The sequence below is a fragment of the Mus musculus genome, chromosome 8, assembly GCF_000001635.26.
Source record: "Mus musculus strain C57BL/6J chromosome 8, GRCm38.p6 C57BL/6J".
Classification (NCBI taxonomy): domain Eukaryota; kingdom Metazoa; phylum Chordata; class Mammalia; order Rodentia; family Muridae; genus Mus; species Mus musculus.
The window spans coordinates 18305543-18377631 of record NC_000074.6 but is presented as its reverse complement, the minus strand read 5'-3'; the positions used below and the strand labels follow the sequence as shown (position 1 = coordinate 18377631).

Genomic DNA, 72089 nt, shown 5'->3' with positions numbered 1-72089 from the left:
AAGTGTTCAGATTAAAATTATGTTGCTATGTCAATTATGCCTAAATCAAATTGTAAAGTTACATTAATATTAATTTTACTTTAAAATAAAATATATAGCTTAGGGAATTTTTAATGGTGAAAATAAAACAAAGAAAATATTGGAATCAATAAAGCCTCAGTTATTATTTTAAGCCAGTTACTATTTTAAACCAGGTGAATTTAATGTTTTTTTCCTTTAAAAATTCATTTTTTTTTCTAAGAATGAAACATACCTTTAAAATAATGTCTTTCTTTGTATAGTTCTTTTTGTTTCTACTTGGTTGATTTCAGTCCTGAGTGTGATTATTTCCTGCCTTCTATGCCTCTTGGGAGGGTTTGTTTGCTTCTTTTTGTTCTAGAGTTTTCAGGTGTGCTGTTAAGATGCTAGGGTATGCTCTCTCCGGTTTCATTTTGGAGGCACTCAAAGCTACGAGTTTTCCTCTTAGGACTGCTTTCATTGTGTTTCATAAGTTGTGCCTTCATTTTCATTAAATTCTAAACAGTCTTTAATTCCTTCCTTCCTTCCTTCCTTCCTTCCTTCCTTCCTTCCTTCCTTCCTTTCTTTCTTTCTTTCTTTCTTTCTTTCTTTCTTTCTTTCTTTCTTTCTTTCTTTCTTTCTTTCTTTCTTCCTTGACCAAGTTATCATTGAGTAGGGCACTGTTCAGCTTCCATGTGTATGTGGACTTTCTGTTGCTTTTGTTGTTATTGAAGACTAACTTTAGTCTGTGGTGATCTGATAGAATGCATGGGATTATTTCCATCTTCTTGTATCTGTTGAGGCCTGTTTTGTGACGGATTGATTATATGGTTAATTTTGGAAAAGATACCATGAGGTGCTGAGAAGAAGGTATGTTCTTTTGTTTTAGGGGGAAATGTTCTATAGATGTTTGTTAAATCCATTTGGTCCATAACTTCCATTAGTTTCACTGTGTCTCTGTTTAGTTTGTGTTTCCATGATTTGTCCATTGATGAGAGCGGAGTGTTGTAGTCTCCCACTATTATTTTGTGAGGTGCAATGTGTGCTTTGAGCTTTAGTAATTACCCACAATTTTTATGAATGTCAGTGTTCTTGCATTTGGAGCATAGATGTTCAGAACTGAGAGTTCTTCTTGATAGATTTTTCCTTTGATGAGTACGAAGTATCCTTCTTTATCCTTTTTGATTATATAGGTTCTTCTTAAGTGAGTAGAAAAGACATAGAGTTTGAATTTGTGTTATTCTAACTCCCTCCTCTAGAATTCTGCTGTCCCAATCTCCCGGCTCTATGAACTTGGAGTTGGTCCGTGGACGTAACACTTGAGGGAGCATTCATTATCCCTGAGCTTGAGGACTTTTTAGATGACGAATTAGATGTTCTACTCTCAGTGTTTCTGATTTTGTAAGCTTGAGGTGAAGCACGAGAATTTGTAGTTCTAGCAAGTTCTGAGGCCATTTTGGCACTACTAAGCGTACCATAGGTTGAGCACTAGTTTTGTGGCATGGTCTTTTATTATGTGTCCATGTGTAATTTAATATATCAGTCTACAAAAGTGTCTTCGCCTCTTCGTTTTGACTGCCATGCAGAACAAAGACACGAATCTTGTTCTATCTGCTTCCTTGTACCTGTTATCTTGCAGGTAAATTTTGCTGGGTTAGAATTCTAGAGTGATAGATGTTGTGGGCCTTGACATCTTGGCAGTATCATTCCTGGGTATTTTATTTTATTTTTTTTAATTTTTGCTGAATTTCATTACTGATCTCTTCTCCTTTAATATTTCTCTTCTCACTTTCACTAACAGCATATTCATTCCTTATATATTTTTCATATATCAGTTAAAATTCATTTCTTTTTTTCCAGTCCATTCTATAGCAAGTGATATGATTTATAATATTATTTCAAAGGATACCCTCTAAAGGCACCTTACAGCCTTCCCTTGTTCTTGTCCCTACACAGCTGGTAACCACATTCCATTGTCTCTGTTAATATTTCTATGATGTTGAAAAGCTATTTTATCAAAGACAGTGCTGAGCACTTGACTTTGTAGGTCATCGATCTGCCTTCTAAATAACTTCTGATTTCAACTTTATTAACCTTCCTGCCCAAGACCCCTTCCAAGTTGTTACCACTCAATTCTCTGGGTCAGAGTGTCATATGCACACATTTCCCTCATCTCCAGTAGTGTAGACTTATCTCTATATACCTCACTGATTACAGGATCCTTCATTAAAGCCTTCCAGTGTTTCTTTCCTTGCTACTGGAGAACAAAGCTTATCCACACACAGAAAAACATTGTCCCCGATGTCTCCTTTTGCCACCTATGTGAATGCCATTGGCATGATCAGGTGGGCATATCAACCATGCTATAGCCCACTTCCCAAATGCTGCCCTTTCTTTTTCCTGGAATGACCTAACTTCTGAGTTTCTATTTCCTTATCAGAATAACTTTATCTTTAAATCTTAATCTCTGTTGTGTTTGATTACACCCTGAATCAGAAAAAATCCCATGCCCCTCCACTATTCGCCACTGACTCTGCTTCCATGGGGGAGGGGAGCACACTTCTCCCCACAGGAGTGTTTTACGTGGTCATGTCCTGCAGGAGTTTGCAATCAGGGCTTCAGAGGCCTATCTGTTTCCACTCACCACGCCACAGGAGGAGGATCAACCAACTGTTTAGCATGGGGACAGCCTGTACTTGTTGTTTCCAGAAGAATGCAGACATGTGAAGATCCTCTGCCTTTAGCATAGAGCAGGCTCAGCCATACCCAGCTGAGGGAAGGAAACCCACCCACCCACCCATGCTGGGTATGTTTTGTGTCGCTGTGATATTTGATGTCTAATGATCTACCTTTATCTTGCCCTTGTCCACCCCCTAACTCTCCTATGCTCATATCTATATAACACCAATTATATGGTATTGTATTTTCATTATTGTATTATTGATCTCTTTTCCTCTAAATTCCTTGGGGGTAGATAATATATTGTGTTTATGTTTCCATGTCAAGGCTTATAATTGCATCGCATGTAATAGGTGTTTTAAAATGGACAACTTTCATCTCTAGCAGTGCTGACAATTAGATAACTTTAGTGACCTTCCTGATTAAAAAGAACACTAAAATTTCTAGATTCTAAATGGGGGAACATTCTAGCAAGGAAGTAAAGCCCTGGGAACTAGAAATGAGGTAAAGACTGAGAACCCAGGTGCCATCTCATTAGCAAAACCAGCTTTCTTTGGGAATCATAGTCATGTGGACAAAGCCAAGCCTTTCTCTTCTTTTTCTGAATATCCTAATGTGTGTACTGAATTTTGTTTCTGCTCCATGTCTCTTCCTCGTCCCTTTCTAACCTGAAGCCTCTTCCTAACAAAGCTCACCCTACTTAGCAGCCTTTTTCTTTCTTCTTTATGGGACCCTTTGAGTTTAATTATGGTTGTTTGTATAAGCATGAGTAGGTGGTTAGTTACTGGAACTTGAGCAGTCAGAACTGTTCAGGGAAGAAAGCTGTGGTGTAGCCTCCTTAGCTAAGGCACAGCATAAAGCCACATTGCTCATCCCTGCCTTGTCTTCCCTCTAGGCTTGTGCCATGTACTAGGGCAACAGTTGAACTCAGAGATGCTCTGGTCCTGAATTTCTCCTGCCTCAGGTTCTTAGACTCAAGTGCGTGTTTACTTTGTGGGAAGGAATCCAGCCCTGCTTACTGCAAGACATTATTGAGTTGGAGGCATGGGATTAATGAGAACCTAGAGTGTATTTCAGTTATTGGATGTGTGCTTGCTTCTCTGTAAGGTCTTGGTACATTCTTGCTCCTGAACTCCATAGCCATTTCTCCTTGTTTTTAGCCTTCCCTGATGACTTCAAGCCCCATCTCCAGAAGACAAGGTAACACCTTCACATGCAGACCCACAGTCCCGTGAGATGCCATTCCAGCTACCCATCCACCCTTGCACATTACTCCTGTGGCTCTGCTTATTTCTTCACACACTACATGGATCAGGAAGACATTTTTTTTTTTTGTCCCTGCTTCAGTCCCTCATGGTTTAGACTTAGATTTCTTCATGGTTACTTGATGATTGTGGGTTGACTCATGGCAGCTATACAGGCAGCAAAACAGATGCAATCTTGACTGTGAAGTGGCTGGAGATGGTGGGATATTCTAGTCCCTCTTAGTCATCATGGCTCAAGGTGATTTATACAACAGAAAATTTCTGAGCATGACAGTGAGATTTTGTTAAATGGGGTTTTACATATTTACAGGTAAACATATTTATCACAATATGTTACATATTAAATGCAAACATTCAATATGGTAAATAAAATCTATAACATACACATATATTTATTATATTAAAATTAAGAATGATACATTAAAATATGTACATATTCAGTTAATAATGAACCCATTATCCATTAACCTAAAAATAGATTTTATAAAAGTATAAACAATGAGAACAATATGTCAGGAAGATGACTTGTTTTATGAGCCTGTGTTAGATCATTTCCTTTTCTTTCTGTAAATCTTTTCAAGCATTTTTCTTAACTGAAATCAACTGGATTTTGTATCTGGTTCTTCATTCTTTTTTTGCTTTTCATCCACATGACCTAGGAAATCGCCACTGACTCCTTCCTTGGGAAATAAATCATACAAGCACCGTAGTGTCATCAGGAGAATAGTTTCTAAGTTCTAGACTGCTCGCCAAGTGCTAGAGATGCTCAGAGCTTTCCCTTTAGAAACCATGCTGGGATCACTGGGTGTTGGCTTGGGGCTGATACGGTGAGTCATGGGTCTTGTTAGAGTTTCAGAAGAGAAGGTGGGGTATACTTGTAGCAGTCTGTGGAACTACCTAGCCATTCTGGTGAATCAGGGTTGAGAGGAGGCAGTTGAAAACGGGAAAGGGGTTGGTGTTGTAGCTGCCTCTCTTTCAGGGACTGATTTGATTTTATTTGTGCTTGCTGGTGTCTGTGGAGGAGATTATGTCTCTCTTTCTAGGGACAAAAGTGGAACTGAGAGTAGGCAATTTAGAAGAATCATAGGCTATAAGGGCCTCTAGAAAATAGGGACTCCAGGTAAGTGAGATGACGGGTTAAATGGGATTATCCCAGTTAAGAGTCAGAGAGCTCAACTCCGGAGCCCTTCTTGTTTTGTAAGCTTAGTAGAACTTCCTCCCGTGGGTCAGGACACACTGGTATACAGTGGAGGCTTCACCTTTCCTTTTGTGCATTCACACATTCCATGTGCCCCATCCCTCCCACAAAATTGCAGAGCAAATTTAGAAAATTGTCTGGTTAGATGATTTTGGTCCCGTCCTGCTGGTTACATTCTGAACGTCTGCACGGCACAGCCTAGGCCATTTTTCTACTCTGTAAACCCTCCTTGACCTGTTGGAGCCCACATTTGGGCTTCAGGCAGTAGGTAGGTGTTTTTCCTACCATAAGGCATGATGGGCTGTCCTCCTTCTCATGGTCCAAGAGCTGGATTCCTTTAGGCTGTTTCCTTTTTTCTGCCTAAGATCAGGAGACAGCCAGTCCAATCAAGCAGTCCATTTAGATCAGATCATCAGTGAGATTGCTCTGGAGCCATTTCCAAGACAGGAAGCTAAAACCTGAGTTTCAGCAGCTACCAAAAGCAGAAGTCTGAAAGCAAGCTGAGACACTGTCACAGTGTCATTTCCAGAGTGTCATTCTCTTGCTGTATCACATCCATAGTCTAACAAAAGACTTAAAATCATTTTTGTTTTAAAGTGTTTTGTCATATGTCAAATTCTCCTGTGATCCCCGGCTCTTTGTTTCCTAGAGAGAGAGAGAGAGAGAGAGAGAGAGATGCAATAAATAAGTTGGGAATTGTTTTCAGGACTCCCATGAGAACCTGACCCACAGGTCTTCTGTTCACTTAAGATGTCATTGTACTCACATAGAGCCTACCTATATGTATCTTCCTGTATATAATGCCTAATAGTGTACATAACTGTTACACTGTATTGTTTAGGGAATATTGATGGAGGAAAATAATTCCCTCCATCAATAATAATAATAGCCTCACCTCACTGTGTCACCAAGGATATCTTCCTGTTTCTGCCTCAAGAGTGCTATAGTCGTTAAGTGTATGCCACCATGCCTAGTTCATGCTGTACTGGAGCATCAAACCCAGGACCCTGTGGATACTGGGTTTGCACTTTTTCGATCCAGCCTCAACCGTAGCTCCATATTTTTTCTTTTTTAAAAAATTGTAATTACAGGATGGCTTAATCTTTGACTGTGGAACAACTGGGAATGGAGATCTGTCTCCATTCCTACATTTTCCTGGTCATACATTCCAAATGGAAGCTGGCAAGAAGATTAGTCACCTTCCAAAGGTTCATTGTTAGTTCATTAGCTACACATTTGTTGGGATCTATTTTTTCTTCATGAATTGTATGCCCTTCTAACTGTGTAAATTTTGAAGGCAATCATGTGGCTAAGGGTATTTGGGGTATGAAATACACATAATCCCATGTGTACTTACATGTTATGATGATTGCTCCATGGTTCAGTTAATATCAGGAGGGAAAACTGTTCTCTCTGGACTCCAAAACTGCTGGTGAACAAAATTCTATCTCTTCTGCTGCTTTAAGATTTCAAATCTTTCCAACCTTTCCAGGTGGTGAATTATGTTTCAAGAAAGGCATCGAACATGATCATTTGCTTCTCAAATCTCCATCAGAGTTATTTATTTATTGAGTGACATATCTGATTCATTATTTAAAGAGTCCAAGCATGAGTCTGAAGACATTCTTGAGGAGAAAATATAACATTATTTAATTTGCATGATTTAGGTAATTTGTCCAGTTTCTGCAATGAGATAAATCGTAGAAGCAGTTTTGGTTCTTCAGAGACCAAACCTCTTTCTAATTCTTGTCAAAACATTTTTGTCAGAATTTTTTGAATATCATGGATAATTGGGACTTTATTTCAGGATATCTTCTTAACTACATGCATTCATATTCTTCATTTTTAGTACCTAGCGCATAAAATAAAATAGTTTTTAATCGTTTAGAAAGTTAATAGGATCAAAATTTCCTCAATTGAATTGAAAATTAAATCCACATTAACTACCAATTATAGTAGAATTTATTATATATTACTAATTAAAAGTCTTTTTATATTTTGATAATCTTATACCATGTATCTTGATCATAATTACCCCCAATCCCTCCCCCTAACTTACCCCACTTCCCTACTCCCCAACCTTGAATCATTTGTGTCTATTCATGAAATAACTCATCCAGTCCAGTTTGTGCTGTCCATATACCTCTGGCCCTTGGACCGTCCACTGGATTGTGGTCAATATCCATGGGTCACACCCTTAAAAACTAACTCCCCCTTCCCCAGAAGTTATCAACTATCAACAGCCTCTTAGTTCTTAGGGGTGGGTCTTGTGAGCTCCTCCTCTATCTATGCTATCATGTTGACTGCCATGATCTTCAGGTCTTATGCAGGCACATACAGCTGTTGTGAGTTCATGAGTGCAGCAATCCTGTTAAGTCAAGAAGATACTGTTTTACTTGGAGTCACCTGATGTTTTGCTCTTAAAATCTTTCTGTTCTCTTTTTCATCATGGTTCCTCAAGCTTGCATGGTCAGCAGAACTTTTGTCCTCTCCCTCCCCCTTTCTGTGGTGACTGAGCAATCCACTGATGCCCATTCTGAACACTTCTGCTAGCTGTGAGTTTCTACGTTCACGGACAAAAGAAACTCCTCTGATGAGGAGGATACACTAATTTATAGGTAGAGAGTTATAAATTTAAAAGGCAACTTGATACTATGCCCATTTTGCAGAATATTAGAATGTTCTTCCCTGGGTCCTATAGGTTCATTCATAGGTTCTTGGCTAGTTTTCCTTTTGTGAATCTATGGCTAAATACAATCAGAAAATGATTGGTTATCCCTATAACATTCATGACATTGTACATGTGGGGATATTTTGCCATGTTAGTCATTGTAATTCACAGGGTTCACATCTGGGTAAGACTGGTGGTGACGTTTGTTTCCCAGAAACCTGTCTAACCCCTTCAGTATGGTGACATCGAATCAGCAGAGAGGAAGCTTTTTAGTCAGAACCAACTTGATTTTTCCATGTCCTGTGACAAGTGTATGTGGTGTCTTAACAAAATTATCTTTCCATAAAGTTCTAGAATGTAACCAAAGCAATGGCAATAGCCTGTGCTATTTGATGATCTGTAGGACATCTCTAGACAATAGCATGAGGAGATGTGTTTCACATCTGGCATTGGACTTATTCTTTGAAAACTTATGTATGACTTCCAGGATGAGCACAATCTCCTGTATAGGGTGACTCTAAACACTTTTATATGAGCACACATACGTGCGCGCGTGCACACACACACACACACACACACACACACACACACACACACACACACACACACTGTTTATAAAATAGTAGTTTTCCATAGGGCCTTTTCAACCATCCTAGTGTTAGTTCCCCTTTCTTCACCTTACCTCCTCTTCTTCACTACCCTCCCATTTCTCTCCACACTTAAACTCTTTGCCCATCATTTTCATCTCCCTTCATGTTGTGTTCTAACATGCGCCCCCCCTTAAGATCTTTATTTTTCTTTCATATTCACCAAGGATCCCTTTTTAGTTTCTTGTATTCTGAAAAAATTAAATACACATACATGAGAATCACTACTATTTGGGATATTAATGTTCAGTCTTTCCAGTGATCGTTTGATAGTAATCATCAAGCGCATGTGACATCTTAGGTTTGACATAAGCAGGTATTTTCCATTGTGTTCTTAATCTCCAAAAGTATTATGATGCCTAAATACAGTCCTAAAATAGACTACAATCAGCCTATTATTTTAAATATTTACTTTCTCCAGAACTGCATGGTTATAAAAATCATATGATTATAAATATATTGGTGCTAGCAAAATTTCAGCATTTACTATTTTAAAGGAACAACTACACCAAAGGATTTATGTTGCTCAAAGATTATCTACATCACTTCCAAAAGGTTCCCAGCAGTATAAACTTCATGTCAGCTTACATGTTCCCTACATCCCTCGTTGGTAGAAAGTAGAACAGTGACTCAGTGTTCTGTGCTTTTGTTGCTCCTTTATTTCTGAGGAAGCTGGCCCTGCTGGACAATTCCATGGCTGATAAACTCCCTTGAGTTCTCTTTACTCTCAGAGCGGGGCTTCAGGGCCAGTAGCCATGGAACACTCTGGTCTCAATGGACAAATGACAAATGTTTATTGTTGTTTCATGTATTGCCCCTATCCATTCATTGGTGGACCGACACTTTTGATGAATATTAATCTAATGGTTAAGTGTAAAACTGTAACTATGTATGTGGGTTTTAAGGGTGTTTAGCAGAGTGGATATACTAAAGGAAATCTCTCTATTAGCAGGACTATGGGCTGTATCCACAGAAATACAAGCCTTCAGTGAGAAAGCCTGAATATGAAGTAAATAAAGAGACATAATCTCCCTTTTGCAAACCTGTCATCTGAATTTTGATGTTTCAAAACGTTGCTTGGACAGATGTAGTTTTGTAATTAGTAAGGTTTTAAAATTTCAGATTTTTAAATTATAGTTGCATAGAATCTCATGGATAAAAGGGATTATCAACTGTCTGTACACAGATCACTCAGCATTTCAATGGTTTCAACCTTCAGGAAACTATGGGAAATGATCGCTTCCTACCATATCCCTAGCCTGCATCAATATTTTCCTTAGTAGCATCAGATAAATCCATGGAAACGTTCACATATTCTCAGCCAGTGTACTCCAGAAAAATCATAATCATTTGATCATTACCATGGCTAAAGGGCAAGTTGTTCCTTTTCCAAAGCACCGTAAGGGGAAAAAGGTTTGTGTGACTTACACTTCCATGGAACATTCTATCACTGAGGGAAGTCAAAGTCGATATTCAAGCAGGAACTTGAAGCAGAAAACATCACTGAGGAACACTGCTTGCTGGCTCACTCACAGGCTCAGAGCTTAGCTAGCAATCTTCTATATCCCAGGATTACCTGCCCAGGGAATGCTGCTCACAGTGGACTAGGTCCTCCTATACAAATTGACTATGGGGACAATCCACATAAGACAATGGACATATCTACAGACCAAACTTATCTGGCCATTCTCTCATTTGCAGCTGTCTTCTCAGGTGTCTTGATGCTGTGTTAAGTTGATAGTGCAAGCTAATTAGGAAGGGTGTCTACTCACATTAGAGTCTTAGTTTTCTTCTTATTGTGCCTTTCATTGGGCTTGCTGGTGGTCTATGGAGACCTCTAAGTCTCCATGTAAATCAATAATTACCTAGGTTATTGCATTACTCACATCTAACCTGTTAACATCCCTGGACCATTTGTTAAGCCCCATATGAACCCTGGCAGCCATGGCCACAGACCTGGCCTGTTGTGTCAGGTGGGCTCACCTTCTCTTGGGTTTCCTACCTCTTTCACAATAGAGTGCACATACTTCCAAGGATGACAAAGAGCATTAAAAATGACTTAAAAATTTAAAATCCCTTTTGAAGTTAAAAATAAAATTTACATAATTTTCTCTCTTTTTAAAATGCAAATTGTTAGGTGTGTGTGTGTGTATGTGTGTGTGTGTGTGTGTGTGTGTGTGTGTGTGTGTGTTTTCGGGGTGACTATTTCATGTTGGATAACCAATTGTGAGCTTTTCCTGGAGAAGAGTGTTTCCCCCACTCTCAGCATTCCTTAGCTGCCTGTAGTTCTTCATGTGAGGCCGAAGCCTTGTGAGCTTTCTCTGTCCATATTAATGAGTCTATTGGTGTCAAAGTGTTCAACTCATATGCAGGTGGTCATGTTGGTGAGACTTTATGAGTAGAACTTCTGACATCCCTCTGAGATACTATCCACAGCAAACTCCCTGTTCCTCTGGCTCTTACAATCTTCCTGCCCTCTCCTCTGAAATGATGCCTAAGCCTTAGGTGTAGGAGTTGTGTTCTAGATGTATCCATTGGGACAGGGCTCCACAAATCAACATTTTTTGTTCTGATTTTCTGTTACCATAATTTGGGAAAATAGAGGCACAAATGGCACAGCCCCTGTCTGCTGTCTGCAAGACATTTACAGAGCCTAATGGAGGCTGAGTGGGCTGCCTCTAGTTGTATTTAGTCATATTTTTCATCTTACCTCCTCCCTTTCCATTTTCCTGTCCCCCCTTTTCTCTTCCTCGGAACCATTTCATTGCTGGTTACCACCCCCACCCACCTTTCTTCCTCTCTTATTCCTCCTTCTCCTCCCTTTCTTTTTTCTCTTAAGTTTTTGTTCTAAGGCAAGGGCAAGAGTGTTCATGGAAGTTCTTGTTCCTCTACTCAATTAGTTGTTTGAAAAAATGCCAGCATGCAATTGCTGAGAACAGCCCATTGTAACTTTAAGTTTTCAATACCTCTTTTTAATGATGGTTCTTAATGCTTTAACCTCTCTTTTAGCCCACCACCCACCAGAGGTAGTGGTAAAGAAAGGTTATGGGGGAAGTAGACCTGCTTAGAAATGGTCCTTTGGAGTAAATACCATCTGAGTTGTCAGGAAATCAGCAGTTAAGTTTACAGGTCAGCAGTGGCAGCTTGATCCACTTGCAAATACTTCATGGATAGAACAGCAGTTCAGTTCCTTAGAGTCTGAATAGCAAATACGAATCAGCAGCTGTGGTACTATCTAGCAGAGACAGCCAGGTCCCAGACTTAACACAAGTCATCATGAAGGACCAGGGCCAACAAGAGCCCCAGGAGATGTTCTCAGCCTTGCTTCTCTCAGCCAAGCCAAGACCAGCCAAGATGCTAGACCAGCAAGTGTTTAGCTATGCAAGCAAGCTAAGGTCAAGCCTCCATCACTGTCTGTTCAGGCCTGTTTATACTTCCTTCAAACATCAGGTGTCCTCTGTGGGGTTTGCCTTGGCATGTGTCTTGCCTCAGCACATGAGTCTGTCTCTGCTGAAATCACTCTGCCAATCGGCCTGAGTCCAAGAAAGCAGCAAGAAGCCACTGCACACCGCCAGAAAAAATTTCTAAGGAGTCCTGACAAACGGAGCTCAACTACACAATGTAAGTCAGACCAATACATGCATGTTGTGAGTGAAGAATCCTTCCTCACGTATCCTTTCAAGTGCTTTCTTTAGCAGAACATTCTTTCATCTGTGTTTGCTTCAGCAAAATGTTCCCTCACGTGGTTGCCCCAGCAAAACACCATGCTACGCAACTGACTTTCCAAAGAACTCTTATGTTTCCACTTCAGCCCATCAACTTTGAAGTCTCTCAGTAGCTTGAGAGTGGAGGTCACTGTTGCAAGGACTGAGCAGAAAGGGACACTGACTCTGTCCCTCTTTAATCACAGGTCCTTGCAAGAGCAAATGCACATGTTTGTACTTGTGGAGGCCCATTTTTAATGTCTGGAATTTTTTGGAATCTTTTTCACTTTATTTATTGAGGCTGACTCTTTCACTGAACCAAGGATTTCTGATTTGGCTAGTCTAGGTAGCCAGCTTGCTAGTGGGAATCACTCCCTGTCTCTGCCTCTTGAATAATAGCATTTATAGAGGGCTGTCATACCTGCTTGGGTTTTGGGGAATCTGTACTCTCATCCTCATACGTGCGCACCAAGCAACTGATCCACTGAGGCATGTCACCAGTCTTATAGGACTTATTTTGAAAAACAATTTTCTGTAGATCATTCAACTCCCACCTTCCAAAGTTGATTTGCCCATTCACCAAGTTGATTTGTAGTAGCTAACTGCTTATACCAATTTGAAGTTCGTCATACCTCTGGACATGAAGAAGGCTCTGCACTAACTTCCTTGTGATGGCTAGTAGAGTATTCTAGATCTTCTAAGCAAGTTGGCATTTCTCATCCTCTCAGCATCAATTTTCTACCCCAGTCATTGCTTCTAGGAATTGTTATTGTTTAGTTTTTAACTTCTGGGTGTAGAATGTCTGCTCCTCACAATATAAATTCATTAAATGGCAGAGAAAATTAGAGTATTGAGAAGAATTAAGGTTGGGCTTGCTCCTCCAAGCCTATAAGCACATTTGTGTCATCTATATTCTCTGGAAACCCTGGCTTTCCTATGTGAGTTTACACTCCTTTTGAAGCTGACCATCCAAGACTCAGTATTATACTAGGCCTTAAGTTAATCCCTTTGGGAGAATTAATTCTCTGAGAAAGCTAGGGGGAAAAAAAAGACTAAAGGAACAGTGAGATTATTTTTCTGTTTATTTTGTGTGGAAACAAGTCTCTAGGGAACAGGCAATTTTTCTGTATACCTCCTTTTTTTTTGTCTTTGCCATCCTGTATGCTTTAACTCCGTGATGTTAAATATTTATCATTTAATACAAGAAAGTAATAATAGAAATGGTCTCACTTTCCCAAACCATGTTCCCTCTCCAGGGTAATTACTTTTGATGAGTGCTGGAGGGTACATCTTCCCAGGGAGAGCTGTGCTGGCTAGAGAGAGAATTACCAAGATGGCTCAGGCTTTTCTACTTGTGTCCCCAGAGCCCTTGTGGAAATAGTATATTGTAAGCAAAGACAAAATGAAATTTTAAATCACAAATCCTTTCATTAGGAGATAAGTCTACAAAGAGGCATGAGGAAGGAAGGGATGGCCTACACCCTTTATTGGCAGCACAATAAAGTGCTTGTGCCTTCAGCCAGCTAAATTTATCCACGCAGGACATGGGCTTTCCAGTAAGGCAAAGCACAGGGCCTGACTCCTCAGTTAAGTCTTCACCAAAACTGGAATGTAGGGCAAGCATGCATGGGATCCATGGATGGTGAGCAAATCCTGGGGTCATGGGTTGTCTCCTCTCGACATATAAATCATGGACACTCACTGGAGATGTAGCATGGGTGGGAAATTACTTTCTTAGTTTGTATTAAGCCCTGTGTTTGACATTAGCAACACATTAACCAAACAAGGTAGTACATACCTGTAACTACAGATTTCCGGAGAGATAGAAGCAACAAGACTAGAAGTGAAAGAAATTCCTCAACTACATGGTGAGTACAGGGCCAGCCTGTGCTACATGAGGCCTTCTTTGAAGTAAAAGCAAACACACAAACAAAGAAACAAATAAATAAATGAACTACAAAATGATGAATGTTTGTTTGGCTTGAATGAATGTGTCTCCTAAACCCATGTATTAGAAACTTAAACCCCACATTGTTAGTGGGATCTTGCCAAAGATCAGAGTAATTCTACATTGGTGAGTCTAAAATGGGCCAGGGATGCAGTGGTTTTTTAATGACTTTCCAGGTAATGTGGGATCTATTTGTCTGAGAGCAAGAAACAAAGCTTTGCTACTATTGATCTCTAGGCTTTGGCATAAGCCTTGTGCCCACATGATTTTTGTCATTCAACATTGACATTGGATACCTCGATCTCTGGTCTTATTACTGGGAAACATGATGTGGACCTGAACCTTTCACACTCATAACAGGCAAGATACACAGGCCATGTTTAATACTTGTTCTACATTTACCTCTCAAGACTGACGCCTGCATCTCAATCATCTCTTACTAAGAGCAACACCACTGAGCATGCCCAGAGTGATTACGTACTATTTGCTGAGCTCTCCTTTAAGTACAACACACATGTTATTTCATGTATGGAATAGTTCAAAAAGGGAGCATACTACTTACAGTAAGGTAGAAGTAAACTTGAAAACACACATGACTTACACACACAGACATTTAGTCCGTGCACATGGGAGCCTCTTACTTCTTATTTATGAGTTGCTTTTTTTCGAAGAAGTGACTTGGCGATCTGGGTTCCTGCCATCTTCAAGCAGATTTGAAGTTATAATACTTGTATCTACGGTGTGGGTGGCAGGAGATGAGCATGGGGATCAAGTGGGTGACATCCATCCTCCTGCTCACTTTCCCTTGACCGTTACTAGAGCACATGGCCATGCTTAGCCAATAAGGGGGTTAGAAAACGTGGCATAGTTACACGTTATAGAATTCATTAAAATCCATAGACTTCTATCCCACCTTTGTTACTGAATTTACCAATAAAAATCACACACAGTCTTTATATTTTTAATAAACCTTAGGCAGCACATTAGCTGGGCAGCTGCCTACCCCGCATGCTGTTAGAATCTACTTCCTATTGATAACTGTGTGTTATTACTATTTACTATGTTCCCCCTGGACTGCTCTTAACTCCAATTGGGCAGCCCTCAGGGCCATGCTTTCTTATCCCTTAACCCATGGTGGCTTCTCCTTCATCCTCTCCTGCAGGTTCTTCCTCAAGGTCCTCATTTTCCCCAAAGCCTGTGAAACCTAAACCCCACCTATTTCTCTTCTGTCCAGCTATTGGCTGTCAGCATCTTTATTTATCAATAAGAGTTAACTTGAGTGTAAGGTCACAGGTACTATGTGTAAACCCCATGTCTTGGGTGCTGACACTTAGCATTACAATAGACAGTAAAAGACAAAACATCAACAGTTACATTTCCAGATAAGGGAAATTGCTAGTTATATGATGCACGAGTGACTAGCCTAGGTATCTGAATTTGTTATCTTTTCCCATTGCTATTGAGGACACACGAATAATTCTTTTATGCTCCAAGGCATGGGTAAAACTCAATAACAATGGTCTGTTGTAGGGAAATGACTAGACACATGATGAATGAACTAGCTGTCAATCTGCTTGTCCTTCTTACAAGGTGGAGGGAGAATGGGAGGACAGCTCTTCAGTTTACTGTGACCAGGTCAGGACTATGGCTCAGTTTAGTGGGTAGAGGACACACAAGGGCAGGATTTATGGCCTCATAGAATGGCAAAGTTTGGGGAGATGTGTCTTTTGGAAGCTGCAGAGTGGCTGATAGGATGGGCTGACATGGGAAATAATGGCTTACTGTCCATACCACCTCTTTGTGGTCCACACTACCTCTCTGTTTAATCCTTCTGCTCTACCCCTCCTTGATGTTGAGGAATTTTGCTTCCCAATCACACCCACTGGGCTTGGGTAAGACCCAACATTTGTTACTCCCCAGCTTCCTCCATGTTCTGTCATCTTACCAGTACACATCATCTGCCCTGCAGCATGTGGCCCCAGTCCATTTTCCTGAATGCAACCCATGCTGTGTCATCTCTGAAACTTCCCTTCAAGTGCCCAGGCCTTCAAACTATCTTGACCCTTTCATTCTGAGACAATTGATATTTGTCTCACCTAAAAACACCTTCTACCCATTTAACTTGATCCAGGCTTTGATGTCAGTAAAACCTTATACCATTGGTGATGGTGTGGGAGCCTGGTGTCTTTCCTCCCACCTGTCCTTTCTTGAATTGATCCTTATCATAATCCATCTTATGCACATCATGGTTTCCTTCTTACTCTTCAACCTCTCTTGAATCAGATGTCCCATGTGCACTAGATATTAGGAAAGGAGAGTAGGTATAGCTGGGACGATTAGAAGTCAATGAATAAATAAACAAGAAAATCTGTATAGAATTAATACTAATGAATAGGAAGGGTTTATTACCTTCTCTCAATATCTCATGACAACTTGCTTCTCACACCTGTGATGCACACAAACCTATTGACTTGGAAATCACAGTTTGATGATGGCAAAGTCACAATATGGAAAGCACCTGAGTCTCTGAATCTCCCGAATGAGAGGCACCCAACAAGGGTTTTGTTTGACCCAGTTTGTGCTGTGATTGAGCCATCCTGTTTTTGGGGGTATTTGGGGCTTGTTTGTTGCACCTTTTAAGCAGGCAATGAGTCAGTGTATGTAGTGTTCAGAGAATAGCCTAGGAAACTGTATTTGATCACCTTACCTAGGGAGTGTTTGGAATTATTACTGAGAGCTGTAAGGTCTTCTTAGTCAGGAGTGTTGGGTCTAGTTGATTAGGACAAGTATTACCCATGGCATTGACAGATCTATCTGTATGTTACAGACATTACTTTGAATTTCCCAACAGTATTTGTAGCCTCTTTTAGTCCATCCCAAATAATTATAGCAACAGAAAGTTGTACATATTAGCTAAGAAGTTATGCCAATCTCTTGTCCCTTTGGACAATGGGATAGTCAGTGTAGCCATAGACACACACCCTGGAACCAAGCAACCTTGCTTCCAATTGTTCCACCTCCTAGTAGTGGTATAAGCTGTAAATCTTTGTGCAGTTATCATCTCTTTCCCCTCCTGTTGTCTCTGCAGGGGACAGCTTCCTCAGCCAGGTGAGAAAAAATTGAATGAATTGCACAGCAATTCCTGGTGCACAGAGAGCCACCGCAGGCATTTGCATGCACACTTGTGACTTCTCCCCATGTGACTCTTTGCTACCCTTCACTCTGTCCTTTCCTCTGCATATCTCCTTAATCCTTTTCCCTCATGCCAGTCTTCTTTTCCTATGTCTCCACAACCTTCATCTTTGGAACTTTTTGAGGGAGTTGCAGCAGGGCCTCCTCATTTCTGGGTCATGTCTTGCTGTGGAGAGAGACTTGAGACAGCTAAGGACTTTAGTCCACTAGTTCAATCTTAAAAATCGATGCTCAAGTCTTGACATGTAGTGAAGGCTTATGGGTTTTCACAGCCCCACAGGTGTGAAAGCTTAGACAACACCCTATAAACTGTTAGCAAGGATCACAGTGATTCTGCAGCTTCTTATACCCAGACACCAACGTTGTTTCCAAGAGAGTCATAGGCACAATTCCTATTCCATTTGAATTTTTTGGAGTGTAATGTGCTCATGATTTTGGAGACACACCTTGTTGCTGTTTTATTTAGTGATGAGGCTCTTTGAACATGAGTGGGCATGCATCTGTAGGATCTAGGGAGGAAAGATTGCTCTCAATGTACAGCTTTGTCTGGTAGCATGATTACTTAGTTGTATCAGCAGACACACAAGATAAGGTGACAATGGACTAACTCACACCCTGTGGACTGGGGGTCATCGTTCAAGTGCCCAGGTACTAAACAGCTCCAAGAATCTTCCCAACAAATATTTCCCAGACCTGGCAATGAACCATACATTTCTTATTTCAATCATTCATATTTCATGTTATTTTCAAGTGTCACCATTAAGTTCATAATATGTAGGAAACTTATGATATCTATGAATTTCAATGTTTGGAAATGTGTTTCCTCTAAAGCTGGCATCTTGACACTGAAACACCTATGTGAAAGGATTAAGATGTTGGCTTTCAGAGGCATCTAGCTCCTGAGGACTCCTCCCCATGTGTGGAGCTGGGCCCTCATAGAGAAGGGGTCTTTTAGCATTTACCCCTTTCTCTGACCTCTTCTTCTACACCTTGATCACTCTGCATCCTTTCCATCTAGAGGATGCAGCAAGGAGGCTCCATCTTAGTAGGGAAGACACTAACCCTGGTGGAGCCTTGATGGTGGACTTCTGGTATCCAGAACTGTGGAAGATGCAGTTCTGTTCTTAACCCACATCTAGTAGTTTTCAAACAGCAGCACACAGACCGAGGCATACGTATTGCACTGTCAGGAAATGGGAGGGACATTCTTCAGCTCCCCAAAGTTGGTCTTGTAATCTTTGAGTACCCATGATGTGCCACCTACAGGCTTCCACTGTCCTGCTCCAGCCCCTCACTTTTGTGAGGTTATGTGGCAGAGATGAACATTTTTCTTTTTGTTCCTCAGGGCTTACCATGGTGCCAGGAATGGACAGGGGCATGGTGTCTGTCACTGATGACCACAGTAGAAGTGCTTGTCTTCCCACTGGGGCTCAGAAAATCTGAGTTCACAAAATCCTTGAGAGTGGTGTAAATGAAGTATTAGAAAAAAAAAAAAACCAGGAAATATGTTTGAAGACAGGAACTCACAACCTATAATGGATGGCGTGACTCTAAATGGCAAGAGTTATGACCAGGCATTAATTGTCTTTTATTCTTTTGTACTTGTTTAATTTTTTTTTTATGTTTTTTGAGTTTGTGAGAGCTAAGAAGAACAAAGGAACACTCTAAAAATTTACAGTGCTGGTTTTATGTTATGCAAGTAAATCATCAAAGCTTAAAAATACTGAATTATTTTAGTTAAATAATTGGCAACTATATCACATAAACCCATACAGCATGAGTGATTCCGTAATTATTATTGGATTGAGACGTTCTTCTTTAATTATTAAGCCAAGTGAATTCATTCTCTGAGCTCAGTCATTTACTTTTTTTGATTACTGAAGTGGAAAAATAATTATTTTATTTCCCCCTTTCCTGATTTAGTTCAGTTTTTAAAAGGGTGAACGTGGTGAGTTATGAATGAGAATAAATATTTAAAATGTCTTACTTAAGTTATATCTTAAATGGTTTAAAATTGGGGAAAATCTCACGTCTGCTATCTCCCATGTGATGAAATCAATGTCCCAAGAACTGGGTAGCAGTGCTGCATTTGGGAACTGCATTTATGCATTTTGAGGACACTGTGCATTCCCAGTGTTCAGGAGGGATAAGATCTCAAGTACCGTATAAAAGTCCTTTTAAAAATATTTTTTTAATTTATTCTTTGTGGATCTCATACAGGCATACAATGTATTTTGATTATATCAGCTCCCCATTTCCCACTTACTCCTACCAGAGCCTCTACATTTCCCTCCCATAATCTTTCTCCCCTAACACACTGAATCTGCTTTGTGCTGCTATAATATACATGGATGTTGGGTCATCTGTTGGAACAGGAGCATCCTACCAGGGACTCCATCCCTGATAAAGTGACTCTGTTTCCCCAGTTACCTGTGGCCAGAAGCTTCTCAGCCAAGGTTGGAGTCCCATAAGTCACACAGCCATACTGGAATTTTGACTGGTCACATCTCGTGTAGACTTTGAGCACACAACCACAGTTGTTGTGGAAAACTTTGGGTATGTGTCCAAAAGTTGCCTAAAACTTCATTAAGGCAAAGGAGCAGGGATGGAAGTGAACACAGTCTTGGCAGATTGTCAAGCTGTTTCTCTAATGTCGATGGGAAGTACTCAGTGAGGAGGTGGACCTTCTGCATATAAGTCTCCTCCATCTCTCTGCTCTTGAGAGTGACTTGTCTTTCATTAATATCTTTCTCTCCCCTTGTCAAGACTAACTATACAACTAGACCAGCCTGTTTCGTTACCTTCCACTAATATAAATTATTTTCAACTTTTAAGAAACATCTCAACATTGCCTTTTTGATGACCCTGCTGTGGACTGGCTCAGATATCTTGGCTGCTGCTTTCCTTCCCAGGCATGCACAGAGCTATTCTACTTGTCCTGGGCCCCTTCCTGCAGTTGTGTTCAATACTTAGATGCCACCTGGTATGACATCTGGCACCTGCCATTTTCAAACTTGGATCCTAAGCACAGCACACTATGCCCTCTCTTATTCATTTCTCTTTAGTGGTAGATGGAGACTGAATGTGGGCCTGGGTACCAGAGGTTTTCCACGGAAATCTCTATTCAGGACGGGTGGGAAGGCCCCAGCAAGGGGAAGTGAGTGCAGGCAGGGAGATGAAGCCTCTGCCATGCCTACCAGGTAGCTCCAGGTAACCCTGAACTGAGTCAGGTTAGGCTGGGTTGGCAGAAAGTCAGTGAGGAATGCATCGGAACCTCGGAACCTCTGGCACTTCCAGGAGAGAAGATCTTAGAACAAAAGGCTCAGACAAAGGAATAGTTCTCATATACCTTTAATTCCCTGCATGGCTCTATATACAGTTCTGGGGGTGATTTAGGGCTTGACAGCAGGCACCTCTCTTTGGCTTGGACTGAAAGTTTGGGGGAAACCTTATTTGCATGTGGGAGGGCTTGGTGCTATTCCTAAGTGGCTGATAGCCACGCCTCTCCCGAACTGTATCCACAAGCCATGAGAAACAACAAACCCCTCATTCCTTAAGTTGCCTTTGCCAGGCGTTTTGGGACAGCGGCAAGACAAGTGACTAATGCGGTTAGTCACAGGGCCCGTCTAGGCTCCAGGGGTAGTGAGGTAGTGTCTGTTTTCAACAGCAGCCCATATAGAGATTTCGTTGAATTCATGGAGTGCCTCTCTTCAGTTCACAGTCACAGGGAATTCCGAGGCATCCGAGACTATCTTTTCAAGGTACTTTAGAGTCACAAATCTTGAGACCCTACACCGATGATTTATGCTAAGGCCAGTGTTTTCTGGGGCCCCAGTTTTGTGGCAGTTACAGTAACAAAGTGTGCCAGCAAATTTTGGGGTTTTGCTCATTTGGTAAGTGAGGATGCAATCCTGATATAATTTTAATTATTTGTTCCTATTATTTTGAGTGGCATTGCTTTTGCTTCCTTTGCTGTGAATGATATATCCAAGCACTTTTATCTCAGAGGGTCCATGCAGAATGAAGTATGGAAAGGGGGCCATGAAAGGAAGGAAAAGATAAGGCCACGGAGCACCAGTGGAGGATAGAGGGTACCTGACCTATGTCTGCCAGTTAAGGAAACCTGGATTTCAAAAAGCAGAGAGGAAACATGGTGTCTTGATGCTGGAAGAATGGTACAATTTGAGCTGTGGTGTGTTCTATAAGATACATGCTAGGGTCAAAAGGGTAGGTGATGGCCACAGAGGCCTGGATGTGGCGTCCTCAGGCCTGCAGTGAGTCTTGTGAGGTTTATACCAGGTGAGGGTAAGAACAGAGTGGCCATTAACTCAGAGTACAGGTTGAGGGTAGTAAACAACTCACTAGGGAAGAATGAGTGGCTTTTGTGCATCCTGGTGCATTTTGTGTGCTTCTGAGCCTCTGCGGGGACACTTTTAGCAGCCTGCTTAATGTTTGAGCCTGCATCTCAGGATCAAGGTCAGGCCTGGAAATAGAACTTTGAGAGTCATCTATATAAAGGTGATAAAGTCACCGAGAGTGTTCAGTGAATCAAGGGCCCAGGACAGAGACTCGGGGAAGATGTATTTTTAAGTGATAGATATATAGTAAGGAAACAATAAAAAGGCTGGGAAATAGCATCATGACTGCCAAGGTTCTTGGCAGCTATAAAATCCAGAGACTCACCAGACACATGAATCCATCAGTCTGTTCCATGGGCAGCTTTGTTGTAGAATGCTCTCTTCTGAAGCAAGCCGTCTCTTGTCTCCCAGTTCTCTTACTGGTCTAGCTGTTGTCCTTCATTCAAGCAGTCAGCTCCAGAGGCATATGTTTGTGTTCGTAGCTTGTCCCACTTGTCTGTGTGATGGGGGGAAGCAGCCCCAGGCAGCAAATTGCAGCAAAGTGCAGCACTACGGCTCCCAGACTGATTGTCTTCCAGCCCCATATTGGGATTGAATTGTCTTTGGATTTGCTGATAAATCTGGCTCCTGGGGACCTCTGTCAACATTGTTGTAAAGTGAATACACTACAGCCAGCTAGTCTGAATTCCACAACTCAGGATCTATGGGTACTTTGTTAGTCTGATTTCCAGTGTTGGGTGAGCCAAGCCATTCTTACAGTTCTCCTGAAATTCCTTGTCTTAATATAATTTCTTGGTCTTAATTTTCATTAATTAACTTTTTTATTAACATCAATAGATACCAAATTAATTTGGGAGGCACAAACTTCCATCTGCCAATAAATAGTTCATATTCACAAATACGTTTTGATTTAGGGACTGCTTCCAAAGTATAATGTATTGATTCACCATGGGAACTGCTTGGTTACTTTAAAAATATTCACAGATGACAACTGGATTAAATCAAACCTCCAGTTATAGTCCACTTAAAGCTAATGCTGATTAAGATGTTGGGGAGAGGATAAAGTTACAAGCATTTCTCTTTTTCTGAAAACCTTTGTTTTAAAAATAGATTTGTACATGTTTTTCATGTATAATGATGTGATGTTTTGAAATGTATAGTGCATGGTGAAATGGTTAAATCTAGCTAATTAACATACACAGCACCTCAAAAGCTATTCTGTAGTGAGGATATATAAACTTAGCCTTCTCAGCAGTTTTCAGGAGTATAATATACTGCTAACTGCAGTTATGATGGTTACCACAAACCTCTTTAATATATTCTTTCCACTTAACTGAAAATTGAAAATTAATGCCTCTGCCTCTCTCTCTCTCTCTCTCTCTCTCTCTCTCTCTCTCTCTCTCTCTCTCTCTCTCTCTCTGTGTGTGTGTGTGTGTGAATAGACATGCATGTTCCATGGTTCTTGTATAGAAGCCAGAGGGCAGCCTTAGAATTGGTCCTTCATTTACACCTTTTGAGACATGATCCCTTTCCTGCTACTTGGTTCTGTGTTATTCAGGTTAGGTGGTTTATAAACTTCCAGGAATTCTCCCGTTTCTGTATCCTGTCACATTATAGGAATTCTGGGATTATAGGCATGGGATGCTGTGCACAGCTTTATTTAGATTTTGATGATTTTAAGTGCTTACCTCACATGTGTGTAGTAAGCACTTTGTCCACTGAGCCATCTATTTAGCTTTTATTAGAAACTGTACACCCTTTATCCAAAGTTCCCTTTGTGCTGGTCAGTTATAAACATTAACTTGCAGCAACCTTGAGCCTCCCATGGAAAAGAGTCTTGGTGGAGGAATTTTCTGGATCAAGCTGGTCTGTGGTTTTGTCTGTGGGAGACTGTCTTGATTGTTAATTGATCCACCCCACTGTGGGCAGTACTATTACCTAGGCTTGGCCTTAAATGCATAAAAATGAAGAAATCTAGCTGAGTGAGCATGCAAGATGGTTGTATTTGTCCTTCTTTGCTCTTGACTGTGGGTACGGTGGGTTGGTGTTCCAGTTCTTGAATCAACTTCCCATAAGTGATGGGCTGAAACTTGAGGTTGTAAATCAGTAAGATCGTCCTCTCCTGTGTTCACTTTTGTCATGATATTTTACCACAGCAACAACAACAACAAAAGAAAGTTGAATATCCTCATGAGTATTTCTGAATTAAAAACTAAATTGTAATTTAAATTTCTTCATATGAGCACACACATTTTACTTATAAGATTGGACAGGTGTGGGGAAAGCTGTGCGCTCTTACACCAGAGGCTTCTGAATCCTCCAGCTCCTATAGGAGAGCTGAAGAGAGGTGATGTGAATTGAGGACCACGTGAACTGCTCAAGTCTACATCTAAGCTTTCCAAATCCTAACTCAGAGTTGGATTCGAGTGAGGTCTTTGAACGAGGTAATGTGGGTTGTCATTTAACTGGGCAGCAGCATAAACTCTCCAGCTTCAACTGAGCTTCTACTGCATCAGAACCCTTAGCAGAGGGGCCCTGTTTCAACTAGAAACAGTTCTGATACAAACAGTATTTGTACCTCACTGTTGATCTGGATCCTGCTGTCGTTCTCTTCTGGCAATGATCATTCACTGTATTCTTCAGGCCTTATCTCAGTACAGATTATACAGATGCATTCTCCGATGACATTCATATTAGTTGAACAATCAACTCCAATGATTCTAATCAATGTGTCTCTTTAAACAGTCTTCCAGGTTTTTCCTCAGAGCACAATGATGGGTCATACCCTCTGACCTCTGAACTGATTATGTCTAAATGCACATGAAAAATGGTTCTCACTGAGATTGGAATGTTGTGGTCAGCCCCAAATTTGTGGCTTTTGCTGAAGGCCATTTTTGGGTTTCTATAGAAGAGAGCATCTTGGTGTCTCACCTCCCTGAAGCCCTAACAGCTGCCCACTTATGCATTTATGATCCATATTTCAGGAGCACATCTGGTAAATGTCTCATAAATATATTGAGGAGAATAAATTTTGACAGTGTAACTCTTTATGCATGCTTATTGTAGTGTGCTGCCAATAAAATCATAGAATATATGGTTGGAGTACTTAAAAATCCTCCTGGTAAGCCTAAAAGTTACCTAAGCCAGCATCATAATTTTCATGCTTTAGAATTAGAATATTTAATATGTAAGTTGCTGTTCTTCATCCAAAAACTGTAGTTCCATGGACCAGTTTCTTATAACTTGTCTATAAGCTGACATCAGATTTGCATATTCTGGGCATTCACTCAGTAGATCACCTTTTCCTCACCTGTGTTGGAGACTTCTGTCTTTGTTGGAGGTTCATCAAGATTCACTGAGCTGATCTCCTGTGTCAGTCTCTGAGGGGATTGAGCTGTGAGGCTTGGATGGGTACACGTAACACTAACACTGGTACAGTGCTTGGGGAGATCAATGAGTGAATCACATTTGGTGACCCCTGGCTTCTGTTCCCACAATTCCAGTGATCCACAGTAAACTGTGGTCTGAAAACTCTAAGTAGAACTCAGTGCAAACAAATGTTTCCTAGGCTTCAAGTCAACTTTCCTTGTAACATTTGGTTATGATTTTTCATAGTTATTAGTTATCTCTGATCATCTTCTCCTGGGCCCAACTGTTCAAACTTTACAGTATGACTTTCTCAGAGATGAGAGTTAAGAATTGTAACAACTTGCAACAGCCTATAAACAGGAGGGTCTGTCTTCTACCTCAGCAATTGAAGAAACAAATCAACAGATTAGTGCTTTGTCCTTAAAATCTAGGGAAATAAGAGTACAGTCTTGCTTGATATTGTCTACTTTTTTGATAATTACTGCTAGATTCCATATTAGAGTGTAACAGTTTAGGGTTTCTATATAAAATCTTTCTTGCTTGTTCTGGACATTAATTTTAGAAACCACAGGCTCCAGCTTCTTTGAGTGTGGGACATCTCTAGGTGTCTGCATTGGGCTTTACAGTGATCCAATTTTGTAGTACATTTAACCTCACATGGCTCAGATGACAAGTAACAGCACATGTATATACCTACTGGAAGGCTTACTTTTAATTTGCACATGGCCACTACATGTAGCTGTTTGTGAGGTCTAAATTAGATGCTGAACCAAAACATGTGGTTGTGTGTAGAGCATGTTCACAGTAGATGCAAGAAGGTACCAACAGCAGCTGTCAGGGGAAGGAGCTGGGCTACAATGATGATCAGCAATTGCTCTCAGCTTGGTTGTTGCCCTGTGGCTGGGTGGGTGAAGGCACTTTCCCCAGTCCAGACAGAAGCAGAGTGAGGGTGAGGGCTGTTCACCTCCTGACTTGAAAAACCTCAGGCTCTTTTAGAAACTACAGGTTGGAACTTGTTCCAGATAATTTCATCTTAACAGCTATGAAGCATCCACTATACTTCTGGTGCTGCTCAAAGCCCTGTGGGGAAGGAAATGAAATGGCCACATGTCCGGCCTTGGTATCTCTCAAAAAGGGACTAAACAAGAAGCTGATTATAACGCAAAGGGAGTAAAAGGTCAATGTGTTTAGAAACAGATTTAAAGTGGCAAAATAGTATAGTACTTTCAATTCCAGAATCACAGACATTAATTCAATGTTTGAATTTTCCAGCTGTTATTAGTAAGAACTTGAACCAACATATCTTCTGGCTTCTAAAATGGTTCCATGAGCTCATTTACTCATAATCCAAACACTCAGGACACTGAGTCAGGAATATTGCAAGTTCAGAGTGTGGGCTAGATAGCAAATTCCTATCCCATAAAACATAACAAGAAGCAAAACAAACAAACAAACACCCTGCTATCAGGTTATCATACAAGAAAACTAGCATTGCAGATGTAAAGGTCCTGCTATATTGCTTAACTTATAGACACAGAATGTGGGAATCATGAACCCTGGGGAGATTGGCATTAGTCTCCAAGGTCTTTGAGTCTTTTCTCCTTGAAGGATGGATGAGGAAGTGATGAAACTGTATCACATAAGGAATCATATCAACTTCATGAAGCACCTAAAGTGGGGTGTGGCTCGGCGATGGATGCAATAGGCTACAATACCCCCAAAGAACCTTGAATCCCCTCAAAACTAGAGAGCCAGAGATTTGCAGTCTGAGACACAGGGGTGGGTGGGTAATGGAAAAGGGGGGGGGTGAAGGAAATAATTGACGTGGAGAAAGGGATGAGAGTGCACAGCTACAGATCCCACCCCTCACTGCAGTAGACCTCAGTGGGTAGGCTCTGATACAAATATCTCTGTTCAGATCCCACGTTAAGTGCCTGCTGGTTGGCATGGAGAAGACCATGAGGTGCTGGCTCATGAGTCATGGTATTCTCATGCTGGATATACCACCCACCTGGCTGCGGTCAGAGATGGTCACACATCATGTTGTATTCAAGATGGTGGGTGAGCCAGTCAGTCAACTGTATATCCATGAGTAGTGGAGCAGAGGCAATAGACTCCACTCTAACAAACGACATCGTGCCACAGATGTGATCAACAGAGCATCACGGTGTACAAGGGGGAAGTCATCCTGTTGATGGACAGAAAATGGAAGGTGAATGGAGCTCATACCACACTGCGTCAGATAGAGAATATATGCATCTATTCTGATCTACACAGAAGCACAGAGAAGACATGATGCACCTGTGAACACAGGGGGCTGTGGGCTGGGGACCTAGAGCTTGGGTCTCCTGATTTCTCCTTCATGCTTCTTATTACTGTAGAAACCCAACATACACATGGATAGGAATGCATACTGTGTGTGCATTTGGTAGCTTGTGTTCACTTTATAACACCCAGTTAGTTGTTGTATCCCCTAGAAACACCTCACTGACTTTTCTATATAGGGGGAATCACTTGCTCCTGGGTTCTTATAGGACTTTGGCCATGTCTTGATAATAAAATGCTCTCTGCATGGTTTTCTTCTCAATTGATCAGATTTGTTATTTCCCTAGACCAGCTTGGAATAAATGCCAATTAAGCAGATGTTCATACTAAGTAAATATGCATGCATGACTGAAATGAACAGATGAATGAGTGACAGTCACATCATTATGGAAATCTTTGTGTGGAATCACATGTTAATCCTGTTGGTGCAGGCAGAGTTTTTCCATGTAGCATGTGAGATATATTAGTCCAAGATCTATATCACAGGGTTGAGTTTTACAGTTGAACACCTTGTAATATTTATGGTGCTGGGGAAATTGTGGCATTTTTATTGTTTGGAGGTAATGTTCTATGTAGATTGAAGACTTTTTGACTTTATAATATGTAACTCTAGGAAATAATCCTATCTGAGCAGTGATAGGTTTGAGTAGGAGCTGACAATGAGTGAGATTTTATTTTTTTATTTTTTGGAAATAACTTTTTGGCAGAGTGACTTTTTATTTACTATGAAATTATGCCACCCTTACCTTAAGGGCCATAAAGCATGAACCAGCATAAGGACTATGCAAATTTATCTTGAGGACATAGAATAGTAAAGACAGTGATATCAGGAGGTCACATAAATATAAAAAGTGGAGAGGAAACTTGCCTGAACTAATTACCGTGCTCTTGCATTAAGATCAGGGTGGCGTCTCTTTTCCTCTCTCTTTCTCATATGCTTTAAGATTTCCTTGATTGAAAGGCACTTTACAAGCAAGTTCAACAGGAAAGCAGCACTCATAGGCAGAACAGTAAATTCTGATGTCATTGCCACTGAGTGTGCCTGTGGGAATTTACCTGAGTGTTCCTGGGACTTCCACCTCTGCTGCTAACACTACAATGGCGTTGACTTTTACCTCATTAGGGATTCATGTTGTTGCTTTGAATGACTTAAAAGTACACATTTGGATACAGTATGATATAGTATTGAATGGAAGTGTGGTACATTTAGAAGAACAGTAATAAGAGAATACAGACATTTGGTGCATAACAAGCAAACACGTGGTAGAAAACGGATTCACTTCGGCAGTGACAAGCAGCCCATGTGTGGATTCTTCTTCCCAGAAGTGTGGCATCCACAACTTAACAGAGCATTTTCATGTTGGACATATGTGATAACGTCTGTCTGTCACTTACCAGTCTGTGCAATTTAAGGCATTTGAAAATGCTACTCCTTTTCAGTCTAGATGATGGTATGCTACAGTCAGGGGAGGCTGGTGTGTCTACTGCATGAACAATAGAGATGTATCAAGTATCTGTATGTCAGAAATTCCTGCTGACTTTGAAGAAAAACCACACAGCATCTCAGGGTTTGTAGGTGAGTGGGTGTGACTGGCTGAGAAGTGATCCCAGTGATATGCAGGGGCTCATTCCTAGGGGCCTGTGTGTTACCTGTGCATTATATGGGGAAAAGACCTTTGTAGATGGAGAGTTAGGGTCTTGTAATGGCCTACTATTCTGAAGTGACCAGACATCCCCTAAATGTGGTCACATGTGTTACTCTATGTGGGAGATGGGGAGCTTCTAGACCAGAACAGGATATGCTACAGAAGAAGTAGAAGTTGGGTACAGGGACCAGGAGGCAAGGGATGCAATCCTGCAGGTCTGGAACTTAGCAAGGGTGAGAAGCAGACCTCTGTTGGAGCCTGTCAAGCAGGCAAAATTCTACTCCAACACTGCATGCCTTGGATAAATACCTGATTCTGAGAACCTTTGAATGATCAACCTCACTTGAGATCTCAAAACACAGAACTTTAAAATGCTTTCCCGGAGACTTTTGTGTTAAGATTTGCTGATTTGTGAAGCTGGAGAGACACAGTGAGCATCTTCGAGAATGTGTTACTTCCTTTTCTGTTGCCATGACAAACGCCATGACCCAAAACAACTTGAATAGGGAGGAGGTTTTATTTTGCTCTCATTTTCCAGAAGGGTAGATGTTTGTCATGGTGGGGAAGGCATGGTGGTAAGAGCAGGATGGTGAGACACCACATTTCAACTCTACGCAGGAAACAGAAAGAGCAAGAACAGGAAGTGGAGCAAGGCTATAAACTCCCAAAGCCCACTCTCAGAGATGTACTTACTTCAGAACGTCTGCTCCACCAATGGTTGCATAACTCCTCCAAACAGCAACACCAACTGGGGACCAGGTGTTCAAATTTTGAACCTGTGAGAAAGTTTCTCATTTAAACCACCACTCATTGGTGTGAGGTGGCATGGGCTTCTTCCAAGAGTATGAGACATAAGAGTCTTCCTGAGGTATGATGCAATGAACATCTTCCGTGGGTATGAGATGCTTAACATTTTCCAGTGATACAAGGTTCCATGTGCATGTTCCAGCAGTATGAGACAGTAAACATTTCCCAGTGGCACTCTGGATCCCATCCAATGGATCCTTTGGCTATGGAGTTCATGGTCTCATAGAGGAAGACTGCTAGGGAAGTGCATGTAGAAGAAGCAGACACTTAGGTCAGGTCTGGCTTGTCAGGAGTATAGCTGCATCTAGGTGGGGTGTGGTATTAAGGATTGGATGCTAGAGTTGGGCTAAGAAAAATAAATCATTTTACTAAAGAGGATGCTCCCATCAGTTTTTGACAAATGTTCTCCCGGCCTTGGCTCCCCTGCCCCTTTGCCCTGTGTTCTCATCTGGCAGGTGTTAAGAGAGTTCTCAGCCTGTGTGTCCACTCATCACAGTAGCCCCAGTTTCCCTTTGAACCATGCATAAGAATGAGTCAGCATGTAGGCCTGGCCCTTCCACCAGGCAGCAAGCATCCTGGGAGGAAATCCACTAGCTCATAGGGGAGCTCCTAGCTGGAAATAGGTGGTTCTGCCTACTTGCCTAACGTACTAGGCATTGCAGCTTGAATATGTGGGTAATGAAACATCGGTATTTTTCTTGTTCTGTTCTCTGTGAATATACATATAATATCAGATACTTATACACAGATACAATGTGATCATTGATGACAACAGTCCCTTAGAAGATGCACTACTATACCTCCCTGGCATTATAGAAGCTGTCATTGGGTGAAAGTTGCTTGCCTTCCCCTTCCTCTTGAACAGCTGAACATTTGAAAAGCACCCCTTCGTGTCAAGGCCAGCAAAAGCCTTCAACAGTTATTTTCTACCCCACTTGATAGAAATTTTCTCCACAGACATTTAAGATGTTCTCTACTCTAAGCCCCCTTTTAATGTGAACTTACTTCCCCCAGTTTTGATATGCAACTTCTGTGTTGAACTGGTTTCTGCTGGGCTCCCACAGGCCGACTCCATACCTGTCCTGCCTTCACGGACACCCCACCCGCTTTATAAGGGACCTCCCTTGCTCTTTGCCTGAATTAACTTTTGCTAATGTCCTCAACTCAGCTATTATCTCACAGCCTCCCTAGCTGCAGGGTTTCTGTGACCCCTCCCTCCCTGAAATGCTCTCTGTGTCTCAGGAACTCACCGTGCACCTGTACCCGGCTCACCTGCCCCACCTGATTAGCTCCGGTTTTCCTGTCTGCCAAGCACAGAGAAAACATCTGTCAGAGATGAAAGGCTGAGATGCATCAAACCACCAGCATGGTAGCAGGGCCAGTTCCTCTTACCCTCTCGTCTATGGGCTGAGCACAGTGTGGTGCTGAATAAATGGGGTTTGATCATCTGGTTTCAAGTGGGAGACTCTTAGGGAGTTTGTGGAGTAAAAAGCCAGAGAGACTGTCACCATTCACTTTAAGGGAAAAAGTTTTATTTTTGCTCTTTCATATCCAGTCCAGGATATGGAGGGTCATTTTGTCCTTTTTTTTCTTTAGGAGACAAGTGTTTTAGAAAAGGCATGGACGACTGATTAAAATCATACGGAATGGACTGACAGAATTCTGTCCTAAGTAAGCATGGTAATTCTAAACGCTCTTAGGAGCAGAGGGTCAACTAGCCAGTTAATCAACCAACCATATGCACTTTGTGCAAATCAGATCCCTGGTGGGGACACCAGGAAGGAAAGGTTTGGACACTGAGGTCGAAACAGGTGAAGGCTGAGATGCTGTGTGGGTGGCTTTACCATCTGCACTGTCTAGGCTTCTGAGTTTCCTCTGTCATGCTGCATGTCACATTCATACCCATGAGCACACACACACACACAGACACACAGACACAGACACACACACACACACAGACAGACACACACAGACACACACATACACACACACACACACACACACAGACACACACAGACACACACAGACACATGCACACACACACACACACAGACACACACACACAGACACACAGACACACACACACAGACACACACACACACAGACACACACACACACAGACACACACACACAGACACACAGACACACACAGACACACACACACAGACACACACACACACACACAGACACACACACACACACACACACACCCTGACACAAGACAGATTTTTACCATATTTACCTTGTCAGCGCAGGGATACATTATGGCCACCAGATGGCACTGCGTGAATCATGGTGGATGTCTGGCACCTGCCAGTAGCTGTCACTGTGGACCATGGTGGAAGTCTGGCGTCTCAGCGCTTGCCAGTCTATATCACCGTGCCACTTCTGAGATGACCTTTAATGAAAACAGAACTGCCAAAGTAGCCTGACAGAAAATTTTATTAGTAACAGAAAATCCATCATGAGATTCACTATAGAATTGTGCCGATTAGTCTCTCTTATCTGAGACAGTCACAGAAAAAGAGCCAAAAGAAAAGAAAGAAAAGAAAGAAAGAAAGAAAGAAAGAAAGAAAGAAAGAAAGAAAGAAAGAACTCAAAAGCCACCCACTCCTGTGGATTAATGGGGAAGGGTCATTTGAAATGGTCTCACATCTTGCTATGTTGAAACCCTTTGTTAAGGGTGTTTATTTCACTCTGAGAGATTTTCTTCCACTAAAAGCAGAGAGCCCTGCAGATCACGTGCTCTGTCTAAGAGCGCAGGTCTCCCTGGGTCAGGGTCGGACTCACCTAAGAAGCTCTGAGCACAGCTGGCATGATGGCATCAGTCCCCACATCTGGCATATTTCAGGAGCCTTACAGATGCGTCCTTGTGCCAATGGGCCCTTCAGTAGAGCAGATCTGCAGCAAAATGACCTGTAGTGTGGTGTGATATACACCCGTGGACTCCAGGTCTAGACTTCCCCTGTGTGGTGGAGCCTGAGCATGTCAAGAGCCTTCATTCCACTGAAGTGGCTTCAAAGCCAATGTCTGTTCCTCTCTGGACAGATATGCTAAGAAAAGATGCAGATGACTGATTATAATCATATGGAATGGTCGGGAAGAATTCTGCCCTAAGTAAGCATGGCAATTCTAAAGGCTCTTAGGAGCAGAGGGTTAACTAGCCAGTTAACCAACCATATGCACTTTGTGCAAATCAGGTCCCCTACTGGGGACACGGAGAAGCAGAAATAACTTCTTAGAGTTACTAACATTTCTAGTTTAAGAGTGGAACAATATTGGAGTTTCAAGACTGAGCACTACAATGTCAGGCTTTGGCTTTTTGAAGCAGAAGATTTATTCTGGAAAGGCTAGAGATAGGCTTTGAGCCTGGGCTGATGTCATAGACATCTTATGGGCCTATATGTATCAGAGCTGTGGTGTGGCTGTTGCCACTGGACTCTCCAAGGCCACTGCCTTCATTGTCACCTTGGCCAGCCCTCTGTCATCCTGTTCCTTCAGTCATTCATCCATTTAGAATGTGGGAGAGCATCCTCTTGGTTGAGAAAAGGCCATTCTTCTGCTGTCTAGCCCGAAGAAGCCTTGACTGTATCATCACACACGAGGCCAGAAGCTTCCACAAGGGCAAGTGACCAAAGCTGGTGGAGGTACTTGAGGGGTGGTCAACTAAAAGCCTTGGGCATCCACACAGCCTGAGGTGATGAGGTATGCACCTAGGACCACTAAGAGGCAGGGTCAGAGAAGGTGAACTTGAGGCATATGTAGAGTGCCAGTGGGTGCCGGCTAAAGATGACTGGGATGGTGATGTACTTCCTCTGAGCTGTAGTATTATAGAGTTTTTTCAAAGTGTCTGGCCCTGTTCCCTATGATTATAATATATATGCTTATACAATGCTTGCAGAAACCTTGGCCTCAAATGGGCAGGAAGCTTTGGGGTTGTATCTGAGCGGTATGGCTGGGCTCCCCCCGTGTGTATACTCTTGTAGCTGTTCTTCCTCTTGCTGGGCTGTGTGCCCAGACCTGCTCTTAGCACATCTGTCCTTCTTTCAGGCTCAGATGTTTGACCCACCATCCAGCATCTTTCATAGGATTTCTGGAATGGTCACCTTTGACAGCTCCAAGGGGCTGCCTGGCAATGGGCACTTCCACTTGGAGCTTGGGTACTCTCCCTCCTAATAAATCAGAGTCACCAGGCCCAGCTTAATGTCCAGAACTTTTTTTTTTTTTTGAGACAGTGTTTTTCTGTGTAGCCCTGGCTGTCCTGGAACTCACTCTGTAGACCAGGCTGGTCTCGAACTCAGAAATCCGCCTGCCTCTGCCTCCCAAGTGCTGGGATTAAAGGTGTGCGCCACCACGCCCATGTCCAGAACTTTTACAAACTCCTTGAAGTGTTTTCTGAGCTGAGAACTCTGGTGGAGATGCCTCGTTGATGACTGTGTTTGATAGGAAGCCATCTAGAGCATCTCAGATCCCCGTTGCCATGCTGGGCACAGTTCCTACCTGTGAGCGTGCATGAGTGCCAGCCCTACACGTCTCACCCATGTCAGCTCTCTGTGCAAATGCAGCCTCATTTCTGCATCCAAACTCAGCTGGCTCAGCCTGTGTTGGTCTCTTAGGAGACCTCTGTCATACCTAACTTAATTTTATCACTGAATCCCATCCTTCCCCTTAACTCCAATCACCCTTCCCTCTGTAAGCACCAAAGTTGGCTGAGATGCACATAGGGGTGAGATGCACACATCTTCATCCCAAGCCACTCAGAGAAGCCCTTGTCCATCAGCAGCCTGAAGCTTTTATTTATGCTTCACTTCTCAGCAATTGAACTGTAGGGTTTTTGAGGCTGGAAACAGTAGTTTATAACCCATGCTGGACTTTTTCTTTTTAATACCCTAGTGCTTAGCTCAATATATACTTAATGATTTTTAAATCATTTATGGTTATGGTCTGCATTGAAACTCAAGGCACTTCTCAACAGACGCATACCTCTCATAAGACACTTAAGGGAACATGACACTTCTTTTGTGATTTTTTTTTTTTTTTTTTTTTTTTTTTTTTGGCAACAAGGCACAGACGTTGAACAACAGCTAAAACAACAACCAAAATCAATTGATGGTGTATAGACAGGTTATGTCTGGAGGAAATGCGGAGAATATTCCATGGCTGTCTGTAGAAACTGTAGCGGCAGTTTGTTGAGTTCTTCCATGAGTTTGGAGCTGTGTGTTACTCAGACTGTGCATGTGGTCCTCTCAGAACTTCCTCAACTGTAGATGAAGATGAGAGGTAAGCGAAGCTAAGCAACCAATCATGGAGAAGAATTATTGGCAGAGTTAATTGCCAAGTTGCCCTCAATTCTTCCTTGTCTTCTGTGTGTACATGTGGGATTTGAATCAATTTCTCTGGGTAGAAGTAAGTGAGAACCAAGATCTTAAACAGGTTGGAGATGAAGGGATAGAAAGACAGATAAGACTGGGCGAAACCACTCAAAGAATTTGCACAGAGTCATCTCTGTTCTGCAGAGAGCTGGTTCTGTGAGCATGAGTGATTCTTTTAAAGCCAGTCCCTGCAACTGGTTGCTGTCTTCCCTTCCCCCTGCAAGAGATACAAATGGGGCAGGTATCTGAGAGGCTTCTCATGTCATGCTTATCCATAGATGTGCCCCATGAAGAGGGCAGATTGATTCTCTCCTGGACCTCTGTGAGGCTCCATCCCCAGGAAGCGGTGAGAAAGCTATCTGGAAACATATATTTCCAAGCTCCAGAGAGAGAAGTGAGTGATGGGAACCAAGAGGCTCGCCACCGGCTCATCTCATCTTTTTTGTTTCACCACACAGGGATGCTGCTGGAACAGGGAGGAGATAATGGCTCATTTCTGTGCTCCAGTCCAGATAATAGCTCCCACTTCTTAATGACTTCCTTCTGGCACTGAGGGCTCAAATGCAATATGATTTTGTTAGCGAGTGGATGGTGTTTCAGTTAGATGTGAAATGGTTTCATCCAATCTGAGCATAGCCAGCAGGGCTTTGCCTGCAACCAAACACAGAGGTGCGTGGGATGTACTCCAAAATTGTAGGTAGCATTGGAACATAGGCCTATGATGGCCACAGGCACCAGAGACCTCATCTTCCTATTTCTGTAATTGATTGACATGCCGTGATGCTTGGATGCAGGCTTCACCTCAGAGGCTTAAGGGCAGGAAAACATGATCTTGACCTCTGAGGCTGGTACTGGGAAGAACCTTGGCCTCAGAATCTGGTGATGGGCATGGCCTTGTCCTTATCTCCAGAGATCTGGATTCAAGTCTGGACCTCTTGCTCTCTGGCTGCATGACTTCTACCAAGTCTCTTAACTTCTCAGGAAATTAGCCATTTCTTTGGCAAATCAGTTACACCAGAGTCAAATACTTTTGTACTCTGAAATCTTTAGCTTTCCCCTTTGCCAATGACACATCTAATAGTTGAAAGGGACAAAGTAGAAGCTTGAGAGGAGAACTGGAATTCCGAATGTCCGAGTCAGGATGGCAGAGTTCAGAGGGAACATGATCATGGCAGATCAGCTTCTCTGTGGGATGAATTTTAGCTTCAGCTGCTCCCTAACTGAGCCTAGAACTGAGTCCTTGGAGGGAAAATGTTCTTTACTCTGACAGTTAATAGCAGAGAGAGAGGTGGTGGTGGGGCGGGGGAGCTGGTGTCAGCTCTTGTGTTAGCCTTTAGATTGTCACTTTGTCACTTGGTAGAGAATTTGGTTTTTCTGTCCCTTGTCTCTTGTCTCTCTCTTCAGAATGCCCCAAAGATGTCAAGAACAAACCTCAGTTGTTATCAAAACTATATAGAGTTGCCTGAAATAAGGGGAAAGGGGAATGAGTTTGGTCTATTTACATACTTGTGATAGGTAATGAGTTCGCCACATCCACTCACGTAGACATTAAACTATTCTGAAGATAGGAAGTAGTTCAACCAAGTTCACATAATAATTACCCAAAGTTATCTGCCTGGAGTTATGAGAAGTTAGTTAAGTATGCTCTCCAGTCTGTCTGTATTTTTAATGATCATTTCATTTCCCTCATTAAGCTTTTGGATTGCTCACTTGAACTCCCCTACGCCCCCCCCCAAAAAAAAAGATAAAATTCATCTTGTCTTTATGTGGTTTTGATGCCCTCATGAAAGGTCTCAAAGTCACAGCAACGGCTCCAGAATGTTCCAGTCAGCAGTAGGCTATCTCACTACCGTGGGTCACCTCCCTAGTACAGGAGTGACTCCTATGTACTTATGAGTGTCCCTGTTTGCTCACACTCCCCTTCTGAGCTCCCTCCTGAGGAAATTAGGAAAGAGGAAGAGTGCTACAAAGCCCCACCTTGCTGAGACAGAAGGAGGAGATATCACATGCCGGTGGACTGCCTTCCCAAGCTCGTGCATGAAACCTCAGATGTGACTGCACTGGGCCTCAGAGCCTTTAATGGGGATGTGAAAAGGCTGGGAAAATGCCCCAGTCACTAAAGTGCTTGCTCCATAAGGGTTAGGACCCAAGACTGATCTCCAGCACTTAAGTGAGAAGCCATGTGTGTCAGCAGATGTTTGTGATCCCAGGGCTGGGGAGGTAGAGATGGGCAGCCCTGCATTCACTGACCATCCAGTCTAGACTACCTAGTGAGCTCCAGGTCCCAGTGAGACACTACATCAAAAACTAAGTGAATAGCTCTGGAGGAGAAACATCTAATGGTGAACTCTGGCAGCCACATGCATACTGACATGTTCACCCAACTATATCGATGTGTACACACACACACACACACATACATGATTAGGGTCAAATGAGATCACACAGGTAACCAGTCTGATCTGTTTCCTTATTAGAAGAAAGAGCCTTTCATGTGTGGGAGGGTAGGTCACCTGCAACCTAAAGAGAGAGCACAGGAGAATTGAGGCTGGCTAACTGGTGTCCATGAACCTCACAGTCTCCTGCTGGGAGAAGTAATTCTACCTAACTTATCCAGTCTTCAGCATTCCACCAAGAAATGGTGACAGCCTGTTGGAGGAACAGTGGCAGCCAATTCTATGTAAACGCAGGAAGGATGTGCAGCCATAAAGGCAGCTCCTGCAGGAGGACCTAACTGAAGACTGCCTGAGATCCCCAGGATTGCTGACACAGACAATGCCAGCCAATTGGGAACTGCTGTTTAGAAGAGATGCTTGCTTGGGACCAATGGGGCACAGGTAGAAGATATGAAAGGAGCTTGCCGCAGAGTTCAGATGAGTTTGCTATGAGTATTTCTCCCCTGCTTCTAGAGTCTGTGTTTTTAGTTCTGTACCACCTCACCTCCAACCCCCAAGGGCAGGTAGGGTCAGGGTGGCTAGCAGTCCAGGACACAGGCAGCAACAGCCCAATACCAACTACAGGTTATGGCTCTGTAAAAACAGAACCAACACAGTCTCCTGAAATGGCCCCAAAGAGCAATTTCCACCTTCAGTAAGAGGACATGTTTACTGTTGTAGATGAATTACAGACTCCTTATTGTATACAGAACAAAATCAGAATTACTGGAAATCTCATTCTTGTGGATATCAGCTACTTGCTAGTAGGAGCTGCAATGGGTAAACCACCCAGAGGATACTGTTTAGCCCTGACTAGACATTGAGCATCAGACCATCAGGGCCTTCGGGGTGGCTTCTGTGTTCCTGTGCCCATGAGGGCTTCTCATCAGCCAAAATGGGGCTGAAGGATAAACCTTTTCAGATTTGCACATCTCCAGTAGGTAACTATGTGCATCTTCTGCTCTCAGTAGCCTACCTTCAGTTTCGGAAAGGCTTGGTTTTCTGCTGTGGAACGGGCATAGTCTGGGGTGGAGGCAAGGCTCAAGAGGAAGTGCTGGCTAAGAAAAATCTCATCTTTTTTTTCTTGCAATCTATGCTGAAAGCTAGCTTTATCTGTTGTATGGCAAAAGTAACTTATTTGTGCTCTTTGACCTTATTTATGTGGTAAAGTCGCCGGCCTCAGACTACATCTCATCTTTCATTCTGCAAAGAGGCTTGTGGTCAGCTGATAGTGGATGCCCCGTTACTGACATCACACTGGAGGAGACAGAGTCAGACCTGCCGAGGGGCTTCCCCATTGAGAGTTTACTTTGAGGGTTTCTGGGACAGAATGGGGAAACAAAAGAAAACAGATAAGGGGGGGCTGACAACTGACTATGAATTGACTGCTTTTGTGTCAAGTTGACTCAGGCTAGAGTCATCAGAGAGAAAGGGGCATCAGCTGAGGAGGCTTCATGAGATCCAGCTGCAAGGAATTTTCTCAATTAAGTGATCAATGAGAAAGGCCCAGCCCATTGTGGGTGATGCCATCCCTGGACTGGAGGTCCTGGGTTCTGTAAGAAAAAAATGAGCAAGCCATGGGAATCAAGACATTACACAGCACCCCTCTATGGCTTCTGCATTAGCTCCTGTCTCCAGGATCCTTCCCTGTTTGAGTTCATGTGTTTGAGCTCTCTTCAGCAATGAACAGCAATGTGGAAATGCAAGCTAAAGAAACCATTTCCTCCTCAACTTGCCTTTTGGCCATGGTGTTTTAGCATATAGCAATAGAAGTCTAGACTATGATGGACCACCAGTAAGTAAAGATGCCTTACAAGAAGTGAACTCCACTCATTCTGGCATCCAGAGCAAGGGATGTCTTCATCTATGACACAGAGGGAGTGATGGGTGTGTGTTTCTATAGGCAGTGCTGAAAGATGTCCTGTGCTTGACATGTGTGTGGCCTTGTTCCAGAGCCATTACTTTGAGACATTATAAAGCAGCAATGGGCACTTCAGCATCACAACCATCTTGCCTCTTGCTCTAACAGAACAAGCTAGTGGTGAGTATCATAGGTGTTAGGGTCTAGGTACCTCTGAGAAAGCCTGCATCCTGACTGTGGGCTAGTTATGAACCCTCTGTGAGTCTTGATCCCCAGTGCAGAGAAACTTCAGAGAAGACACCAACATATCATACTAAGGCAAGAAAGAGTTTATTCATTGTGCATTAGTTTAACCAAGAGAAAGCCACAGTTTGAATTCTCTACATTGCCTCCTGTGTCTTCAGTAGCTGTAGTTACTGGTCTGATCTATCTGTCCTCACTGCCTGTGTTTTTGTCTGTCTACTCTGCATCTGTACTGGTGTAATCTGTCCCTAACAAAAGACTTTTTTTCTGTATTTACTGAGTATCACAGAAAACATGATATGGGAAAGGAAGGAGGGAATTTTTAAAGAAATTATTAATGGAGTTTTGTAGTAGAAGAACTTACTTTTCTGACCACATTGATCCAGATTAGCACACAATACCCCTCACAGATATTATCAAAACATATCCACATATTTACGACATTTATGGGATATTATAGTTTAAGGTTGCTTTCAGCCTGTTGTCTGCCTTCAGCAATGATTACTATCAAGCACACACACACACACACACACACACACACACACACACACACACACATGCGTGCATGCATGCACACACATGCACACACATACACACTAGGTCTGGGTTGGAGACATGGAGGAACATATAATTTAAGATTACAGTTTAGATTTTAAAGCCGATTGCAAAGAATAATCTGAGGCACAGTAAGCTTGGCTTCATTGTTCTACCAAAGGCAAGTTAAACTTAAGCTGAGCACACAGTGGGACAGCAGGCCAAGCACAGAGTTTTAAGTAGTCTCCAGTCATATTATAACCCTGGTTGCAAGGCCCAGCAAAAGTTCAATGTCTTTGGTGTTAAAATATATTTCCACAGGAAGGTTTTACTACTGATACATTTTAATCCAGTTGCTAGGCAAAGTTGAGGTGGAACTAACCACATCCAGGTTAGCTCCAATGTCTCCTACAGGTGATGCATACTAGTTTTTAGACATATCCAGGAGCACAGGGCAGGTGCAGCTCTGTCCACATCCTGATGCTCTGGTAGCATCTTGCCAGGTTTGCACAGCAGTGATGATGCTGGAGGGAAGGCTGCTGAAGCTCACTGCATGCTGGCTGTCCCCCAGGGTACGAGGGGCACTCCATGTGTCACCTGGCTTTCTCTCCTGACTGTCTCCATTCCACACTGAAGAAGCTGAGGGCAGGAGATTGAGCAGCCTGACAGTGCTGTGCTTCCAGGGAAATGTATCCTGACTCAACCTCCCTCAACCTCCCTCAGTTTCCTGCTGTATAACAGGAAATGGAGATTCTAATTAATTCCTTAGTCTCCCTCTCACAGCTGATGATTTATATAATTGATTTTAGGTTAATCTTAGGTTTGCATTTTGCTGTTGTTCTAAATTTCATTTCTGTTCCTCTGCCCCTCCTCTCTCTTCTTTTCTTGAGACAGGGTCCCACTTCATAACCCTTGCTGTCCTGGGGCTTGCTAAGTAGACCAGGCTAGCCTTAAACTAAGCAGAGACATGCCTGACTCTGCCTCCTGAGTGTTGGGATTAAAGATATAACCATATGTCCAGCCCAAATGTCTTTCTTCTCAGTAAGAGTAGACCAGGATGTTTCCATAACCACTGATATGGGGTTTGAGTACTCCAGCAGGAGGCTGATGTGTATTTAGATGTGTTTTATGCATATTAATTATCTACCAATCATCTATCTACATAGTGCATACATTAGCCATCTATCTATCTATCTATCTAACTATCTATTTCTATTACACACATCTACTATCTCTATCATCTATTTACCTGACATCTATCTATATAGTTATGTATTCATCTAATCTATCTACTTCTTATTACCTTCCTCGTTATCTTCCCACTATCACCTGTCTACCTAACTACCATCTATTTAACTTTAGGAAGAAGGGTTGTCAGTTTCTTTATATACAGATTGATACAGAGATGGAGGGAGAGATGACATAAGTTCTAAAATGGTCCCTGAATGTGTGAATTGGTTCATCCCTTCTGTGAGGACAGCAAGAACTCAGGGAGGAGAGGGCAGAGCTCATACTCCACACCTTGTGTTCTGTTCTCTAAAGTATAGCTCTAGGGCTCAGGGGAGGGGTCTTACCATCACTCCCCTGGCAAGCTGGGAGCATTCATCATGATGCTTTCTTCCCAGGTTCTTACAATGCAAGGACTATGGAACCTTAGGTCCTGATACCCCAGCAAAGCCTTGGCAGAGGTGACGTCATGAGGTGTACACACCAAGTCTCAGAGATATGACATTTTTAGACACCAAGGCTTGTAAACAGCAACATCTAGCCATGCCTAAAATTAGAATAAAACCCAGGAGGAAGTGCTGTGCACCTAGAATTCACTTGGTACCCGATATTTCATGCTGAGCAGAAGTAAATAAAGTTACAAACATTCCCTTTACATTATGTAAAAGTCTCTGAAGTCAACCAAAACACAACCAAATCCTGCTACACGTATGCACATGGGCATACATTCACATACAATCACAGAAGAAAACATCACAGGAAAAAGAGGACTGAACTGTGCTTTTCTTCATATTTTAACATTCAACACAGCAATAGAAATTGTTTAAAATTTTGAATAAAAAACAAAATGTAGGAACAAACAAACAAACAAAAAAACAGAAAAAAGAAATGAAGGCAGCTTTAATTCACTGCCAGTGGCAGCTTCTTAACTAGCATTTAAATCCAATTAATAACTCGGAAGGAAAAAAATCTGAACATGGAAACTTGTTCATAAGGAAAAACTGTCTGACGGAGGAAGCAGATGGCTCATGGCCCAGGTACACTCCAGAGGCTGCACACGGCTGTCACCGCAATGCAACCGCTGCCCTTGGAAATGAATTCAGATGGGTGCAGAAGACACCTAGCTTGGGTGCAGAGAACCAGTGTGCAGTGGTGCTAGATTCTAGATCCAGTGTTCTGAAACGTTCCTAGTCTAGTGGGGCACAAGTGCTTACTGTCTGCCCTGTAGAGACTGGAGCCTGAGACCCAGTGTTAAGTTAAGATGAGTCTGTGATGGCATCCCTACTGCTGCTCTGATGACAGGGACCTCCTTTGCTCTGGAATGCACGGAGATGTATGCCAAGGAAGGGCTGTAGGAGCTTGGAGCTGAGGTTTGCTCAGGAGAACTCTGGAGGGCAGGTCTGCTCAACTAATTAGATCCTTCATCCTGAACTCTCTCCTAGTTTTTCTCTCCAATCACCCCCCGCCACACACACCCCACATTCGCACACGTGCCCCACTCAGCTACCTTAACTCACAATTAAAATGAGCTGTGGGTCGGAGTTGTTTAATGAAGCCCACTGCCATGAGCCAGTGGTTTATGGCAGGAAGTGATTTTATTCCACTGATGTGTATAGAACCCCTAACAATACAGCAGGGACATTAACTCAGATTTAAAAAAAAATAATTGAATAGGGGCTCGTTGCTTGATAAAGAGGAGAGATAAGCCACTCACAGAAGTTGAATTGCAGAAAATTAGAGGCAAAGGCTGGGAAGAAAGGTTGTCATAGCAACTTCAGAACCCACCTTTTCTCTCCACAGTGACATTCAAGGTCAGAATGGGCCCTGGGTCTCAGTTGGCACTTCTGGAATTGAAGAAGTCAGGTGTGTGGAAATTGTCTCCCAGAGTGCTGCTGGGGTCTTACAGCTCTCTTTAAGCTGTAGCTCTGTCTTTAATCTGCTCTTCCTCTAAGGCTCTAGTCTCCCTTCATTCCTTCACTACCTGCCATCCCACCTCATCTTTTGAGGGAGTTTTATTCTTTTGCTCTTAAATGGAATTGAGTTTCTCACTCTATCATGACTTGGGAGTCTGAGAGCAACACATGCGTTTTAAAATGACAGCAATCAAACCGAAATCCCAAGAGCCGTAGATCCGTTCAGAAGGTTCTCTGGGGACAAGTTCAAAACAGGAGGAAAGAGCATAGACTTCTCTCAAGACAGAAGACTCTTCCTGCTGGAGAGCAATGAGAATTTAATTTGAAGTCACAAGAGGTTGTGTGTGTGTGTGTGTGTGTGTGTGTGTGTGTGTGTGTGTGTGTGTGTGATGGCTCACTTCAGGCCCTGAAGAGCTATTATTTGCCGTCAGCAACAGTTTGACTTGGGCCAACCCCTTTATGTAGTTGGAATTGATGGGGACTTTGGGCAAGAGAGCATAATTACTCTGTTCCCAATTAGCTCTGCTGCTGGAAGGAGGCACAGGTTTACAGTGTTTATAGGAAAATTAGGAGCCTTGACTTCTTCATCTGGCCATGTCTCTCATTCTCCTGCCAGGATGCTGAGAAACCACAGGGATGTGGTTGCCTGTTGGCCTTGAATACAGTCGAGGATGCTGAAATCCCTCCCTCCCTTTCATCCTCCTGACAAACTTCAAGAGTTCTCATTTCTCATAAGCGTCACCTGGGAAACTGACACATTACATTCCCATCTGCCCATACAGTTGAAGTCATGCTGTCTTTAAGCCTGTAGTCCACCTTGCCATGGGCGCAAGCCCATCAGCGGTCCAGGTGAAGAAAGAAACAAAGACATTGTAACTAGGGTATGAATGGCAGTAGAAACAGACCAAGACGATCCAACAGCAAGCATCTGAGATAAACAAGCCACTGTTTTCTTTTTTCTTTTTTTGTTAATTATCATTTTTCTATGTGGAGAGTTCTCTCCTCATCACAGGAATAGGGATTCTTGAATGACTTCCCATGATTTATTTTAACCTGCCTCACCTCTGGTTCCCGTAATAGTATGTTCGGGAACTGCGTGACTCTTGTTTATCTTTAGTCAGTGTGGAGGTTTTAAAAAACTGAAGCATATTTTTGTTTGAAAATATATACCTAACACATATCATGATTTAAAAAGTAAAATTAAACCTAAGAAATAAAGCAGGTATCATTGGAATGGGTCAGTAGGAAAGGTACTTGCTGTGTAACCTATGTGAATGTGTAAGAAGAGGACAGACCTCATGGAGTTGTCCTCTGAGCTTCACACATGAGCCAGAGCACATAAACATACAATATTAAAAAATAAAAATAAATCTATGAACCATACGATCCAGTTATTGCCACTCCTGGATATTTACCCCAAAGACTCCAAGCCAACATATCACAGATATGCATGCACCTAAGTGTTTATTACCACACTATTTGCAATTCTTATTGTATGAAACAAACATGGATGTTCATAAATAGAGAAATAAAGAGCATGTGTTTTGTATGCATAATTTTCTTAGCTACAAAGAGAAGTTATAGCATTTGTAGGAAAGTGGAAACAACTGGATACTGTCATACTAAGTGAGCTAGTCTCATCTCATAAAGACAATTATCATGCATTTTTCTCTCATATGTGGCTCCTAGGTTTTACATAGATACAGAAATACATAAGAATCCTTGTATATACCCATGAAGAAAATCTAAAATGTTATCTAAAAAGCTAATGATAAAAGTTACCATTTTGCAATATGCAGATTATATTAATGACTGCATCATCTCTGCTCTTCCGGTTATAAGAAACCTAGTGTCTGACACAGTAGGTCTTGGGCTCCTAACCATTCTTCATGGGTATCATGAGGCCTGGGGAGGACTGTGTATACATCATTACATCATTTACCCAGAGGATAATTTTGAGGGCTTCTATTTTACTCTATAATTTCCTTAAAGAGCATAATTTATTGTGTGCCTCAACAAAAAGGATTCTTTTACTTTCAGTATTGTCTAGTTGGCTTTATTTTCTATTTGACTACATATGAATAATGGTTTTACCTAAGTGTTTTAATTACAGAAATCTCACCAAACTGAGAATACTTAGTACTTTCAAGGCTATTCTGATTTTCAAATCTTATGAGGACTGGCTGGTCCCCTGTGCTTCTTGACCTGAGAACTCTAAACAACTCATCTCTCTTCCATCTTTCCGTTATGATGAGACACTTCCCGAAGCAGAGGGGTAAGCTTTTCAAGGCTTGCAGATCTGTACTTCTATAATTGTGGGTAAACTGAAGCCTAAGGAGTTTGCTGAGGGCTGGGAGCTGACACTGTGCTTATAAATCTGACACAGTCATGAGAGGAAGCAGCGTGGCTCTCCTCCATCATCAGGGCTGAGAGTTCTGGACCCCACCGCAGGTTACTGTTGAGATGAGCGGCAGAATTTGTTCCAAGTTCATAACTTACTCAAGATACATTTAACTGATTTACTGCTGAAGACAGCTCTCTGAGGGCAATTCAAATGTGATCACATCTTCTCTCAGCTATTTGGGATCTTCTAAGTTTTGCCATTGGGGCTAGTACCTGAACACTGCTGTAATTGGGTGCTTGCTTTTACCAAGGATTAGTATACCTCACTGATAACAATAAAATACTCTCTTTTCAGAATATAACCAGAGATACACAGTGGTACCCAAGAGAGTCTTAATACATTCACATAAGAGATGGGTGAGGGTGGAGCTACAGGAAAATCAAGGGGTCAATCTGATGAGGAACTAATCTCTGAGGGATAGTATAGATTAGGTTAATTGACATAGGGAGATCCACCCTAAATGTGGGTAGCAGGATTCCTTAGCTGTGGTCCTCTACTGAAGGAGAAGGGGAAATAAAGTAGAACACCAGCATCAGGTTCATTGAGTTGCTTTCTCCAGTTATTCTGTTATATCTGTAGGACAAGGCACCGACACACCTTCCATCCCTGAACACTCTACAACTTATTAGAATTCACACCTAAGCCCCTGGATACAAAATCGAGTTTGATTATCTTTCAAATGTTTTATTTGACAGTTATTCCAAACTTGACCCAGAAAGGATGTGTATGTGACAGGTTCACGTTCCCTATAATCATGCTTGATGTTTCCATTTGGTTGGAATTAGAAAGAAAGTGAGAGGGATATTGAAGCATTGTGCATGAACACACGGCCCAGCAAGGAAAGGCAGATTCCCCTGTAGCTGTCCATGCTAAGTATGGGTAACTTGTCAGATTGTCTATGACGTCACACGCACAATGTGATATGATACACTTCTCAGTGATTTTCATAAGCTTTGTGTTTTGTTCTTTGAGGATAAGTTCTTATTCTGTGGCCCAGATAGACTCTAAAATGACTCTGTAACCCGGGGTGGCCTCATGTTGAGGGGATCTTCATTCCACAGGCTGTTGGATGCTGACTATGGGTGTGAGCCACCACAGGAGGCTGACTTTGGTTTACTTTGGTTTTCTCTCCTCTCCTTTTCTTTCCTTTTCTTTTCTTTTCTTTTCTTTTCTTTTCTTTTCTTTTCTTTTCTTTCCTTTCCTTTCCTTTCCTTTCCTTTCCTTTCCTTTCCTTTCCTTTCCTTTCCTTTCCTTTTCTTCTTTCTTTCTTTCTTTCTTTCTTTCTTTCTTTCTTTCTTTCTTTCTTTCTTTCTTATTATTTTCCTTTCATTTATTTTAATCTCATCTGTATTTGTTACTTCCTTATGTGTAATTTTCCACACACAAGTAAGCATGAAGCCATCAAAAGAGTTGTTCTAGATCTAATGCATCTACCAGGTGACAGGAGAAGCAAGGCAAGGCTTCGAGGCGTAGTCATGGAGATGGCCAGGGACCAGCTCTCAGGTGCTCCCCTCCTGCAGTCTTGGACTTGCCTGCTTGAGTAACAGTCTAGAAACAGGAGAGACTTGTGGACTGACAGGAAGGTGGTTGGTTTCAGGAGATGGTGCATGCTCGTGTGTGTGTGTGTGTGTGTGTGTGTGTGTGTGTGTGTGTGTGTAAGTTGGCCAATCTGTAGGAATCAAGTGACAATTGCAGATTAGGAGAGTGTCCCTCCAAAGTAGATAAGATGCACTCTGACTTATTTATATAAATGCTGCAAAGTGAAACAATTCTGGAGCTGATGACTCTGCTTTGCTGTGGAGTCTGTCACAAAAGGTAATTTCTTTCCTACTATAGATTACAGGGAGTAAGCAGCCAGGGCTTGCTTTAATTAACTGAAATCCATACATGGCATTAGCTGGGATAATGTGGCTACAGTAACAGTAATTACAATTAGGCATTTACTCTTCTGTATGAGACAACAGTATAGGTATGTTCATTTATTTGTTTAAAGTGTGTGTGTGTGTGTGTGTGTATGTGTGTGTGTGTGTGTGAGAGAGAGAGAGAGAGAGACAGACAGACAGACAGACAGAGACAGAGAGAGACAAAGAGAGAGAGAGAATGTGTTTTAAAACAGGGTTGATTTCTCTATGAAACCTTGAGTGTTCTGGGGCTTACTTTATAGACCAGACTCTCCTCAAATTCAGGGATCTGCCCACCTCAGTCTCCTGAGTGCTGGCATTAAAGACATGTGACACCACCCCTGGCCTAGGTATGTTTACTTATTTATCTGTTTCAAAGCACCTGGAAGTCTAGTCACTAAGACATCGTTGCAGATGCTACTAGATGAGGGAACAGCAAGACTACAAGACATAGTCATAGAGATGTCCAGGAGTAGAGTGGGACCAGATCTCAGGTGTTCCTCTCCTGCAGTCTTGGACTTGCCTCCTTGAGTAACAGTCTAGAAACAGGGCTTATGGACTGACAGGTAGGTGGTTGGTTTTAGGAAATGGTGCATGCTCGTGTGTGTATGTGTGTGTGTGTGTGTGTGTGTAAGTTGGCCAATCTGTAGGAATCAAGTGACAATTGTAGATTAGGAGAGTGTCACTCCAAAGAAAGCTAGAGTAGACAAATGTCCTAGTGGAGAGTTGAACCCAAGCATTTGGGCACCTAGGCATTGGTCCACAGAAGAAGCAGTGCTTAGAGATAATGGTGTGGTTATAATACTGGGTTCAGTAACTGTGTGTCTCCCCTCTGTTTTGGTGGAACTGTATTCTGTTCCCTCTATGTCTGCAGTATATAGATTTTGACTAGCCTTGGCCAATGAAGTTGAATTTTCTTTAAGAAGAAGAGAGTATGTGTAACCATTCTTTCCATCCCCACATTTTTTCTTTCAATTTAGAAGCTGATGAAGTTTCAAAAGGCACGTTATCCTTCAGCTTGTTTCTAGAAATGAGGATGAAGTGAGGAAACCATCTCCAGCACTAGTTCCTATCTAGGATGGATGGAGAGTGGGAGCCAAGAAAACCTTTCCTATCTGTACCCACAGAGTTTGAAATTATCTGTTACTGATTATACCTCATCTCACCCTGACTGGCACAAAGCCCAATGACCTCTGAAAAGGAAACTATCAGCCCAAGGAAGGACTGCCAGAGGATTTTATGTCTGATGCTGAAGCCCGGGTTCCTGTGTGAGAGTAGAGCTTGGATCAACGATTCTTGATCCTGACACAGCAACTTCAGATTTTGTCAATGGTTCAACCATCTGGAACTCACAGAAACCAAGAGGCAGTGTGTTGTTGTACCTGACAAGAAAGTGGGACCTGTCTTGTCAGATGATTCGAGAATTCTTTGCCTAAGAGGGTTTTGCCTATCTAATATCTTGAGTTTTGGATTAGGAGCTTTGCTGGATTTCCCCATCCCTGAAGGAAGAGAGGTGTGTTATGGTATAGTGAGGAGTGGGCTGGACCCTGTTCATCAAGCTGGGTCCAGTGACACTTATGGGGGTGACACTGGGGATCAGTCAATCTTCTTGAATGGAGCTCTGTCAATACCTGGGGTCACTTGCAAGTCCTCCTGGCAGACCTCGTATTCAGATGGCCTAGACTGCAAGAGTGCATTTCAGGCTTTCTGATGCTTATGTTCTTGTTCCTGCTGTCAAGCAATGGAACTAGTCAGCCTCATTGTCTGCAGTGGAGGATCTGTCTCAGGCTCTTCTTAGATAAACACATAAGATTTATTGATAGGAACATCAAGTGTGTGTGTGTGTGTGTGTGTGTGTGTGTGTGTTACTGCCTCAACTAGGTTCTTGTTACCTGGAGTTATGTGAGTGGCAGCCAGTGGGTACCTGGAACAGTTTACACTGAAGACTATGATTACCCCTTTGTCACATTGTTCAATCATTACTCTGACATGAAGGCTATGGAGAAACACAGGAAGCCAGTGATGTTTGAAAGATGCTGAAGGCAGAGGTGTCTTACCTTGAAGGAACCTGGTTTTTGCCTGTTGTGGATGTAGGAGGAAAGGAGGGGGTCTGTATCTGTGGCAGGTCTCCCACTTGTGTGACCAACAGAGTAGACATGTCACAGAGAGAAATGGATGGGTCAGAGTTGAGAAACTTTGCACCCCATCTTTGGAGACCAAAGAGGATACTTTTCTCATTGTGTTCCTTTGTAGCAGCGAGCTTTTTACTGAGTACCCAGGAAAGGTTGACCCTTGATTGTTGGTTAAGTGGTTTACTGTAAACACACGAGTTGATGCTTGAATAAGTGATGTTGTATGGCCATATGCCGCAGCCTCGGGAAAGAGAAATCTTAGCCCTAGATGGAGGTCCTGGTTGGAGAGAGCATCAGGGTTCACATGGAGACAAATGGCAGGAGCTGATGAGAGCTTAGCCACTAGAAGCAGGGTGTGCAGAGACATGCATTCTGACTCTGAAAAGGCGAGGCCAGCCTTTTCAGCTGAGTGCGCTGGCTGCTCTTTGCTGCGGCTGATGGAAGTACTCGATCGTTTGATTTTTAAAACATCACTTAGTTTTTGATTCGTTGCCTGATCACCCTCTGAGGCAGAAACTTGAAATTGTAAATACAGATTCAACCCTTGATTTTTACCTAGTTTTCAGGCAAGGAGAATAATGAACACTTAAGGCGTATAACTATGATTGCCTAGAATTGAAGTGGCTGTTTATTTTTTTAGTCTCCCATCATTTCATCAAGCAGTTTTTACTTCCCTTTAATGCCTGTTTTTCTCCCGTCGAGAGTCTGAGGGAATAATGCATCTCGCTGGGGCCCGCTGCCGCTTCTCTCTCCCATTGAAAAGCTTTGACTGTTACGGCTCAGACGGATATTGCAGTTTGCTAGGATCAATAGAATTAGAGAAAAGTTGTTTTTTTTTTTTTTTTTTTTTTTTTTTTTTTTTTTTTATGTATCAAGAAGGAGACAATGCAAAGACTATTGGATGTGACTGAAATGTTGGTGAGTGAGGCACCCCTTGGCAGGAGGGCCAGGTATTCATATTGTCAGAGACGGGGTTGGAGCAGAGAGTGAGACCTGGACTTTGGTGGGGGAAACTGTACTGCACATCTCATTCCTTTAAAGTGAAATGGATACCACAGGCTAGGGAAATTTCGATGTGATGTGATGTGATGTGATGTGATGTGATGTGATGTGATGTGATATGTGTGCAGTCAGAGAAGATGAAGTCCTGGTAAGCCATATTCATGGTGGTGATTAGAGGTAATGATGCTATACCTTGTTATTCGAAGAGGTGTAGCATGGTAAATAGGTGGGTGTGTCTATCTTGATTTAAGCACGAAGGGATAGACACACCACAGAGTAAGTACCCAACAATTATGTACAAAAGTCCACCAACAACTCTGTCCTCCCAAACTCCTACACATACCAGCAGAGTAATACTCCAGGGACTCTCAGTCAGGAGCCATGTCTCTTCTGCTGTGTGGTCCACACTGAACACAATGGTACCTAGTCTCTTCCCATTATTAATGTTCACCCTGGTGGTTAATTCTGGATGTACAACTACTTAGCCTGTAAAGGGCCGGTCCTCTCAGTGGCCGAACTCTTCTAAGAGATCTTTGAGTACACTTTGTAGATTAGCTGATTCCTCTCTCAGGCTAGAGCTTAGACTGAAGCCCATGGTGTGTAGTTTATTGGAACCTTTGGTTTCTTTACATGGAAACAAATTGTACATTCAAAATTAGAATGTTATTCTCCATCTGGTATCTAGCTATACAGCCTGCATCTGCCTATGGTTAAGAATAGGCTTTGGGCATTGATGGAGCCCTTTTGTTCATGGGGCCTCCATCAGCAGCAAGGGCCAGAAATGTATGAGCAGTGGGTACCACTGCCATGCAGAGGTGGCATTAGTGATGGCTCTTCAAGATTACACAAAGAGTTCATAAGCTGGAACCAGAACTCCCAAGGGGACAAGGCATCTAAAGAAGAAACAACATCTAGAGATAGAGAGTCTGATGACAGTGGACTTCCTTTTTAGATTAATTTTTATCTTATTGGTCTATGTGCACTGTATATGTTGTTAGGTTAAAGATAGATAATTTCAAGGACATGGTGGACTTTGAGTGTATCCATTCCCTTTCTGTCCCTGTTAGCCCCACTTCCCTTTTTCCTCTTCTCCCTTTTCTTTTATGATCTGTATACACACAACAATGGTTCTGTGTATCTCTCTATAGAAATCTACAGGGTCCCTAAATGAGAGAAGCCCTGTAGTGTTTGACTTTTTTGTTTCTGACTTACTTCTCTAAGTATATGATCTCTAGTTGCATCTACTTTCCAGAAAAATGACATAATTTTATTCTTTGGGGATAAAAATCTCCTTTATATAGAGGCTCACCCGTTGATGGACAGCAAGGCTAATTCCATATATTGGTGGTGACTGTCAGTACTGCTACATCATATCTTGGTGTGCAGGGAGCTGTGGTGTGCTGCTTTAGAGTACTTCAGGTACATTCTCAGATGTGATATAGCTGAGAGAGGAAGAAAGATGAAGAAGAAGAGATATGGGGGTGTGGGTGAAGGGTGAGGGAGAAAGAACATGCACAGGATTTGAGTCGTGTACCAGGGGAGCCACATGCTAGGCAAAGTTAGGTGACTGTAATTGTGAATTGATCTTGTCTTGTAGGAGACAAGGAGAGAACACAAGACATCATGATTAAGTGTCTTCTCTATCTCATCTCTCTGGTTTTCTTGATATGATATCACTAAACTTTGAAATCTACAAACCAGATACTGGATCTTTTAGAATCCTCTAAGCCTGTGGATACTGGGACATCAACCCAGTCTACAGGGTTCAGTGAGTGAAGCCTTAGCTGCCCAAGCCCATGGTGACACAGAAAGAGTGGCTGCTCAACAGTCTCCCCCACAGTACCCAACATAGTGCCCAGATCATCGTAAGAGCTTAGCAATACTGCTCACTTGAACACATGAATGATGCGAGAGGAAGAGCAGAAGCCCTGATCTCAGCTTCTTCACACTTTAAAGGTGTCAGGCTGTCTTTGGTACCAGGTAGTCACATGCCTTGGCTGATAGAGGGAGGCATTGACTCTTGCAAAGCTCCGCATGGCTCAGCAGTGGACATGGCTTCCCAGGGCCCATCTCATAACTTCACCTTAATTCTGTTCCTCCTTCCCTTGCCCTTGTCCTCTTCGTCTCCCAGTAATTTCCCAGCACGCCATTGGGCTCATAGACTCAGAAGGCCATTTCACAGTGCCACGTGGCCATTTAGGGGCAGGTAGATGCTTTTCTCTACCCTTATCTCAGACTTTATGTACAACATCCCCCAAACTGCTCTCAGTTGAGTGAGCTCAAGGAACAAGGCAGGATACTTAATGTTGTAGCAATGAACCCTTACTAGGATAAGAATACATTATCAATTCAGTGTGGCTGATGCGCCCTTACTTATAAATATAACACAGAAAATCCAACTGAAGCAGGTTTTAGAGAAGTGCCAACACCTACAAACAACAGAGTGCCTTCCTCTGGTGCAACTGGGATCCCACAAATCTATAAGACACCCTACTGTGATTGTTTACTGAGGCATAGTATCTCCTCACACTTTTCTTCCTATAATTTCCCTCCCAGAATCCAAAGCTGCTATTATGTATCCATAAGAACTGGATGGGTTGTATTGCTTTTGGCTTGGTGACACTGGGATCTCAGCTTGGCATCGTTATATCTTCAAGTTCAACAAAATGAAAAAGGAAGGTGTGGGCTTTCAGTGTAAGCTGATCTGTCTTTCCTATGGCAGTGATAAGATTGTGTTGTGTCTCATTCTACAGTTTGATCTATTTATAAACAGAGCCTCTGCTTCTTGTCCTCTTGGCATGCTCTGTGATTCTCTGCTCAGACTGTGCCCAAGGGATCGTGGCGGCCAGGTGATATGAATCCTTCAAAGGAATCTGTCTCCTTTCCTGGCCCTGGGGACACCAGTGGTAGTAGTGGATGGTGTCTCCATAAGGGAACATCAAGCCTGTCACAGTGGGCACACAGGACCATTTACTTAACTCTGAGGTCTCTGCCAAGCCTGTCCTTCCTACCCTGGTAGGAAGAAGGAGAAAGGGGTGCTTAAGACCACAGGTAATACCTGTTGCTCCATGAGTTTGAATTACAGTGAGCTTATATTCGGAAACAGACAAAAAACAAAGGAGAAAAAGATGGCATGGAGGAATCCAAAGGAGGGGAGAAATGTAAATAGAGGAAAATGGAGAGTGGGGGAGATGAGGAAGAGCTCAGAAAAGAGAAGGGGGAGGGAAGAGGAGGGGAAGGGGGCAAGAGCAGAGCTGAGGGCTGAGATGCCTGATAGTTTTAGTCCTGGTTTCCATGAGCCTCTTTGTGACTCAGAATAAGGCCTCCTCCTTGAGAGCTGCATGCCAGGTTTGCCCATGGCTCTCCACTGTCATCATCGTGGCGTGAGTGAGGGAATGGCACTTCAGTTTGGGGATTCTCAGCTTCAGCATCTTGGCTATTTGGTCCATATCAATCTGTGATGAGGGCTGTCCTGTGTGGATGGTTCACTGCAGCATTCCCTAGTCTCTAATGTCTGGGTGTCAGTATGTGCTGGCTAGTTTTATGCCAACTCGATACAAGCTAAAGTCATTCGAGAGGAGGGAATCTCAATTAAGAGAATGTCTCCATAAGATCAGGCTGTAGGCATTTTCTTAATTAGTAATTGATAGGGGGGAGGGTCCAGGCCATTGTGGGTGGTGCCATCCCTCGGATGCTGGTCCTGGATCTATGAGCAAGCCACAGGAGTAAGAAAGCAGCATCTCTCTATGGTCTCTGTATCAGCTCCCACCTTCAGCTTTCTGTCTCTATTTGAAAAGCCTATGAAGTACAAGGTAAATAAACCCTTTCCTCCCCAAGTTGGTCATGGTATTGTGTGGCAGTAATAGCTACCTTATCCAAGAGAGAGTGATATCACCTTTTGATATGTGACAGTCAAGACTGTACTGAGGCATCAGCACATGTCCTCCTGGGAGCAGCCAAGCATCTGTGAGAACCACTGGGTGGATATAGCTATGTGCAAGGTTTGCCAGTTTGGATGATTGTGGGTGAGTTAACATGGTCTTGTACCCAGTTCTCCCTGCTCTCTCAGTAAGGAGTGGGTATAGCTGTACAGCTGACAGTCTCTATAAGCCCCCTTCATGATACCTCTTATTCCTGGGCTCTGGCTGAGTCCCTTGCTGGCTTTTCTCAGTTGCCCCCAAATCCTTACAACAGGTGTACCCTTTGTGCCTTGTCTGGTTTGTTTACCTTTATTTGTAAGCAAGTAGCTGCCCTGTCTTCTTATCCTTGCACTTGGGGCATTGGAAGCTTCAAGCTTTTCCCTGTCTATGTGAGAAGGAACAGTGGCTCTCTCCCCTTTGAAACATTGGCCCTGAAGTCATCTTGCCTGTCTACCCCCATAGTCTCTTCTTACAAGGGCTTTCCTTCTTCCCTCTTGGATAAAACATATACAAGATATCACCAAAAACATTAGCTTTCTTACAGGCATCTGGCGGCACTGTTCCCTTTATTAGGACCATTTGATCCATGACAAGTGATAAATAAAGCTGCGACATAGAATAGCCATTCTCACCACTTGAAGAGAATCAAATTAGAGCAAACAAGACAAGGAAAACATAAAAAGGGTGTTTGCCAATTAATCCAAAATCATATTTATATTTTGCATGGTGTTTCTCTAATCAGGGCTGATAGCCTATAAACTCAAAAAAGGGTATCATTAACAATATGACATCAAAAGGAAAGAGTTTTGTAAGCCATAGTGACTCTTGTAATTGTTGTATGTTACTAAAAAGATTGATGAAGCTCACTGTCTCCTTGTAAGATCTGTAGGCAGGCTTCCCAGTGGAAAGTCGGAGTTCCTATGAGCATATACACTCTTCTATCCATTATGTGGACTGAGAACACTCTGTCTACAATTGCAGGTTGGTATGGTGGCTCTGTGAAGCAAGTTGAAGATCTTGCCAATCATGAACTAAGAGATACAGAGAATTTTCCCAGTGGAGCAAAATTCCCAACAAAGAGGACTATGGAGACGAGCAGGTTGTGCTTAGAAGCCGGCTGAGTACCTCATGTCTGGAAGCTGCAAGCCGGATCTGACTACTTGCCCGCATATTCTCTTTGTGGGTTCGGCTATAACACTGGGATGTTGTTGGAGAGGATGCCTTGTGCTGAGTCTTCACTTTTGCTCCACAAAGCTGCCGTCTGTCCTCTGCTGCCACAACAGCTTCCTCTCTAGACTAGTCTGGCCCTTCTTACATCCCAGAGTTGGAACCTGCCTTCTTCCTTGTAGCAGGGTGTGTTTGTTCTCCATAACTCTTTCCTCCAGGGTTAACCTTTCTACAGAAGCCATTGTGAACTGGCTTCTTGGTGTTTCAGCTGTTCCCTGGGTCTCTTACTTTCTCCATAGACTCTTGCACTCTGGAAGTGGCCTTGCTTGTTTGCATGACTGTTGTGTCTTCCCCTCCACACACACACAAAAGTGAAAGCTACATGCTAGGGATGAGGTGTGGGTACCTGGAACACAGTAGGTTTTTAATGCCATTCTAAGTGATTTCTTCCCCTCCCTATACTGGACAATATATTAGTCTATAAACATCTTTAGATTTTAGTCTCTTCTCAGCATTCCTTGGGTTCAAAACTCATTTTAGATGGTATATTCATTTTTACTTCTCGCTGGAAAAATTATCAGGTGTTTTTTTTTAGATAGTACACTTTGAAAAATTTGAAAGTTTTGTAAGATGGTTGTATCCTATTCTCTATAACATTTTTCACAACTTTCAATTTATGGTCTGAGGTTAAAAGGACAATCAATTTATTTAAAGCCCAATTTTCACATAATTGATATTGGATTTTTTAAAAAATTATTTTTCACTGTTTATAGTAAATTACACTTTGAATGAAAATTTCTCAATCTGAGTTATTTTAGATTCCATGTTTTCATGGGAGTTCTGCTTACAGTGTCTCTCAAATCCATATGTTGAAATCTTTTGAGAAACACTTATTTAATTTAATATGTATGTGTGTATTTCTGAGTATGTCTGTGTAGCACGTGTGTGCAGGAGCTTGGAGAGTTCAGAAGAAAGCTCAGATCCCCTGGAACGGGAGTTTCAGGTGATTGTAAGCTACCATTTGGGTGCTTAGGACTCTATTCCCCATGGAAGAGCAGTGAGTGCTGTTAAATGCTCAATCATCTCTCCAGCCCCTCATATGGTGACAGTCCACCCCTGATGTGACTTAATGTCAGACTTTTAAGAAGATACTTAGACCCTACTGAAACTGTCATGAGAGGCAGGGCCCTTTAAGACAACATTAATTTAGGAGGCACTATGTCCCCAAGTCCCGATGCCATTGTCCCAGGAATGATGTTTTGAGAGTGGGTTTGTTGTGAAGGTGGGTCTGTCTGACTGTCTGCCTGTGTCTGTCTTCATCTCTCTTCCCCCCACCCATTACTTCTCTCTCCCTCTCCTTTCCTTCCCTGCTCCTCTCCTTCCTTCCTCCTCTCTTCCCCTCGTCTCCTCTGCTTTTGCCCTGGATTACATATAAGAAGGTCTTTGTCCAGTATCAACCTATTTTTCTTGGATTTTTCCACCTCCAGAACTACAGCAGATAAATCTGTTCCTGTTATAAGTTACCGAACTTATGGATTCTATGATGGCAGCAACCATATGAAAGCCAAGGAAAAAAGTCTCACAGGATCTTGACTGTTAGCATCCAGAGCTATGACGAGATAGGTGTCAGTCACCTATGCTGCCTGGTCTGTGGTACCTTCTTAGTGCTGCCCAAACAGACCAACACAGCAATGCAAATGCCATTTCAACATCAGGGTTTGCCTTACTGTTTTCTCAACATTTCTTTGCTTTATTCCAGTGAAAGAACTTTGAACCAGAAATGCATGAAAAGATTAACCACAGAATGTAAACCGTAAGAGCTAATTGGACAAGAGGCATTGTATGTAGTCAACAAAAATTAACTTGGTTTAGACAGCAAACGTGTAACCATCAAGAATGTAACAATTATGAAGTTGACAGCAGACTTTTGTGAAAATGTAATTAATGTGGTACCCAGAACTCCTGACATGTGTACAAGAAATTATTCCATTGCTTTCCCCAATGAAATGAAATTCAATTTAATTGACAGCATCTGATGGGGTCAACGTTGTCAAATAGTCTCCTAGATGTTAAGACGTTTTGACAGCAGAGTCTCCTGTGGTTGAGTGTTCCCTGGGAAGTTTCATCTGCAAGTGATTGTAAAACATTCATCTTTACTGCTGCAAATATGAGAATAAAACAATTTGATGAGCAACTTCTGATGCCCAAGAGGTAGTCACTTCCAGCTATAAGAAGATTTTTCTCTAACCTTAGAGCTATGCTGGGCTCAGGGGTAGCAAGGACCAGCAGAATATGAAAGAGCAGGTTGGGCAGTGCTGACCACAAGAGCAAGATGACTGGTCACCCACAAGTGCTGCATAAGGAACCATACTTGTGAGACTCATCTCTAATTTGTAACCTTCACACATTTAAAGAAGTTCTCATTGTGTTGTGTTAAACAGTTATGTTATTTTTATTTTATTCTCAGGATATGCTGTGGCAGTAATAGGACATAAATTGGAGGGGGAACAGGGAAATTGAGACCAGGGAGTTCACACCCTTCCTAGGCTCCCATCTTGAGTGACTCCTACAGCTGGCACTTTCTACATATTGCCTTTTTGCATTCTAGTGACTTCTTCTTCCCTTTACTGGGATCAAGTGTGGAATGAAGACATTTAATACTTGCCCACCCTGCACAAAAACTAAAGCTTTTCTCTGACAAAGAATGTAAAATTTACCATTTATCTCTGGCTGATCTGAAGTCTGATTTTGAGATGAAGAGCTTACAAGTGAAGCAGGTGTCTGTGGGAAGGTGGTTCATGGTGATATTATGTGCTCTGGCCATTGTCTGGCTGTATTACAAAATTCTGTTTGGGCCCTGATGAGAATCAGCCCTGCTCATGAAACCGGACCCCTTGGGCCTCATGGGAGTTTCACTGAATGCTTCAGAGTGTCAGTGTCATTTGGAGGTTGGGTGAGGGGTCTTTCTTTGACTTCTATTGTTAGATAGGTGCCATGGCTAATCTTAGTTGTCAACTTGGTACAGCTGGGAAGAGGGATCCTCAGGTGAGGAACTGAGTCTTTTACATCAGCTGGTAACTGTATCTATGGCATATTTTCTTCCTTGCTAATGGGAAGTAGGAGGACCCAGCCCACTAGAGGTTGTTCCTTCTCTTAAGTAGGTGTGTCTGGCCTGAATAAGGAAGGTGGCTGAATTTGAGCCCAGGGACAAGGCAGTAAGCAGTGTTCCTCCATGGTCTCTGCTTCAGTTCCTACCTCCAGGTTCCTGCTTCTGCTGCAACGCCCTCAAATATAGTCTGTGATCTGAAAGCGCAAGGTGAAATAAACCTCATTTTCCATCATGTTGCCATTGGGTCAGGATATTTCTCAAGGTAACAAAGGCAAACTAAGAGAATGGGAAGATGTTGGAAGAGGAGACTACTAAGTCTGACTTTGAGATACTGTTGTTGGGAATGAGTGATATCTTAGGAGGCTTACAAAAATAAAATTTTCTTGTGTGTGTGTGTGTGTGTTTTAAAGAAAACCGTTCTTAGAGCAGGATAGAGAATGCTTAGCAGAATGCTTAAGTATCATTTGTTGTTGTTGTTTTTAGATATTTGAAACTGGTGCTATCAGACTCTAGGAACTGAAAAACCACCCTACTTGCATTGTCTGAACACATCGAGGGGGCCTTTTTCTCATCTATTGGCATTTTGTGGCTGTGCACCATTCTGATGTGGAACGGAAAAAGAATTCTCAGCCATGATTTAATGGTGATTTAAAGTTTCATGCTAAATTTTCTGGTAGTGTTCAAAAAATATATTACTGACCTTTAGAGCATTTTAAGGGGGGAAAACCATATCATTTTATTTTCTCTTTTATCTTTTAACCTTGAAGTTTCTTCTCTCTGTATTTGAAGCCAAACTACCTCTGTTGCTTTTCTTAATATGGTGAATAAAGGAGCCCACCCTGGAGGACTCAGGGCAGACATTGAGGTAATTGCAAATGTAAAGTAGCTGCTCTATCTAAGGGACAGAACTTTAAATCAGGTGTTGTCATTCTTTTATGAATTCTAATCTATTTGTCTGTCCATCTGTCCTTCCATTTGTCTTTCCATCTGCCCATCCACCCATCTGTCCATTCATCCATCCATCCATCTGCCCATCCATCTGCCTATCTATCTATCTATCTATCTATCTATCTATCTATCTGTCTGTCTGTCTGTCTGTCTGTCTGTCTGTCTGTCTGTCTGTCTGTCTGTGGAACAGTAGCAAGTACTGGTGAAGGCCAGAGAGGACAACTCCAGCAACTGTTCTTCACTCACCTTGTATTTTAAGGCAGGGTCTTTCTTTGTTCTGTTGCTTACCAAGTAGATAGACCCACTGGGCAGTGAGCCCAGAGATCTTCCTGTCTCTGTCTCATCAATACAAGAATTACAGGCATGTGGTAGCATAGTGCAGTTGGTATTTTTAGGTCATATCTAGGGGATGGAAGTCAGATTGTTATGTTTGCAAAGTCAGCACTTTATCAGTTAATCTATTGCTCCAGCTTCTGGTCAACCATGTTAAGTTCCACTGAGGGAGAGAGGATGCAGATAGGAATCCAGCTCTCACCTAGGCTCTGCTGTGCTACTCTGCAGCTTTCCAGCATCTATCTGGTCACTCAGCACAGGAGAACTGTCTATGCTGCAATCATTTTGAGATGCCAGGCTGCCTTATTATTATTTTATGACTTTGTGGTGTGAAAAACGCTTTCAAGTGATAGTGAGAAGAGACATGTGTATTATGCTTAGGAACCAGGGCTGTTTTGTCCATCCCTCTAACTCCAACTGGACACTTACCCTGGAATTCTGCACTGGAATAGGGAGAGCCCATGAGCAGCACACAGGGGTCTGCCAGCCTGTGCTGTGAGGTAGAAAGGAGCATGTTGAAAACAATGAGCATGACCCTGGATGGCTGCCTGCCTCCACCTGACTCAGGAGGGGAAATGGAACTTGGTTCTGCCAGTAAGGTGGCTGCTCTAGGCAGGGCTGTAGCCTGCCTGGATGGCAGCATGCCAGTGTCATTTTCGCTCCCCAGGCTCTTGTCACCATGGTATCTGTGACCACTGCAGGTGAGCATGAGGCAGGCTGTATTCCCAACAGAAGAGGGACAACTTCAAAGGGTTGGCTGCTGGCTCATCTTGGCAAGGGGGATGCACTGGATGTTACTTCCTAATCACATCTGTCTGCAAGGGGAGAATTATCCGAGAACAGCACATCTTCTTCATCTCTTTTCAGCTTTCTCACCGCCTGTCTTTACAGCGTTTAGCACCGTTGCATATCTTTATCTCTTAAAACTGCAGTTTTGCTACTTTTTACTTGCACTGTCCCTGCTCCCAATATGCTGTATTTTAGACCTTCTTTTTAGATAGTTTGGAAGATTGTTTTGTTGTCTTCAAAAACACAGCCATTCCCTTGAAAGATGGAGGTAATGTTTGCATTAGTGTTATTTTTTTAAATAGTAGTTAGCAAACGATGAGAATAACTTAGTTTGTTTTGGAATGACCAAAGATCTGAGCAAGTACGAATTGCTGTCCCCTAAGTGAGTAGGTTCTTTCCTCGTGTTTGTTGCTGCCTGAATCTTATGGTCATTGCCTTCCTTACTTTATTTTATTTTATTTTTTTGAGATGTTACTTGCAAAATACTTGTGCTGGCCCCCACTTTCTCCTTTGGACTGCATACTGAATCCTAAGCCTTGGGGGCTGTGCATGACTCTTCCCTGGGTTGGGTCTTTGCCCACCTGCCCTTGTGCTTGCCTCCAAAGTTTGGTCTCTAAGAGACTTCTGGTTCTAAAGCTCCATGCCAAGGGCCTCAAAACTGCCTTTGCAAACTTCCATTCTGCTGAAGATGTTTTTCTCTAGTGATGTTTCCAGGGGCAGATGGGCCATTTCAAAGTTTTGATTTGCTTCCCCACAGAAATTCCCAACAGTCCCCCCGCCCGAAAATGTGGCCTTCTATAAGAAACATGTATACTTCTTTGTATATTTTTAAGTTTCGAACAGCTATATATTTTACCTTGGGCATTCCCTCCTCCCACTTCGACCCACTTAGTCCTCTCTCCCTGGGAAGTTTCACTTCCCCTTTCATATCACATATGCACATATGATTTTGTATGTCTATAATACCTAGGAACCACATATGAAAGGAAAACTCACATTTGGCTGTCTGAGACTGGCTTAACCCACTTAATATAGAGGTCCCCTATAGTATCATTTTACCTGCAAAGTACATATTGGGTGTGTCTTCTTTAAGACAAGTTTTTAGTAATATAAAAAGCATATGCAAATAAAATACAGATCCTAGCAGGAAAGGCTGAAATCAAAGAAGAAATCAGAATGCACGATTGTGTTCCCCTAAGATTAATTTGTTGCTGACCTCAGCATGTCATGCAGCCACTGGCCAGAGAATATGATTTCATCTTTTCAGCTCACACACAGACACATAGGAAGGGATTTGTTTTAAAGCTTGGGCAGTAACATAAAATTGCTGTCATTTTAAGCAATGGCATTGATTTTCCATCTGAGGTCTCATCCAGTTAACGAAGGTATTGCCATGTTCACCTGCTGATGACTGCAGAAGTATTCCTTCTTTGCAGAACCCTGAAGACTGTAATTATAGAGGGGAAGGAACAGGTGTGATGCTTTCTTCCTTTCTAACCTCTAGCTTGAACATCAGAGTACAGTCCCTAAAGCAGGGGAAGATGACCACAGTATGCACTGCCTGGGCTCTTCAGTGGTGCCAGGGTACATGCTGTAAGCACTATGACATGCAAATTCTGTGGTGTCCATAGAACAATATATGGACTTGCATGGAAGCAAAAAGCAGAACATGCCATTTTTAGATGGTACAGTATACAAACACACACACACACACACACACACACCACATAACACCACATACTAATGCAAGCCTGGTATGAAGGGTAAATGGAGTCTGGGCAAGCAAAACAGTGTTTTTTCATGTTCTCTTTGCATTAGTTGTAGATTTATCACTAGACACAAGATAGAAGAGTTTCTTTTTAATACCTAGTTTGTGTAATTACTGACCTGCAGACATCTTTCCCCAGATATCAAACCTAGTAGATCCTTTCAACTTATAAGCACTGTCTTGAGAAAAGCATCTCTGTCAATGTGATGGTAGAAAGGCAGTAAGAGAAGTCTCAACACACACACACACACACACACACACACACACACACACACACACACAGGAGCATAATGGTGTGAAATGGAGTGCAGAGATGGAGGTACTGCTGACCTGGGCACTGGAGAGACTGACCACAAGTCAAAGTCTTGGTGGCCATTAGATTTGCGAAGTGGTGAGAGATGCATTTTGTCTTGAGCCTCCATGGCAAGCATAGCACTTAGCAATCTTGACTTTCTCCCTTCTGTAACCTTGACCTTAGCCCAGTGATGTTGACTTTGTATCTCTACATAGTACTTATGTAGTACTCACATAAGCAAATGCACCTCTGCCATTTTGAGTCACTACATTCCTGGCAATTTGTTACAGCAACTATAGAGAAGTTAATACAAGCATCCTTTATATGGCCTAAGAAGGCAGAAGACTGCCTTTGAGGTCTTAAACATGCCTACGATGGGAGACTTGAGGCCCTAGTTTCTACTTTGTTGCTAATGGTTATTTTTATATCCCTCCAATGATCTAGTTCACATAAGAGGGTTGAGATCCTGACAACTTAGAGATCTTGCCTTAATTCTTTTCATAGGCAGATTCTTTCCTCCCCCCCCTGCCGCCGTCCTCCATCCCCCCTCCTTAAAAAAGAACGAAAATTTGTTCTTATTGTTCTCTAGAATAAAATGTTAAGCATTATTGCTTAAACTGTCATAGTTTTACTTTTTAAAAAAGACATCGTTGTGGTGACTGGTTCCATTCTCCAACTTCAGCTGTCCATCTTCAAGAACTGCCTGGTCTACAGAGACCTGGGATAAACAACCACTGGAATTAAATTACTATATGGGGTTGCCTTGCCTCGATCTTCCTCACAAAGACCCAGAATAATGGTGCCTTTGGAGTTGTAGGGAGTGTCCTGCAGAGAGAAACACTCTCAATTGCTCAGGAAGTCACAGACCTATTTCACAGCTTAAAGCAGCTTTGTCTCAAAAGGGAAAACTCACTTTCCTATAAAAAGAAGAGGCTGGGGTGAGCTCAGTGGTGAGACACTTGCCTAGCATGTGCAGACCTTGGCTTCTACTCCTCCAACTGCAAAGATGAGAATAAAAATAAAAGGTGCAGCACACAGAGGTCAAATTCAGTGAAGAAACCACATCTTTACTTGGAATAGAGGATGGCAGTAATGTCCCAGCCAGCCTTCCCAGTCTTTGTTTCCTTATTGATTCCTCTGCATTGTCCTGTGTGATGGTTCAGGAGAGGCTGTAAAACCAGCTCCTGTTCTTACAACGTGGAGTCATTTTGTTTTTATGGCACTGTAGCCAGCAATAAAAGAGAAATGATAACAATTTTGAAACCCATAGGTAGACATGGAGAACTCTAGGTGGAAAGGTGCCATTCCTAGGTATTGGCAGCCAGGAAATACTTGTGATGAGGTTGTGTGCTATATGAGAACTGAACTTAGGATTGGTTCTATGTGAATTTCCTTTGACTAAGGCACTCCAAAGGATGGAATTGAAACTCTCCCATGTTAGGTCGATTTGGTCCATTTCATCTGATTGCTGGGGTCCTTTTATGGATGTGACAAATACTTCAGTTACTATGGAAATGAGTTTCCTTTTTAGTAATGACTTCATATTAGCACATGGATAATTTTAAATCTCCTGTTAAGAACATTTAAAAGAAACCCATTTAAAAAAAAAAAAAGGACAACATATGCTTTTATTAACAAGTAAGGAATACCATCAGAGTAGAAGGCCTATTGGTAGGAAGATCTATTTATCCTATCCTGTGGCTAAAAGTATCTTACTATATATGTCTGAGGAAATATAATTTCCCAATCATACTTCACTGCTATAACTAAGTATAACTGTATTGAGTCATTCCAGTTTGTATGAAACCTGTTTCTCCCACAGGCTCAGGTGTCAAAGGCATCTCCAGCTGGTGGTGCTGTTTGAAATGAGAAGAAACTTGAAGAGGTGATCCTGGAGTCAGCAGGGTTGTGGCCTTTGAGGATAGACTTATTCCTCAACCCCTTCCTTCGCACTGCGTCCATTCTGTCTTAAACTGAATGAAGATTTGCCTACATGTCCTATTCTCAGTGTTTTGCTGTTCTGTCCAAAAACATGCTGCCAAGAAGCAAACTGGCTGAAATCTGTAGTCAAAATACATCCTTCCATTAATAAGACGGATTAACATATTAATGAAATGATTTAGTTGTATTTCTGGTAGGGTGTTATGATGATAGTTTTGGTTTCCATTTTATCTTTTTGAGTTTGTTTTGAATTTGTGGAAATGGTTGAGTTTATAAGGATTAAAGGTTTAAACTTTCATGTTTGAATACTTTTAAATAGACAGATCACTCCACCTTCCTGAGTATTTGCCAGTTTGAATTATTTAATTAATGCCTAAGTAGTAGCAGCCCATGACTGGCTTTGTTACATGGTCCATCCATTGAACTTTGACTGCCCATCTTGAAGTTCAGGTTATTTTATATTCCACTACTTCTTAGTTTTCCTCACTATATATTATCTTCATCAAATTCTTTATATATGCAAAACACACAGCACTTTACACAACAATGGAAAGCTCTAAATACTGATAAAGTCTCTCAAAGTTACCACTCAGATTTCTGTTTGAGTCACTTTGTCAAGCTTTTCTAATAGAAGATGCATCTCCTGAGCTCTTGGTCCTGAAGTCATACATCTATGCATGAGCTCCTCATCAGCTGATCTCCAGGCTCAGATGTTAGGCCAGTGTTTAGATTTCCATTTCGTATGTTGATGGATGCCATATGCTCTTGCAGCGATATTACCCCATCTATCAAGAAGGACGGCTCTGCTGATAGAGAATCATTTGCTAGTTAATCAAGCTTTAGTATTGGATAAAGTTTTCTCCAACAGTGTACCTCTCTTAATACTCGTATCAGCAATGTTTGGCAAAGTAAACATTTCAGTGAAAACGGCAGGGGATGGTAGTTCAAATCCAAATGTGAAAGTTAAAAATTAAATTCGTTGAAAATATAATCAAGACGAAATTGTCCTCCTGGGAATTTCGAGGAAAATCACCTCATATCTTTAAAATAAATTACTCTTTTTAGGGGCAGAGAAATGACATGTTTTTAGAAAGGAAGGAACAGAAGGATGTGGCTAAAATATATAGATTTTAGAAGTCTGTTTAAAGACAAAACTAAATGAGAGTTGGGGGCCATCATCAAATAAATATTTAACCAGCCGCTCTAAGACTTCTGGGCTGCCTTAGTGTTTATGAGACAACAGCTATGGATGATTTCCAAGTTAACAGAAAGGAATTAACTGAGGGTATAATATATCTCGGGGTTTCATTGTTAGCTGGCTTTGGATAGAGATTGTAGTGTATTAAATTAGTTTCACTGCCTTACTGATTCTGATGGATATGTGGCTACAGAGTCCCATTAATGTGTGTGGCTAACAGATGTGTCTCAAGCTGTCTGTGGTATAGGCACAGATGGGCTTGATATGTGGCCTGACAACAAGACAATAGATGGATTTTTTTTTTTTTTTTTTTTGTCTTGAAGACTCTATTCTCATTGACTGGAGAAGTACAATCAGCCAACATTTGCCTGAAAATATCTAACAGGGATGAGTGAAGGTCAAGTGGGAAGAACTTATTTAACAGATATTCCTGAACACCTGTGAAAGGGCTGACACTGTGTGTGGCACATTAATGAGCCCAGTCTGTGACTTATAGAGTTATAAGCCTGTGAGCCCAACTTGGAATAAATGCTGTCCCTGGAAGATAAGGGCAATATGCATCTAGAAGGAGGAGGCCAGACTTGCAGGGCAGGCTTTATAGAGGGAAATGGATCTGAATGGGTGTGTGGTTGGAAGTATGCAGAAGAACCCAGTGGCTCCATTCTAGGGACTGGTGGATGCCCAGGCAAGGCAGTTCTGTTTTTATAAACCACGTGTGTCCCTGTTTCTCCACAGCTGGGATTATGAGCCTTCACCATCATTCCCAGCCTTTTGGAAATTTAAAGAAGGTCTCAAGAATTGAACTCAGGTCCCTGTGCTCTCCTGGTTCTTCTCAGCCTCTTAGAAACATTTCTATAACCAAGTATCTGGATGCCCAAGTTCTCAACCAATTACTTGGCCAGAGGCAAGTGTAGCCATCTCCTTTTTATAGTGGAATTTTACAGTCAGATGTTTTATTATAATCATGTTCATTGGTTTTGGAATTGAAACATCCAACCACATCATCATTTGAAGGATTATGAGAATTGAAATAATGGTGTAAAACAAAGAAAGATAAATAATTGATGGATTTTGTGCATTCCTTTCTCATACACATATTTTTTTTTTGTAGCAGGTTTATGACTTGAACTTATAATCAAAGATGGATAGTGCTGTAGGGTGTTTATTGAATTTTTGAGGGAGAAAATACGATTCTCAAAGGCATCATGAAATGACATCTAATTTCCCACCCACCAGTCTGTGTTGATTGAATAGTCACGAATGTTCAGCTGCAAGCTCTTGAGAGTAAAGCAGGCGAGGAGATGTAAATACTCAAGGTTCATTGTGGGTAGGTAACTTGGAGAAAAACAATCTTGTTTTCCAGGTAACATTTAACTTAGAGAAATTCTGATGAAATCCTGAAAATTCCAGAAATATAAATCCAGTAGACAAGATGAGAAGCTAGAGCTCCGTGCCTCATGTGGAACCCAGACTAGGGGAGGTGACAGAATAAAGAAAGAACTGACACTCAGACACATGCACAGAGAGCTGGGATCAGGCAGGCTGAGCAGGAACTATGCAAGAACCCAGAATTTCAGTGCATTTATTATGTGCACACAGCATCAGACGAGGGGTTAGCTAGTCTGGGTAGGAGATCTCTGTAGGTGACGAGTCTCAGTCCATAACTTACAGGACTTAGGAAGAAGCCCCCATTGCGAGTTTTTGCACACACTCTTCCCAGAGGAAGGCTTTCAAAACCCCTCTAAGCCTCATCCAGACAATTTTAGGGGTTCAAGATGAGGAATGCAGTACCCTTCAAGTCAGTGTAGAAGTTTTACCCTGAAGAATCATCAAGAAGGATGGAAGCTGGCACGAAAGCAAGTGTAAGAAAGAACAATCCCCAGACCTAGCTGTAAGCAAACTTTCCAGAAAACCTGTGACAAGAAAAAATAAGAGAAGAATATCTTGATTGTTAATTGATGTAGCACCATCCATGGTGCCCAGTTCTAGGCTATATAAGAAAACCAGTTACACGTGAGCTCAAAAGTGAGCCAGCAAGCAGAGTTCCTTCATGGTTTCTGTTTTAAGTCCTTACCCTGATTTCCTTCAGTGATGGATTGTGATTTGCAGGTATAAGCCAAATGAATCTTCCTTCTCCTAAACTGCAATTTGGTCAATAGGAAAGAAACTAGAACTCCAGCCAGGGAGCAAAATGACAGCACTTTCCTTTAACAGTGACATAATGAATTCAAAGCAGTCTGTTGAGCTCTTCTCCAAGCTTGCATAGCAGGACCATTTGGTCTCTCAGTTTTGTCTTGTCACAGGTTCTTTGGAAAGGTTGTTTCCTGGTATTTCTTGTGTCTGTTTGCCTTATATTTGTTTTTCTGCCAACCTCCATTCTTCTGGATGATTCTTCAGGATAGAACTTTTACACTGACTTGAACCCCTAATGTCATCCAATCTAGAATCATTTCTTAATGTCTGCTGAATCAGTGGTGCCCCTCCCCCCCCTGTCTAACTTGATCTTCCCTACACTTCAGCAGTACAGTCCCTCATCTCCTTGAAACCCTTCTGCCTTCTGCCACATGCATTCTTCCCTGCCCCGAGGGCTCTGTCAGCTTCACCTATGTCCATGGAATGCTTCATGCACCTGTCATGAGTTATCCATCCTTAAAGTTAGCTTTGTTGTCATTAACAGGCCAAAGTCATCTCAAAGATTTCTCTTGCTACAGCAGGATCTTTGAATATCCTTTGTTAGTTGCAAGTTCAGAGACCCACAGTCCCTGTAATCTTTCTAGGATTCTGAGTTTAGTAGCTGGTATTCAATGTTGATATCTATCTCAGGTTTTAGGATTATCAGGGCAAGGTAGCAGGTATCTTTTTTTTTTTCCTTTCTTTTTTTTTTTTATTACGTATTTCTCTCAATTACATTTCCAATGCTATCCCAAAAGTCCCCCACACCCTCCCCCCCCTCCACTCCCCTACCCACCCATTCCCATTTTTTGGCCCTGGCGTTCCCCTGTACTGGGGCATATAAAGTTTGCCTGTCCAATGGGCCTCTCTTTCCAGTGATGGCCGACTAGGCCATCTTTTGATACATATGCAGCTAGAGTCAAGAGCTCCAGGGTACTGGTTAGTTCAATATGTTGCACCTACAGGGTTGCAGATCTCTTTAGCTCCTTGGATACTTTCTCTAGCTCCTCCATTGGGGGCCCTGTGATCCATCCAATAGTTGACTGTGAGCATCCACTTCTGTGTTTGCTAGGCCCCGGCATAGTCTCACAAAAGACAGCTATATCACAGTCCTTGCAACAAAGCCTTGCTAGTGCATGCAATGGTGTCATCATTTGGAGGCTAATTATGGGATGGATCCCTGGATATGGCAGTCTCTACATGGTCCATCCTTTTGTCTCAGCTCCAAACTTTGTCTCTGTAACTCCTTCCATGTGTGATTGTTTCCAATTCTAAGAAGGGGCAAAGTGTCCACACTTTGGTCTTCATTCTTCTTCAGTTTCATGTGTTTTGCAAATTGTATATTATATCTCGGGTATACTAAGTTTCTGGGCTAATATCCACTTACCAGTGAGTACATATCATTTGAGTTCTTTTGTGATTGTGTTACCTCACTCAGGATGATGCCCTCCAGGTCCATCCATTTGCCTAGGAATTTCATAAATTCATTCTTTTTAATAGCTGAGTAGTACTCCATTGTGTAAATATACCACATTTTTTTATCCATTCCTCTGTTGAGGGGCATTTGGGTTCTTTCCAGCTTCTGGCTATTATAAATAAGGCTGCTATGAACATAGTGGAGCATGTGTCCTTCTTACCGGTTGGGACATCTTCTGGATATATGCCCAGGAGAGGTATTGCGGGATCCTCCCGTAGTACTATGTCCAATTTTCTGAGGAAGCACCAGACTGATTTCCAGAGTAGTTGTACCAGCTTGCAATCCCACCAACAATGGAGGAGTGTTCCTCTTTCTCCACATCCTCGCCAGCATCTGCTGTCACCTGAGTTTTTGATCTTAGCCATTCTGACTGGTGTGAGGTGGAATCTCAGGGTTGTTTTGATTTGCATTTCCCTGATGATTAAGGATGGTAGTAGGTATCTTATCTTCAGGAATATTTGGGGTTAAATTTGCATTCAGTTATTGGGAGTGACCGTTGGGTCCTGCAATTCACAGAATAAAAAGGAAAAAATGTGGAAAAGGTGGTGTGGTGTGATGGTTTCATTTGTCAACTTGACACAATCTTGAATCACATGGGAATGGAGTCCAGTGAGGGATTATTTAGATAAGGATGTTCTGAGACCATGCTTGCGGGGGATTATTTTGATTATAGGGCATATGTGCCCACTGTGGGTGGCACTGTTCTCTGGGAAGGGAATCTTGGACTGTATATAATAGTGGAGAAAGATCAAATAACCACATTAAAAAATGGGGCTCAGAACTGAACAAAGAATTCTCACCTGAGGAATACCGAATGGCAGAGAAGCACCTGAAAAAATGTTCAACATCCTTAATCATCAGGGAAATGCAAATCAAAACAACCCTGAGATTCCGCCTCACACCAGTCAGAATGGCTAAGATCAAAAATTCAGGTGACAGCAGATGCTGGTGTGGATGTGGAGAAAGAGGAACACTCCTCCATTGTTGGTGGGATTGCAGGCTTGCACAACCACTCTGGAAATCAGTCTGGCAGTTCCTCAGAAAATTGGACATAGTACTACCGGAGGATCCAGCAATACCTCTCCTGGGCATATATCCAGAAGATGCCCCAACTGGTAAGAAGGACACATGCTCCACTATGTTCATAGCAGCCTTATTTATAATAGCCAGAAGCTGGAAAGAACCCAGATGCCCCTCAACAGAGGAATGGATACAGAAAATGTGGTACATCTACACAATGGAGTACTATTCAGCTATTAAAAAGAATGAATTTATGAAATTCCTAGCCAAATGGATGGACCTGGAGGGCATCATCCTGAGTGAGGTAACACATTCACAAAGGAACTCACACACTATGTACTCACTGATAAGTAGATATTAGCCCAAAACCTAGGATACCCAAGATATAAGATACAACTTGCTAAACACATGAAACTCAAGAAGAATGAAGACTGAAGTGTGGACACTATGCCCCTCCTTAGAAGTGGGAACAAAACCCCCATGGAAGGAGTTACAGAGACAAAGTTTGGAGCTGAGATGAAAGGATGGACCATGTAGAGACTGCCATATCCAGGGATCCACCCCATAATCAGCATCCAAACGCTGACACCATTGCATACACTAGCAAGATTTTATCAAAAGGACCCAGATGTAGCTGTCTCTTGTGAGACTATGCAGGGGCCTAGCAAACACAGAAGTGGATGCTCACAGTCAGCTAATGGATGGATCACAGGGCTCCCAATGGAGGAGCTAGAGAAAGTAGCCAAGGAGCTAAAGGGATCTGCAACCCTATAGGTGGAACAACATTATGAACTAACCAGTACCCCGGAGCTCTTGACTCTAGCTGCATATGTTTCAAAAGATGGCCTAGTCGGCCATCACTGGAAAGAGAGGCCCGTTGGACACGCAAACTTTATATGCCCCAGTACAGGGGAACACCAGGGCCAAAAAGGGGGAGTGGGTGGGCAGGGGAGTGGGGGTGGGTGGGTATGGGGGACTTTTGGTATAGCATTGGAAATGTAAATGAGCTAAATACCTAATAAAAAATGGAAAAAAAACTGAAAAAAAATAGTGGAGAAAGTAAGCTGGACATTAGCATTCATTCATTCATTCACTCACTCACTCATTCATTTTGCTTGATTT

General features: G+C 42.3%; 1 long non-coding RNA gene across 1 annotated transcript; it reads left to right on the top strand.

Annotated features, from left to right (window-relative positions):
• The first annotated feature begins 43299 nt into the window (after window positions 1-43299).
• Window positions 43300-65160, top strand: 1700014L14Rik. Its single transcript, XR_001778743.1, has 2 exons — window positions 43300-43341; window positions 64982-65160. It is a non-coding gene; the product is annotated as an RIKEN cDNA 1700014L14 gene (long non-coding RNA).
• The last annotated feature ends 6929 nt before the right edge of the window (window positions 65161-72089 follow it).